At 40.8% G+C, this 72,089-nt stretch overlaps 1 non-coding gene and 1 pseudogene across 1 annotated transcript; one reads left to right on the forward strand and one right to left on the reverse strand.

Moving 5' to 3' along the window:
- The first annotated feature begins 27,409 nt into the window (after positions 1-27,409).
- LOC116890462 lies at positions 27,410-27,494 on the forward strand. Its single transcript, XR_004386654.1, has one exon. It is a non-coding gene; the product is annotated as a small nucleolar RNA SNORA5 (small nucleolar RNA).
- Positions 27,495-33,990: 6,496 nt separating this feature from the next.
- Positions 33,991-34,851, reverse strand: LOC116888570 (annotated as a pseudogene).
- Positions 34,852-72,089: the final 37,238 nt, after the last annotated feature.

The raw sequence follows: 72,089 nt of genomic DNA on the forward strand, positions 1-72,089 counted from the left end.
ATACCTAAACATAGTAAAAGCCATATACAGCAAACCAGTTGCTAACATTAAACTAAATGAAGAGAAACTTGAAGCAATCCCACTAAAATCAGGGACTAGACAAGGCTGCCCACTCTCTCCCTACTTATTCAATATAGTTCTTGAAGTTCTAGCCAGAGCAATCAGACAAGAAAAGGAGATCAAAGGGATACAGATGAAAAGAAGAAGTCAAAATATCACTATTTGCAGATGATATGATGGTATATTTAAGTGATGCCAAAAGTTCCACCAGAGAACTACTAAAGCTGATAAACAACTTCAGCAAAGTGGCTGGGTATAAAATTAACTCAAATAAATCAGTAGCCTTCCTCTACACAAAAGAGAAACAAGCCGAGAAAGAAATTAGGGAAACGACACCCTTCATAATAGACCCAAATAATATAAAATACCTCGGTGTGACTTTAACCAAGCAAGTAAAAGATCTGTACAATAAGAACTTCAAGACACTGAAGAAAGAAATTGAAGAAGACCTCAGAAGGTGGAAAGATCTCCCATGCTCATGGATTGGCAGGATTAATATAGTAAAATGGCCATTTACCAAAAAAAGCGATCTACAGATTCAATGCAATCCCCATCAAAATACCAATCCAATTCTTCAAAAGAGTTAGACAGAACAATTTGAAAATTCATCTGGAATAACAAAAAACCCAGGATAGCTAAAACTATCCTCAACAATAAAAGGACTTCAGGGGGAATCACTATCCCTGAACTCAAGCAGTATTACAGAGCAATAGTGATAAAAACTGCATGGTATTGGTACAGAGACAGACAGATAGACCAATGGAACAGAATTGAAGACCCAGAAATGAATCCACACACCTATGGTCACTTGATTTTTGACAAAGGAGCCAAATCCATCCAATGGAAAAAAGATAGCATTTTCAGCAAATGGTGCTGGTTCAACTGGAGGTCAACATGTAGAAGAATGCAGATCGATCCATGCTTATCACCCTGTACAAAGCTTAAGTCCAAGTGGATCAAGGACCTCCACATCAAACCAGACACACTCAAACTAATAGAAGAAAAACTAGGAAGCATCTGGAACACATGGGCACTGGAAAAAATTTCCTGAACAAAACACCAATGGCTTATGCTCTAAGATCAAGAATCGACAAATGGGATCTCATAAAACTGCAAAGCTTCTGTAAGGCAAAGGACACTGTGGTTAGGACAAAACGGCAACCAACAGATTGGGAAAAGATCTTTACCAATCCTACAACAGATAGAGGCCTTATATCCAAAATATACAAAGAACTGAAGAAGTTAGACAGCAAGGAGACAAATAACCCTATTAAAAAAATGGGGTTCAGAGCTAAACAGAGAATTCACAGCTGAGGAATGCGAATGGCTGAGAAACACCTAAAGAAATGTTCAACATCGTTAGTCATAAGGGAAATGCAAATCAAAACAACCCTGAGATTTCACCTCACACCAGTGAGAATGGCTAAGATCAAAAACTCAGGTGACAGCAAATGCTGGCGAGGATGTGGAGAAAGGGAACACTCCTCCATTGTTGGTGGGGTTGCAGACTGCTACAACCATTCTGGAAATCAGTCTGGAGGTTCCTCAGAAAATTGGACATTGAACTGCCTGAGGATCCAGCTATACCTCTCCTGGGCATATACCCAAAGATGCCCCAACATATAAAAAAACACGGCTCCACTATGTTCATCGAGCCTTATTTATAATAGCCAGAAGCTGGAAAAGAACCCAGATGCCCTTCAACAGGAATGGATACAGAAAATGTGGTACATCTACACAATGGAATATTACTCAGCTATCAAAAAAAACAATGACTTTTATGAAATTCGTAGGCAAATGGTTGGAACTGGAAAATATCATCCTGAGTGAGCTAACCCAATCACAGAAAGACATACATGGTATGTACTCATTGATAAGTGGCTATTAGCCCAAATGCTTGAGTTACCCTAGATGCCTAGAACAAATGAAACTCAAGACGGATGATCAAAATGTGAGTGCAGATCGCTCATGAGAGACACAGCCAGAATACAGCAAATACAGAGGCGTATGCCAGCAGGAAACCACTGAACTGAGAACGGGACCCCTGTTGAAGGAATCAGAGAAAGAACTGGAAGAGCTTGAAGGAGCTCGTGACCCCATATGTACAGCAATGCCAACCAACCAGAGCTTCCAGGGACTAAGCCACTACCCAAAGACTATACATGGACTGACCCTGGACTCTGACCTCGAGGGTTGCAATGAATATCCTAGTAAGAGCACCAGTGGAAGGGGGAAGCCCTGGGTCCTGCTAAGACTGAACCCCTAGTGAACTAGACTGTTGGGGAGAGGGGCAGCAAGGGGGGAGGGTTGGGAGGGGAACACCCATAAGGAAGGGGGGAGGGAGGGGATGTTTGCCCGGAAACCGGGAAAGGAATAACATTGAAAATGTATATAAGAAATACTCAAGTTAATAAAAAAAAATAAACATATGAGCTTCATGAGGAGAAATATTAGCCTGTATTTTTTTTGCTGCTATGTCCATGGCACCTCTAATGAAGTCACACACACATAAGACACCCAGAAATCATTTGCCAATCAATCAGTTCATTTCCTTTTAGAATCTCTGTTCTATCCACTGTACTCCCTCAACCTTCTTAAAGGAACAGAAGTTCCTTTGATTCAGTTCATCACACAGGGGAGAATATTTTATATCTTCTATATATTTTTCTAAGGAACACACACACACACACACACACACACACACACACACACACACACACACACACACACAATGAAATGTGCACATCACCAAAAATATCCTAATGGTCCACATTTTCATCCTAAAACTTAAACATTCCCTTTAGTTCTACTTTTTCTGGCTAATGATGTACTTGAGTCTCTTTGAACAATTAGATAAACATAAGAACCAACAAGGGGATGTAGGGTTTATAGAAAACTAGGCTCTCCCAGGTGAAGCTCAAAGAGAGACAGGCACAGTTTGAGTTCTAGCTGCTTCATATTGGCTGTATGAGTAATGAGCAGCTACTAAGTTTACTCTAGCCTCAGTTTTCTCATCTATGAAATGGGACGTTAGTACCAATGTGCTCTGTGACTGGGAAGGTTAAGCGACAGAATGCAGGCAGCATCCAAATGTGTTCAAAATTAGATTCTGTTTCATTTCCCCCAACAAATTCCTACAGAATAGTTGCTCAAATCCCCAAAAAACAGTTTCTCATTTAATATAGAAACAAACTGTGGTTCAAAACAGAGTCAACCAAATCAGCAGGTAAGGTCAGACTTGGTTTCACAGTAACAAATTCTGGCAACTTTGGCATCAGTCTGAGCCCTGAATGAAAGCCCCAGAAAACTTTCCCAGGGTCATCAGTTGGCTGATAAAACAAAACAAAACAAAACAAAACAAAACAAAACAGAAAAAACTATGACCTTATTGTGTCAAAAAGTGCCAGAAAAAAGTGATGTTCAGGTCTTAATTCATTGAACAACACACCAAAGGGTGGAGTGGTTGGGGAAAGCCGAGCCAGGGGACTTCCCTTGCACAGGCAGCTGATCCTGCTCTCCATAACTTCACATTGCAAGTGTCACTAAACTGGGGTGGAACCACACAGGCTGTCCACCATAATGCTAAAATGATGGCTGGAGCATACACTGTGGCTACTCACATGTCCCAACCCCTAAAGAAACAATAAGGAAATCAAAGGAAGTCTGTATCTACCTGACGTGGTCAAAGGCAGGGCACAGGGAATCAGGGATTAGGAGCAGAATTGAAAGGCAGAAGGAGGATAGGCTTAGATGAAACCAAAAGAATTCTTAGGAAATTGCACAAGAGAATTGCACACATGGGATGAAGGGAGCATCGATAACGCTGTAGATCTGGTTGGGGGGAGGGCTGAGGAAAGCTTACGTGACATCAATATGGTTGCTAGCAGGGACTCCATAGAGAGAGCAGCAAGGGCCAAACTCCCAGGCAGCTCCCAGGCAAAAGTAGCCTATGGAGTTACCAGGCTAGAGAGATGATAGCAATTCTGGGAGGGGCACACTGAGGACTAGAAGCTGAGGGACTCAGTGCTTAAAGCCAGGGAGGTTCCAGAAAAGTGGGGGATGAGATTGTGACACCACCACAAGTGACTGCTATTTCTTCGCTCAGTTAGCAAACATTTTTGTACTCTTAAATTTTATTATTTTGTATTTTAATGTGTATGAATGTTTTGCCTACATGTATGTCTGTGAAGCACAAGAATCCCTGGTCCCTACGGAGACTGAAAGAGGGCATTAGATCTTCTGGAACTGGAGTTGTAAATGGTTTCGAGCTGCTGTTAGGTTGCGGAGAATCAAATCTGGGTCCTCTGGGAGAGCATACGCTAATGAGTCATCTCTCTAGCCCCTAGCAAATATTATTAAGAGGCTGCTCTAGGGGCTGGAGAGATGGCTTAGCAGATATTGCTGGAGAACTGAGTCTGATTCTCAGCACCCCAGTCAGGGAGCTCACAACTGCCTGTAACTGCGCTCCAGGAGATTATCTAAGGGTACCTGCAAGACACAGGCACACACACAACCTTTAAAAAAGAAAGTGCTTTGATCAGATGGCTCTTTAATGGGGGCTATAGTTAAAAGCAGCAAGCAGACAAAGACCCTGGTGTGAGAGCAAGAATATATGCTTGGGGAGGTGAGTCAGATTGTGACAGAATGGATCAGCAAACAGTAAGTCAGTCTGTCACGGGATAAATGATGAGACAAGTGTTGTTTCTGAGCAGGAAAGGCAACTGCTTGGGAGAAAAGTACCCAGGTGATTTATTTACTCTTGGAGGTTAGGAAGGGCCTTTCCACAGAAGTGACGCTCAATTCGAAGTCAAAGTGAGAGACAGAGTTGTTGGCTAAGAAGAGGTGGGGCACAAGGGAGATGACGCACCTGTGAGATGGAGCTAGGCGTAAGCTCTAAAAAAAGCAAATAAATGAAACCAAGCAACGTGGGGTAGGGGAAAGGTAGAGTGTTGGAATCAAATGTAGGTGCCCTCCTGAACACCCAGGATGCTGAGGTGAGGACGTTGGAGCCTAGACTAAGTCAGCCCATTATAAACGCCTAAGGATTTTGTAGAGATGTGACTGACTGTCCAAAAGGATTCTTATAGTGCTTGGTCATGCCAAGGCTAGACACCCCCCAAGTGTAGGGGAATGTTGGGGTAGGGAAGTGGGAAGGGGGTGGTTGGGGAGGGAAACACCCATATAGAAGAAGGGGAGGAGGAGGGGATAGAGGGTTTATGTCTGGGAAACCGGGAAAGGGAATCACATTTGAAATATAAATAAAAAAAATCCAATAATAAAAAAAAAAGGATTCTTTTGCCTATGGGAGGGGAAATCGATGGTTCTTTGGTTCCATTTGTTGCCATGACAAAAACTTTGACCAAACAACTTAGGAGAAGAAAGGTTTATACCAGTGCAGGAACTCAAGCAAAGACTCGAAGCAGAAATCAGGAAAGATGGCTGCTTACTGGCTCTCACACATACTTAGCTTAGCAGGCTCTCTTATCCAGCCCAGATCACCTGCCCAGAGAACAGCACTACCCACAGGAGGATGAACCCCCTATATAAATTAGCAATTAATATAACTAACCACCGCTATATGTCCATATACGAATACAATCTGGACAATTATTTAATTTGGATTTTCTTATCAGATGATCCTAGACTGTCAAATTGATCATTATCACTAAGACAGATGGAAAGGGAGAGAAGCAGGGAATCATTACTCTGTCACATGAATGGTCCAGGAAAGGGTGCTGGTAACTTCTGTTCACATGTGGTAGTGAAGATGGGGAGGAAAAGGAAAGTACAATGTAAGGAGCAAGTATAAATCCATTTGGGGCCAATCTGACACAAGAACGAAGCAAGTGAGTAGAATTGAGGTTCCCAAACATCCATCTTTATAGAACTCAGACTGTAGCCTGCTTTGGAATAAGAGTCTGAGAAAATATAATTCATATAATTAATATGAGTTTTCTTCCTTGATGGCTATTAAGAAAACAAATGCCAATGAGCATGTGGTGGAAAAGAGATCCGTTTATTTGATGCTGATGTGGGGAAACCTTGCAAAGCCACTGTGGAAATCAAGAACTACCATAGGATCCAGCAACAGCATCTTGTGTGGATAACCAAAGTCAATACACCACAGACATACTTGTCACTCATATTTATTCCTGCACTATTCCCAATAGCCAGTAAAAAGAAACCAGACTAGCTATTTAACAACAGAAGACTAGAAAAATGGACTGTGGTCTGCCAACCCAATAGAATTTTATTTAATCATAAGAAGAATGGAATCATATCATTTTCAGGAAAATGGGTATAAATGGAGATAATAATGCTAAGAAAAAAACCAAACCAAGAAAGTAAATATGTATATATTTTTTCCTCAAAAGCAGATTCAATATCATCATACCTGTCTATGTATCATATGTCTATGTCTGTTTTTCTATCTCTCCATCATCTATTCTATCAAAAAAAAGCCGGAGAACTATCTCGGGACTGGCAAGAAGAGAAGAAAAGATCAGAGAGGTCAGTGGATCAAGGGGACAAATAAAAGCCAAAGATGTCCCAATAAAACTTAATATTTATAAATTAACTAAATATTGAAAACATATGTGCTCACTCTAGGATAAGCTACATATCCAGTGGCCAGTGTCCTTAAGAGAGAAAGGGAGAAGACCAGGTGAAGACAGGCAGAGAAGAGAGTGCTGTGTGAAAGTTAGAGTTCCAGGGTTGCCCACAGGCCCCAAGAGCGAGGTGTAGACCTGGGTCTTTCTCAGTGCTTCGAAAAGGGTTGTGTCCAGTCTTTGGTTGTGTCCAGTCTTAGACTTCTGGCCCTAGCACAGTGAAAGAATCCGCTTAAACTGGTTTAAGCCAGGTTTGTGGTTAAGCTGCTTATAACAACCATAGGGCGCCAACAGAGGAGGGAAGAAGAAATCAAGACTAGACCTTCTAGCTTGCAATTCTAGTACCATTTCTGAGAGGAAAACTAAGGGAAGAAGATGGTTGTCCACAGCTGGCTCTGTCTTCTGGAGAAGGTGAAGTGGAAGAGAGCCATGTGAAGTGGCTCACAGACTCGGGTGGGGCAGTGGTAAGGGGGCCTAGAACATGACTAGGAACATCGCTAAAGGGAGAGACTGGTGGGGACCAGGGGCTCCTGCTTCCACCTCCTTCCCCATTGGTGCCACAGACACTGTGTCCTCTCAGAATTCATATGCTGTACTGCAAGCAACATCAGGGCATTAAATGCTGTCTATGGCACCTGAATTTGACTATGTAACATTTGAGTTTGTGTTTGAATCCGGCACCAAATATCTTAATGAACCTTTTGTCAATTTTTGACAATAATGGCCAACTGTTGTCCCAGAATTTGCCTCTTCCTCTCCATGTGAGAGCACCCGGATAAAATCAGAGAATTTGCTCAGTTCTGTGCGAGTGGCTTTTAAGTTTTCAAGTTTCAGCCGGCAACCCTAGGATGTGCTGACATATTCTCTAGGTTTTGGTTTCTGTGGTTAGAAAGCATCTAAGAAGCTGCAAATAATTACCTGCTGGACAACTGCTCAAGCTGTTTTCACTGCTTGAAAATTCCCTCTCACAGCCCACCTCGTCCCATCCATCCCTGGTCTCAGGTCTCCTTTCTGCAGTTTGCTCATGGCTTAGTCTAGGCTTTTAAAAATTATGTATTTTCATTCATGTGTCTGTGTGAATGTTTTACGCAAGAGTGCGGGGTCCTTGGAGTCCAGAAAAGAGGATTGGATCTTCTGGAGATGGCCTGCAAGGCAGTTGTGAGCTTCCTAATCTGGGTGCTGGGGACCAAACCTGGCTCCTCTAGAGACAGCAAGTGCATTTAGTGACTAAGCTATTTCCTTAACCTTACCTTGGTTCCTAAAATGTGACATTTCTTACCCCATTGCCAGTAGTATAAAGAAAACCTGAATTCTAGAAGTCCTGTGTCCTCTCTAGAGAGACAGCAGGTTAGCAAGAGATACACACCCATTCGGCTCATTTGCACTTTAGATTTCATGCGAACTTGGCTTTTGAGCACAGAAGTATCTGTGCTTCATTCCTAAAGCCACCGGAGTTAGGAGAGAGTTCATTCACGTAATGATTCCCAAAGCATCATGGGCCCATGGTGTAATGGATGATGGGGGTGGTGTTCTTGAAGAGGCGAGTGACTCTTTGCTGAGTCTTGTCAAGCAGGGAAATTGAGTGCATCGCTTCTCCAATCCCCTTTATGCAGCCATGTGTATGACAGAATGTTTTCCTGTCATAACTTAAAGTACTTCACCGTGACACCACTGAGTGCCAGAGCCCAGACACCTTCAGAGACCTTTGGGTCTCATGTTTCCCAAGATGAGGCACTGATGGTGCTTATGATGGTGCCTGTGGCCATTTTGGTGCACTATATGGATACAACAACGTCAAATGCCTATTCCTTTAGGGAGGAAATTTCAGTTTCCATATCCCAGCTTCTGTTTGGGCTTGAGAAAGGTTGCCTGATCCCCCCCCTCATTCTTTACCTGACATCTTTGTCTATTTGTATATACATGAAGCTGAAACAAACATCAGGGCCAAAACTTGGTCCAGTGCACCCTGTGAGACATGCTTTGTAATTCTTCTGTTGTCTGTTGTGAGCCACCCCTCCCCCATGGTTAAATGTTACACGTGGGAAAGGATATTCACTTCTGGTTAAAGTGATACAAGATTTGCTCTTGTACAATATTTACATAAATAAAGTGTAAGATAATAAGAAAAAAATCATAGCTGGTACTGAGAATGACAGACTTTGTGGAGATCCCAGGATGAAAAGCAATCTTGGTCTCTGTTCTTTGAAAGTTACCAGTAGATGAAGTCAGTGAGGATCTGGGTACTTTTCTGTTTGGGTTGTGCCAGTCTTGAGCATTATTATTATTATTATTATTATTATTATTATTATTATTATTATTACCATTTTTACTGTTTTACCATTACGTATTTACCATTATAAGCACTTCAAAACCTCTGGGAAATGGTTCGCATGCCCATCCTCACAAGCCTGTCTCTTTAAACTTAGGTTAGCTCTGTTGAACTTCAACGTCTTTGTGTAGCACCTTTCCCCTCTTCACTGCACCTTCCTGGAATTATTTCCACCAAACATGTGGATGACATAGACCTTCTTCTTGATGATTAACTACCAGGGAATGACGGACTCAATGGGAAGCCACTTAAGGCTGGGATACATCCAAGCACGCCTGCAGCTGGCAGGTTGCTCACAAGCCACTCTCTGTCTTTCCAGATAACAGGTCTTCTGACTGGTACTGGCCAGAGTCTGCCCACCAAATGCTTCCATGGCTTTTGTTGGACTATGGCTGCTGGGCACTCCACTAGAAAGCTTGCAGACCATGTGACTGTGAACGGGAACAGTTGTCACAGCTGAGATGGGACAGGTGATGTTGCCTTCAGGAGCCTCTACCCCTTGGTTATCACTTTAGCTTTTCATTTCTTCAAATCAAACGTGGGGAAAAAAGATAATGGGCTCTGGAGAACATCTGGGTAGCATATTGGATAAAGGGGTCTGTTTCTCTTTTTCTCTTACAGTAAGGAAACCATCCTCTGTTCTTGGGAAGATGATTAATGATCACACACATAAAGCCAAAAATCTATGAGCCTTTACATTGCCTCTCTCTCTCTCTCTCTCTCTCTCTCTCTCTCTCTCTCTCTCTCTCTCTCTCTCTCTCTCTCTCCTCCTCCTCCCTTCCTCCCCCTCCCCCTCCTCTCTCTTTCCTACCTGTGGACAGATAACTCCTTCTTGTGCCCTTGGCTCAGCACATTTTACATTTCAGGAACCTCCCCAGCCTGTGGATTTTGCTGACGGCTTTCCCCTTTGGCTGTCACTTGAGCAATTATCTGATAGACAACAGAGTAAATTCTGAAACCCAAGAATCTGCCTTTGTCCTGCTCTTCACTTCGCCCATGCCTCTGTTCAGCAAAGGCAAACCACAGCCCAGACAGGAAGGCACGTTCACAAGTGTGTGGTGACCTGTCGGACTGAGCTGAATCATGACTGAGGTCAGGGTCACCTCCTGTGGCCACCTGACTTCCAACACGACGAAAAGAACAGATTTGGCTGTCAGCCCCCATTCCCACCCTTCCTGCAATGGCCTGAAGCCTTTCAGTTTCCTCTTTCATTCTCTTTGCCCTCGAAGCATCGTCTGACTCTGCATCGAGATGCAGGACCTGGGGTCTTGGGATTGTAGTCGGATGCCACTGGTAGAGCATCCTCTTTGCTCTGCCACAGTCCCCCAATTCCGGACTCCTACTTCCAAATTCCTTCAGATCACTTTCCTCTCTCAGTCTGTTTATCCCCACCCAGGTGCCATGTGTGTGTGTGTGTGTGTGTGTGTGTGTGTGTGTGTGTGTGTGTGTGTGTGTATACGTTTATGCAGAAGACAGAGGTCAACATCTGGCATCTGGTACCTTCTTTGATCACTCTCTACCTCAGGTTTTTGAGACAGGTTCTTTCACTGAACCTGAATCTCAGCAATTGAATTAGACTAGGTGTCCAGTGGTCCTTCATCTCTGCCCCTCCCCCTCACGCTGGGATTAATGGAGTGCATCATCACCACATCTGGCTTTTTATATGGGTGCTCAAGATTTGAATTTAGGTTCTTATGCTTCTGACTTTATTGACTGTGCCATCTCCTCAGCGCCATAGGGTTTATTTATTTTTTTTTAACAATTTTTCTTTTTCAACTTCTGAACACAGGGCACCCCCACCCCCATCTTGACCTTGGCCTATGGGAACATAATCTCTTCCATGTTTAGGTCTCTAGTTTCGTATCTCTATACCCTCTATTAAGTTGTCACACTAAACCATCCTTTCCTCCACTCTCTTCCCCAGGCAAGGTTTGCTAAGGGAGCTTCAATTTTTTTCTGGAGCCAGATATATCAGCAGAGAGATATGGCCCTCAACCACCATTTCTGTTTTTACAATTTGGCTGTCATTCTACACATTCACGACACAGGGTAGAGATATCAGCAGCCTAAACAGGCATCTAGTGTATCCACAGGGGAAGGTGTGTTGCCACCACACTTCTGGTGGGTAATTAAATCTATATCAAATAATTAAAGAAAACCAGACCTCTCTTTTCTTGGGCTCAAAATTCCAGTGGTTCGTTTTTTCCCAGAATAGATAGAAATGGCCCTTGCACACACACAATTTGCTACACTCAATGCCTGCGGCATGTTGGTTTGGATCCTGGAATATAGGCTACTGGTGGGAAACCTAACGAAATCAGAATAAAAGTATGGACGTTCAGTTTTCCACTGTCAGGGATGTACTCTGGTAAGATGAGATGTCAGCCTCAGGAGAAGCTGAGCAAGGCACTCTTCTCTGGGAACTGAAAGTAATTCTGAAACAAGTGTTTGATAAAACTCATATCTGAGAGGATTTTCCCCACAGTCCTATTTGCAAAACAGAGAATTGAAAACAACTGGCTACCCAAATCATTTTTGAAGTGATTTCCGTGCCTCAGTGATGACATAGCAAGGCAGCTCAGTGGTGGTTTCTAAAGTTTATTTAATAAGAGGATATTTATAATAGTTTAAACTAGAAATGCACAAAATATTATATTATTAAAATTTGTGCCCATAGAAAATTAAAGTGTTCTGAGATAATAAGATGAATGGGGATTTTTAAAATTGTGCATATCTGCCATTGGCTTATAACTATAGACAAGGAAGTCAGTTAATGCTTCTTTTTTTTTTTAAAAATGAAAAAAGGAAGTTTAAAATTTATATTTTGGCCTCCCTTATATATGTATCAACATGCAGGTGTATAAATATATATAGAACCTTGAGTATGTATGTGTTTGCCAGTCCCCCCACCCCCCGCCATGGACCTTGTGTTGTTTTGACAATACAATCTTTAGTTTAATTTTTATTGTAAAATCGTCAGTCAGATTGCCCTGACATAGGCTTGCCAGTGACAGATTGAGCTCTGAGAATCGGGCTCAGATGTCCACATATAAACTGTTAGCTTTGAGTATGGTGAGGTCTTTCCAAGGGATCTGAATGACTCACACGCTTACATTAGTCCTGACCACAAGTAAACTTGGCATTCACAAACACCATTTAGAATCTGTCCATCAGGAAGGAGCTGGTACAGAGTGGACTTGGTGAGAAGAGAAAGGGACCCACCTCAGTGTCATCTCAGCAGTTGCATGTCTGACACTCTATCAGGTTGACCTCAACTTTCCTTTGGCTCTAGTGGGTATGCCTCATAATGCGACAAGAAGCATTAATCTGTCTGGTATCATTAAACATGAGCTTACCTGGTTATTTCCCCAGCTCTAATCAGAACCCACAACAGAGGCTCCAGTGACTTGGCTTTGCATCCTGCTTGCCCAAGGCTGGTCAGGCTGACACAGCATCCATTGTCTTGACAATGGGTTTCCTCACTGGGAGTGAGCAGATTTGACAACTCCTCTGATGAATGTCCCCATGTGTTCGTGAGTGAGTTAATGATCTGGGCCCAAGCAAATCTATAACTCTGACAAGGAAGATTTTTATGACCTTAAGAGCAGAAGGGACAGACTGCAGACCCTGCTAATTGCTCAGGAACATGACTTCCTTCAGGCCTTGCTGGGTCTTTTCTTCTGACTACTACAAATATCATTTCCCTAGAATGTGTGGCATACTCATTTGCTTTATGATATCCACCCTGTCCATTCATATCGTATTGAGAAGGCCTGGCTGGTCCCTTGATAATATAACTGAGCCTCAAGATGGAGTGAGTTTTCAAGCATCATGGTCAAATACTGGCATGCAAGGACCCTGTGTACTGGCCCCCTAGGGCTGACTAATTCCTAGGTATTGAGAGGGCTACAGATACTTCCTGTCTACTGATCATCAGGGCTTGTTGCAGCTGGCAAATGGTGAGAATCTGAGTCAACAGATTTTGTTTTAAAGCTTTTGAGCTAATTATCTAGGTGACCTTGCATGAGTCAGCTTTTATACCTCATTGACATTAAACATTAAAGCTAACAATACTTACCACACAGTGTGGCTATGAATTTAGTCACTAAAATTTTTACCATACAGCATATGTTATTGCTCCTCATGAATCATAATTCAAATGTATGTCTATGTGTGCTGTGATATTTCTGAAATGTGAAAAGATTAGAGTTTCTTTGTTCTAAAATGTGGAAATTTAATCTAACTGGCTAGTATATAATGTGTCAAGATACATCCATTTTTAAAGATTTATTTTAAATACATATTTAGATATATGTGTGGTTGTGGGTATGTACTCCTGAGTGAAGGTCTTGTGGAGGCCAGAGAGGGCATTAGTTTCCTCAGAGTTGAAATTACAGATAGTTGTGAGCTGCCCAGCATGGGGGGACTTTCTGTAAGAACAGTAGGGTTTTTTTTTTTCATTTTTAAATTAAATTATTTTATTTATTTACATTCCAAATGCCCCCTTTCCCAGTTTTCCCTCCCAGAGTTCTTTACCCTATCTCACTCCCCTTTGCCTCTGAGACGGTGCTCCTCCACCCACCCACCCACCACGTCTCGCCCTCTAGAAACCCATTCCTAGGGCTTCAAGTCTCTACAGGATCAGGTGCATCCACTCCCACCAAGTCCAGACTATGGATCCATTCCTCTAGCTCCTACTTTAATTTTGTAAAGAGTTGACAAGTTAGAGTATCTTCCAACCTTACAATTGAATATATAATTAATATTAAAATACAATTACTTGTTTTTGTACACTGTGCAAATACTGTGCACCCAAATAACATTTACAAATGAGGTTTAAAGATGCAATTTTACAAAGAAAATTCTTTTGTCACCACAGTCTCAAAGCCTTGCCTGAGGCCTCTTCAACTAAAGACCCTATAGAGTTCTTAAGTGGATGTTTTTCTTCTTTGCAACCATATCCAGTTCCTTCTCTGTCCTGTGTCCTTCTGAGAAGGTTGAGTTCACTTGCTACGATTGCATGATGACTGGATGGAGCAGGAGAAATGTCTTTTTCACTGTGTGGCTTCTGGTACGTCTTTTTTATGGCTCTATACCTCCAAAATCCCTACAAAGAAAGTGAAAAAAATGTTAAAATGGAACATTGAAGGTGCACATATCTATAAATCAAAATCCCATTCTTGTTATTAAATTCTTCCTTTTCTCCACAAAACTGTAACACACTAAATATTTGAAGTTGTTTCTAGGACTGATACAGTAGAGGGCAAGTGGCCACCATCTTGTTGGGCCTTTGGGGCTTCAACATGTCCATTCACAGAACACTCCCTGCTGGTGGAAGCAACCCCTCCTTTTCTGGAAGAGCCCTACTCCCACCTCTTCCCACAAGGAGGAATCTGCCTTTCTGCTTGCCACTGTTTTTGGCTCTTCTTACCTCAGCGACTCCAGAATATGTTTGCCTTCTTCAGCTATGGTGCAACCTCAGGTTTCTGAGCTAACTGTCCTGTTCTCTGTCATACTTTCCCCCACCACACTGATTCTCTCTACTATTTAGCTTGAAACATTTTCTGAACTTTCCAACACCTTGGCTAATCTACAGATACATGGATGTTGATGGAGAGCCATCTCTTGGTCTGTCACTTACATTTCAGTGAAGACTGGCTGATATGGATGGAGCAGTTTCTCTATGCCAGGCACTATTCTAACAACTTTACGTAATTATTATAACAATGCTAACAAGTGGGTGCAGGCATCGTACACTTGTTTTGAGAGAAGGAGACAAAGGCACAGAGAGTTGCTAACTTCTTCTGGTCATTGGACACTGCAGTCTGCCCCATGTAAAACTGTCTGTCTTTGGACTGATGTGAACAGGAGACTGTTGACATTGTTTTTTCATTAATAGATACCATTACCGCCATGAACAGAGTTTTGCTCCTCTGCACAAGACCAAGGTATGTCTTTCTTGATCCCCCCCCACACTGTCTTATGAAGGGATGGAATTATTTATTTCCTGACTCTCCTAGCATTAAATTATATAAAGAGAACTTTAAAAAGTCTGGCCTATTTTCTGAGTTTTATTGCTGTGAAGAGACACCATGACCAAAGCAACTCTTATAAAGGAAAACATTTAATTGGGTTTGCTTACAGTTTCAGAGGTTTAGTTCATTATCATCATGGAAGGAAGCATGGCAGTGTGCAGGTAGACATGGTGCTGGAGGAAGCCAAGAGTTGCTACATTTTATTCCACAGGCAACATAGGAGTCTGTGTGCCACAGGAGACTTCAAAGCCTACACTCATAGTGACACACTTCCAACATGAACACATCTTCTCCAACAAGGTCATTCCTTCTAATAATGCTGCTCCCTAAGGGCCAAGCATTCAAACCCATGAGTCCTTGGGAGCCATATCTATTCAAACCACCACATTTATCACGGGAATATTTTAAAGAAAATGAATTCTAGTGATCTGGCCTGATGTGCTTCAGATCTGGTCTATAGTTTTCTTTAGTCTTTTTAAGAATTCAGGACACTTACAACTAGACTAGACTAGTCTTTTCTGTTTTTAATTTGTCTAACTTTTGTTACTATTGTTTTTCATTTTCATTACACATATTCATTGTACATTGTATGTACACTGTATATACATTGTATGTGCATGTATACATTGTGTATAATGCTGTTACCCAAGGCATTTTTCATATAGGTATATTGCTCCTTATGCTTCCACACTCCTCTGTCCTTGCTACCTTTGCCCCCAAGTCTGTTTCACTTCTTCTTTCATATCATAAGTACTTATCTGGTTTTAAGTATCTTTATAAAATTCAGGAACCATGTGTGACAAAATGGTGATGCTTGCTGGAGACTGGCTCAATTTCTTTAATGTGATTATTTCCACTTACTTTGGTTATTCTGCAAATCACAAAACTTCATTTTTTTTTATGGCTGAAAGCAATTCCATTGTGCACATAGACCACATTTTAACTCCATGTCTCAAAGCCTATGTAGAGTTATTTATTGTGGGGATTGAAAACACAGGACCCCAGTGATTCCTGAGAAGTGCCAAATGTTTCAGCATGCCTACTTTTGGTCCCATGCTCCATTCTGTCTCTTGTTACCACAGACTCCTTATTTGGTTCCCACTTCTACTTCTCCATGGACTACCCATCTACTCTTTCTTCCTCATGTAGGAAGGAGAGGAAGTAGCCACCTCATGTAGCCAGGAGAGACTTCCATTGGTGTAAGGGGAGCATCAACCCACTCACAAAACCTTCAACCTAAAAATTGTCCTCCCTACAAGATACACAGAGATAAAGATGTAGCAGAGATTGAGAAAATGGCCAACCAATGATCCTCCCAACTTGACATCCATCCTATGGGAAAGAGCCAACTCCTGACAGTATTAATTTTTCTCTGCTATGCCTGTAGACAGTAGCCTGAATAACTGTCTCCTGAGAGATTTTGTCTTGTAGCTGATGGAAACAGATGCAGAGATCCACATCAGGCAGAGTTTGAAGAGACTTGAGGAAGAGATGGGGAAAGGACTGAACAAGCTAAAGGGGTCAAGGACACTACAAGTAGACCTACAGAGTCAACTAACCTGTGCCATGGGGCCTCCCAGAGACTGAACCATCGACCAAAGACCATGCAGGGACAGGACCTAGGCCCTCTATAAATTTGTAGTAGATGTTCATCTTGGCCTTCCCATGGGTTTCCTAACAATTGGAATGTGACCTGTCTCTTACTCTGTTCTCTGCAATTGGATCCCCTTCTCCTAGCTGGACTACCTGGTAGGATCATACTCACTGGGAGAGGATCCACTTAGTCAGGATGCAATTTGATGTCCCAGTGTGGGGTGGTACTCAAGGGGGCTGGAGAAGGGTAGGGGATAATGGTGGGGGGAGATTTGTGAGGGAGGGTGGAACTGGGAAGAGGGATCTGTGATCAAGATGTAAAGTGAATAAATAAATAAAATAATAATAAAATGTATCTTAGCAATGATAAAAAGGGAGTCTCCTTTGTAGAAAGTCTGCCTCAAGAATAATGTTTGAGCCTTTATCAGATATAAGCTTTCTACAATCTAGAACTATAGAACATAGATCAAAGATTAGACTGTGGAGAATCATACTGTATTTTGTAGATGACAGAGTATAGCAATAGAATAAATTCTGCCTCCATTCCTCAACTTTCTAATGTCTAAGTGTCTTGTTTGTTAAGACAAATTAAAGAGCCCTTCACCCAGGTTTTGATATGCTTCATGTAACAGAGAATGTTTTACATTATATGTACTACTTCCTTGGCATTGGCACCAGGCCTTTTGGAGTGTCAGCCATAACCACAGATCATCAATCATAGGTGGAGGTGCTCCAGGAAGCAGCTCCCAAGAGAAATCCATCTTTAGTGGGGGTACTAGACAGGCATGGGTTCCAAAGCCTACCATGGGAGAGCCTCTGTGTCTAGCACCAGTTTATGTGGTATAAGACTTCTTGTTAAGTTCATAAGAAGAACAAAGATATCATTATTTACTTGAATACTTGAGCAATATGGTTGGAGGATTGCTTCTAGCAGTGCAGACTCCAAATTGGATCTCTGGCCCTATTCAGTGATTCTATATACAATTTCAATTACTCCCTATTTTATATTTAAATTAGGAGGCTGGACTTTTTGTAGGACCTCTGAGTAAAGGGTGAGACAGTTCTATAAAAATGGATGCTAAATATGATTCTTCAGTCTCCTTGGAATTTCAGCCAAAATCTCAGAGTGGGTAAAACCCCTAGTTGACATAGTTTAATGTGTTACTTTTGGTAGAGCTATTTAGAGAATATGAACTCTTTCTCTTAGCATTAGAGAAATAACCATTTCCAGACTGCACCTGAGTGGGAAGCTGGACTTCTACCCTTTGGAAAAAGTCATCCTCAGCCCCTGGTAGTTTCCCCTTCATCACTACAGGTGACATTGGATGTCTTATGTCTACTGTTGACATCAGTAGTGTGAGAGCAAGTGCTCTACTTGTTCCTTGTTTACAAGACAATCTTATATCTTCCAGTGGACTACCAGTGGATAGAAATGTGTCTGTTGATACCCATAACAAGACAAATAACTGGTGAGTTCACATAGTGGTCATTCCATTGGCCCTGATTCGTCTTTTTATCATTTTTAAGAAGCTCTCCTTCAGAGAATAATTCTCTGTAGGCATGATGTTCATAGTGACCTTGAGTAAGAAGATTCATATAATTTACTGTGAATTTCTTTTATGGGGGAAGCTTCTAGAACAGGAGGAAAAATTTAAAACTCCTTTTCTCCCCCATTGTCTTTCTGGACAATTCTTCCTTGGGTTCTCATAGTCCCTGGGCATTCTGCTCAAGTCAGCCAAGACTTTCTTTCTAATTATTTCTTTTAATTTTTGAAATTATAGTATAATTACTTCCATTCCTCCCTCTAAATCCTCCTATATATCCTGCTTGCTCTTTTATAAAATGCATACCTCTTTTTAAATTTATGTATATATACATGAGTGTGTGTGTGTGTGTGTGTGTGTGTGTGTGTGTGTGTGTGTGTGTGTAACAAGCATATCCTTTGAGCATACTCTGAGTTCCAGGACCCTAGTTCAATGTCTGCCACATGCTGGCACTGTCTTTCCTAGAAAACACCCATTCTATTCCATATCAGTATTTGTATCAGTAGCTGACAGCATTTCAGCAGCCTAAATGGATGATGAATGCTTGTGGCTGTCTGGCATTCAGTAATACTATCCGCTGTTTCCCCATCTAGGCTGGCAGGGACAAGGATATTGCATTTGTTTTACAAATTCACTGGGGCAGAGCCAGAGTAAACATCAATTGGAGGTTCCATTTAGGGCCAACTCATTAGAATTTAAAGCAATTTGTAAAAAAAAATAGTCTCAATTAGCACAGCTCATTAGAGTCTAATTGGAGTCTAAACTCTTCCTTCCACCTGGTTGTCTCAGTGGGGCTCCCGGGGATGCATTGCTGGGGGTGGATGTCTACATGGGTGTATATGTGTGGACATGCCAAAGAGCTAGTTTTCCCACAGCAGGGTGGGGATAATCCAAAGGAAATGCATGAAGAATCAGACAGGCCTGACAAAAAACTGTATAATTGCAAAAGGCAATGAGATGAGACCCAAGCGAAAATGTCTCTTTCTTATACATAGCCAAAAGATGTTGTTGATGCTCACCCACATTAAGACTGGTCAAGGAAAAGGCTTTAGGAGACCATCCACTACTCTCCTTTTCTAGGCCAGTGTTAGGTCACATTAGGATGACTTAATAAGTATTAAGTCAGAAATGTGTCCTGGCCCCCATTCTAATGAGTGCCTATCACGAGCCTGCAGTAGTGTCTAGTCACCTTTGCATCTGTACAGTGTCCAACCTGGACTTATCTGGTTAACTCTTTGTAATGTCAAGATTCCTGTTCTTTACTATCCTTAATGTGCTACGTTCTTTGAAACATGTTCACTTAGATTGTGAAATTTCATCTTTAGACTCAAGACACTATTTTTTTCATGTGTTTGAATTCCAGGAGTTTATAGAATTGAAAGAGAAGCCAGGCCTTGCCTAATACAACTCCATTGGTGAAACATAGAGCAGTGCCCAGTGCCTCTACTCCTAGTAACAGGGGTACATTCTGTTTCCTTGGACATTTCTCTCCCAACCTTGTAGTTTCTGGAGCTTTAACAGATATAAATCTGGTTTGATTTTTGATAACTTTCCCAAAATGCCTATGATTCTCTTCAATCTGCCCCTCTCTGGTCTAAGAAAACTGATCACACTCAACAGTTCTTTAATAGTATCATCCTGAGATCTTCCATCCTGGTCTTGAATACTCTTTTTTTTTTCTTATCTTTTCCACTTCTAATGAAAAACTTAAAACAGAGATCATTTGGTCTACTGGTACCATTAACACTGGCAAAACAGAATTGACCTTCTTTTCCTTCATGGTCATGCCAATCTAGCCAATTCTATTTTTAACATTTCTTGGCAGTTGTGTTGGACATTTACCTCATAACAGGCACCATTTCAATTGGTGTCCTGTGGCCTGGTCTTGTCCACACACCAGGTCTATTGAGTATAGCTATACCAAAGCTCACTCAGTGCTGAACTTCCTGTTTAGTTCTAGGACTTATATTATAATTGGATTCTTTGTTGTCTCCATGCTTATTTTATTGACTTCCTTTTATATATCTTAGATACCATTCTCCTTCAAATATATATTAGATGAAGATTTTCGCCCATTCTGTGGGGTTTTTCTTCATTTGAATGGCAATTTCTTCGCTATATAAAAGCTTTTTAAATTCATGAGATCCAATTTGTTGATTATTGGCCTCATGTCCTATCACACTTCTAAAAATCTGCATCATGAAATGTGCTTCCTACTTTTTGCTGTGGCAGTTTCTGAGTTTGGGGTTTTATATTAAGTTTTGGATCTTGTATTGATCCTATTGGAATTGAGTTTTGGGTAGGGTGAAAGACAAAGATTAAGTTTAATTTTTCTTAATATAGATGCCTGGTTTTACTTGCCTTGTGTTTGTTGAAGATGCTGTATTTCTGCTAAAGTTTATGTTTGATATCTTTGTTAAAAATCAAATGATTGTAATTTCACGGTTTTGTATTTGGGTTCTCTATACCACTCTGTTGATCTACACGTCTGTTTTTGTGCCATATTGTTTTTATTGCTATAACTGTTTAGTATAACTTGAAATAAGATTTAGTGAGATAGTCATTTTCACAGCATTGATTTTTCCAATCCATGAACATTGAAGTCTTTCCAGCTTTCTAGTATCGTCTACAATTTTTATCTTCAGTGTTTTAAAGCTTTCATTGTGGAGGCCTGGTCACCTTTTTCTAATACATGTTATAGTTTGAAGCTATGAATGGGCTTGTTTCCCCCAATTTTTTCAGCTAATTTTTCATTGATAGAGAATAAGGCTAATGCTTCTTATGTGTTAGCATTGTTTCTTGCTACTACTCTGAAAGCGTTTATCAATTACTACTGAAGTCTTTAAAATTTCTTACATAGAATTGAGAGACACTTGACTTCTTCTGTTCCTACTTGCATCTCTTTTATTTTTTTCTTGTCTTATTGCTCTAGCTAAGACTTCTTTATCAAGTAAAATGTATCATTTAGTTTCTTAAGATTTCTTCACATTGGCTTTAGGAATATAAATCTCTCTCTTAGGACTGCTTTCATCACATTCCATATGTTTAGCCCAGAGCTGAAAGCCAGTCACCAGGAGGGTTCACACAGATGAGAGGAGAGGGAAGACCACCACTTCTGCTCCAAGGGACCCACCTGGAGTCCTCAGGACACACAAACCGAGGAGCACTCTGGGACAGGACCCTTCTGGTTTCTGCCTGTAGCTGAAGATGGACTGGCCTTACAGCTCTCTGTACCCAAACCCAGTGGGGGAGAGAGCTCCCTCTCAGAAGTGTGGACAATCCTGAGAGCTCAGGGGAGATCATCACTTCTGCTCACATTCTTGACCCAAGACGAACCCTCCTAGAGCCCTCTGGACACAGGAACCTAGAAATAGTCAGGGACAGGATCCTTCTGCTCTCTGCCTATGCCCAGAACTGAAAGTCAGTCACCAGGAGCATTGAGACACCTGAGAGCAGAGGGAAGACCACTGCTTCTGCTACAAGGGACCCACCTGGAACCCTCAGGACATAGGAATCCAGGAGGAGTCTGGGACAGGACCCTTCCTGTTTCTGCCTGTGCCTGGAGCTGACCCAACTCTATGTACCCAGATCCCATTGGGAGAAAGCTGGTCTCCAAAGTATTGACACACAGGCTTACAGTCAGGTCAAGCCACTGTCAGAGAAAGCAAGACCAGCTAACACCAGAGACAATCAGATGTTGAGAGGCAAGTGCGGGAACGTAAGCAACAGAAACTAAGACTACTTGGCATCATCAGAGCTCAGTTCTTCCCCCAAAGAAAATACTGGAAAGCCCAACACACCAGAAAAGCAAGATTTGGATTTAAAATCACATGTCATGATGATAATAGAGGACTTTAAGAAGGACATAAATAACTCCCTTAAAGAAATACAGGACAACACAGGTAAACAAGTAGAAGTCCTTAAAGAGGAAACACAAAAATCCCTTAAAGAATTACAGGAAAGCACAACCACACAGGTGACAGAATTGAACAAACCATCCAGGATCTAAAAATGGAAATAGAAACAATAAAGAAATCACAAAAGAAGACAACATAGGAGACAGAAAACCTAGGAAAGAGATCAGGAGTCATAGACACAAGCATCATCAACAGAATACAAGAGATAGAAGAGAGAATCTCAGGAGCAGAAGATACCATAGAAAACATTGACAAAACTGTCAAAGATAATGTAAAACACAAAAAGCTCTTAACCCTAAACATCCAGAAAATCCAGGACACAATAAGAAGATCAAACCTAAGGATAATAGGTGTAGAAGAGAGCGAAGATTCCCAACTTAAAGGGACAGTAAATATCTTCAACAAAATTATAGAAGAAAACTTCCCTAACCTAAAGAAAGAGATGCCCATGAACATACAAGAAGCCTACAGAACTCCAAATAGATTGGACCAGAAAAGAAACTCCTTCTGTCACATAATAGTCAAAACACCAAATGTGCAAAGCAAGAAAGAATATTAAAAACAGTAAGGGAAAAGGGTCAACTAACATATAAAGGTAGACCTATCAGAATTACATCGGACTTCTAATCAGAGACTATGAAAGCCCGAAGATCCTATGCAGATGTCATACAGACCCTAAGAGAACACAAATTGCCAGCCCAGGCTGCTATATCCAGCAAAACTCTCAATTGACATGATGGAGAAACCAAGATGTTCCATGACAAAACCAAATTTACACAATATCTTTTCACAAAATCCAGCCCTTCAAAGGATAGTAGATGGAAAACTCCAACACAAGGAGGGAAACTACACACTAGAAAAAGCAAGAAAGTAATCTTCTTTCAACAAACCCACAAGAAGATAGCCACACAAACATAATTCCACCTCTAACAACAAAAATAACAGGAAACAGCAATCACTATTCCTTAATATCTTTTAACATCAATGGACTCAATTCCCCAATAAAAAGACATAGACTAAAAGACTGGATATGTAAAGAGGACCCAGAATTTTGTTGCATACAGAAAACATACCCCAGTGACAAAGACAGACAGTACCTCAGAGTAAAAGGCTGGAAAACAATTTTCCAAGCAAATTGTCCTAAGGAACAAGCTGGAGTAGACAATCTAATATCCAATAAAATCGACTTCCAACCAAAAGTTATCAAAAATGATAAGGAAGGACACTCATATTCATCAAAGGAAAAATCCACCAAGATGAGCTCTTAATCTTGAATATCTATGCTCGAAATGCAAGGGCACCTACTTTCATAAAAGAAACCTTACTAAAGCACAGAGCACACATTGCACCTCACACAATGATAGTGGGAGACTTCAACATCCCACTCTCATGAATGGACAGATCATAGAAACAGAAACTAAACAGAGACATAGAGAAACTAACAGAAGTTCTAAACCAAATGGATTTAACAGATATCTATAGAACATTTCATCCTAAAACAAAAGAATATACTTTCTCCTCAGGTTTTTTGTATGTTGAATTTTCCTTTGATCCAGGAATTTTTAAATTTCTTTATTGATTTCTTCATGGTCACAATCATTCAATAACATGTTGTTTAATTCCCATGAGCTTGTATACGTTCATGATTTCTCTCGATGTTGATTTGCAGTCTTATTCCATCACGATCATATGGGATGCAAGAAATTACTTCAGTTCTCCTGTATTTGTTGAAACTTGTTTGGTGTCCAATTTTATGATCTATTTTGGAGAAAATTCTATTGGCTATTAAAAAGAATTATAGTCTGCAGTGTTTGGATAGAATGTTCTATTTGTTAAATTTGTTTAATCTGTGATGTTGGTTATTTTGCACATTTCTCTAGTTATTTATTTATGTTGAGAAGACCTGTCAGTTGGTGTGGTGGTTTGAGTAAAATGGTCCTCATAGGTCCATAGAGACTAGAACTATTAGGAGGGGAGGCCTTGTTGGAGTAAGTGTATCACTGGGAGGTGGGGAAGCTTTGAGGTTTCAGATGTTCAAGCTAGGTTTAGTGGCTCCCTGTCTTTTCTTACTACCGTGGTGAACCGGATACAGAACTCTTGGCAACTTCTCCAGCACCATATTTGCCTGTGTGCCACCATTCTTTCCCACCATGACTATAATGGATTAAATGTCAGAACTGGATGTCAGTCCCAATTAAATGTTTTCCTTTATAAAAGTTGTTATGGCCAGCCAGGCAGTGGTGGCACACTCCTTTAATCCTAGTACTCTGGAGGCAGAGGTAGCCTGATCTTTGAGTTTGAGGCCAGCATGATCTACAGAGCAAGTTCCAGTTCAGCCAGGGGAAAAACATGTCTTGGAAAACAAACAAACAAACATACAAACAAACATTTGCCATGGTTATAGTGTCACTTCACAGAAGTAAAAGCCTAACTAAGACAGAAGCTGGTATCAGAGACTGGGTTATTGTTATGATGGATTGGACCATACTTATGTTTGAAGGAATGTAGACTGTGGTACTTCGGATTAGAAAACTAATGGATGCTTTCAGTGGGGCATAATGGATCATCTTAGGAGAAATATGGAAGATAGTGGTGGTGAGGGTGGACTCCTGTGGAGGCTTGACTCTAAAGGTTTTAGAGGAGAATAATCTTAGTATGTGGCCTAGTAACTGTTCTTGTGGTATTTTGGCAAAGAATGTGACTGCTTCTTGCCCTTGTCTGAAAAGTTTTTCTGAGGCTTAATTTAGGAATTATGGGTTAATTGTATTGGCAGAGGAAGTCTCAAAGCCTAGTACCAACTCTGTCCTGTGGTTATTTGTGTTTTCTCTTATGGAGGTCTATAATAAAAAGGAGCAAATTGAGCAAGGGAAAATAGAAAACATGTAGTTTGAAGAGAAAAAGAGTACCAGGATGTGAACTGGAACTAAGTCCTGTGTTCAAGGAGGTTGATTAAAGAAGGGCCTGGTGTTAGATGGAGTGCAAGGAATGGTGACTTCAGGGCAAGACTGCACACAGTTAAGCCTCCAACTTGTGAAAAGGGATTAAAATGTTTAGGGCCCAACGTGACATCTTTAATCCCAGAACTCTGGACGGAGAGGCAGGTTGATCTCTGAGCTTGAGGCAAGTCTGGTCTATAGAGAATTACAAGTCAGCCAAGAGCACAGGCAGTGAGGAAACCATCAAAAATAGAAAGCTGGTGAAGATGTATTTGAACAAGCCCCAGAAAGCAGCAGAACTTGGCAAACTTCATCCATGTGGTTATGGGTTTAAAGTCAAGGATGTAAGACAGGGGTTATGGAATCATCCCTCTGTGACTAAGAAAAAGGTGTTGAGAGCAGGCATGTGGCAGGGGTGTCCCTACATGGAGGGACAGAATTTCTAATCATAGTGTTTCTCTGCTGGGGAAGTTCATTGAATTCATTCTCACTAGGTGCCTTTAGAACTTGAACCGGAGCAGTGACCCAACACAATGAACATTTGTGAGTAAAACTGTTTGGGCCAAAAGGTATATTGTGTGACACACCACAGTGCAGCTTCCATGGCAAAATATGTATTTTTTAATTTTTTGTTTTCTTTTGTGGGAAGGTTAGAAGGATATGGAGGAATGGGGAATTGAAGGGGATTGGTGTTCATGATGTGACATTCATAAAGAACTAATAAAAAGTCAAAAATATTTTTTAAAGAAGTTAGTTTGTGTGTGTGTGTGTGTGTGTGTGTGTGTGTGTGTGTGTGTGTGTGTGTGCGTGCGCCTCCCGGAACCCATACAAAGGTCCATTGATTGGTAAGAAGGTGACCAATGACAGTCAAGGAGTGTGTAATCACAATATTTTCCCTATAAGTATTCTGGACCTACATTTCTTTTACACATACACAAACACATCTGTTGAAGGATATTTGATAACATGGTGAATCCTAAGATTATATTATTTACTGAAAAAGTCTGTTTCTACTCTTGTGGCCCAGCCTTACCATATACCTTAAATTCCTCTAGCTATAATACAGATACACCCTTAGTGCACATCTTTAATTCCAAACAATGACGGTAAAGTTGGTTTGCCGAAGGAAGCACCCATATCTGAAAGTGATGTATAAATGAGTGGCAGACAACATTACAAACAAGAGAACGATTTGACAAAATAGGTTATGTTTGACTCTCACAAGAACAGGTAGGAAAGAGAGGCAATTTTAGAGAGCACAGAGGAAGGGGGAAAGGAAGTTTTACCAGGAGAAAGGGTGAAGAGAGAACAAGCTAGACAAAGGTGAGGACAGAATGGGCCAGAGAATGAGGAGAGCCAGAAGATTAGAACCCATCACTGGAGTTAGTTTGAGGCCAAGGAGAACAATTCAAGAGGAGAGGAGAGAAGCCAAATTAAATCAGTCAGCATGGAGAGAAGTTTCGAGACACAACAGCTGAGATGACCAGCCAGCAAGATTCAGAAAGCACAGAAAGGATGAACTCATTCAGCAGTAAGTCACAGAGGCTGAAAACATTCTAGGCCTAGATTATACTGTTCAGAGCCTAGAAGATTCCAGGTCTAGGCCTAGGTTAGCAGAATGAGGCAGTAAGGCTTGGATACAATTACATCAGGAGAATAAAAGTTATTTTTACACAGACAGACAGACAGACAGACAGACACACACACACACACACACACACACACGAGAGAGAGAGAGAGAGAGAGAGAGAGAGAGAGAGAGAGAGAGAGAGAGAGAGAGAATGAATATCAAGCAGTTTTGTACATGATTTTTCCAGAAATAAATCCAAAGCACCCAGTGTCCAGGACAGAACATGGAACACAATGGTAGGGGAGCATGGAAGACACCCATGCAGGGCAATTATGCATTGTGTGGCCTTCCTTTGAGTGTGCTCCTTCCTTCCTGAAGCTACGCTGTCTCTTTCCTTCCTGTGTACTCTCTGATTAAAGTCCTCCTTGTCCAAATACACCTTCAAATTCTCATGTCCCCATACCAGTTCTTCACTCAGTAATATGAAGTCCCTCAATCCTCTTTGTTACCATAGACATTTTGCCACTTTCACTTCTCTAACCTAAAGCTCTCCTGGGTGAAGTGGTGTAGCTTAGATCCTAGGCAAGAAGACTCAGATCGTCAGAGTGTCATGAGTAGGCTTTTACACGTTGTCTTCAAATCACAATTTCAGGAGCTGGGAATTTAGCTCAGTAACTCAGCCCTTGCTTAGAGTATACAAAGCCCTAGCTTTGATTCCCTACTTGCATGCAGCTTGGTGGAGGGTAGGGAACAAAGAAGCAACCAAACCAAACTGAAACAAACTCTGGAAATAACAACACCGCCCCAGGTTTCACACAGCAGGTTTGTCTGCCAGAAACTCCTTGGCTCCTTGGTCTAGTTTCTTATTTTTCCAGCTAGAGTAATTTTGGTCAGATAATTTAAAAGATTCCTTATCACTTTCCCCAAATTCCAGACATAGTCCATTCCATCATCAGGTTCAAATCTACCCTTGTGAGCTCACCTACACCTTGTTGGAGATTCCCACCTCCATTTTTCTTCCAGTTGCTGGAACCCCATCATTCATCACAGAACTTCTGCCTCGAAGCTTTTACAGTGTACTTTTCTTTCATTTTTTTAAAAATAATTTTATTTTTCTTGGATATTTTATATATTTACATTTCAAAATGTTGTTTCCTTTCCCCATTCTCCCATACCACCTCCCCCTCTCTCTGCTTCTGTGAGGATGCTCCCAATCCCATCCACCCACTCTCACCTCAACGCCCTGGCATTACCCTACATTGGGGAAACAAACCTTCATGGGATCAAAGACTTTTCATTCCACTGATGCTGGACAATGCTATCCTCTGCCACATATGTGGCTGGAGTCATGGGTCCCTCCATGTGTACTCATTAGTTGGTGGTTTAGTCCCTGGGAGCTCTAGTGGGGTTTGGTTCATTGATATTGTTATTCTTCGTATGGGGTTGCAAACCCCTTCAGCTCCTTCAGTCTTTTCTCTAACTCCTCCATTGGGTTTCCCTTGTTCAGTCCAATGTTCAGCTGCAAGCATCCTCAACTGTATCAGTAGAGCTCTGTAAGAACCTCTCAGGAGACACCCATATCTGGCTTCTGTCGGCAAGCACTTCTTGGCATCAGCAATAGTGACTGAATTTGGTGGCTGCATATGGGATGGGTTCCCAGGTGGGGCAGTCTCTAGATGGCCTTTTCTTCACTCCCTGCTCTACTCTTTGTCCCTGTATTTCTTCCTGTGATTATTTTGTTCTTCTTTTTAAGAAGGAATGATGCATCCACAGTTGATCCTTCTTCTTCTTGGGCTTCATATGATCTGTGAATCTTTTCATAGGTATTCCAAGCTTTTACAGTGTACTTATTATAGCCACCTTTCACATTATACTTCCCCAGCAAAACATTCTCCAACCAACAGACTACTTTAAGTATGCCTGGAATTTACTCTCACTTTCATACGCAGTGGCTCACTTAAAATTATGTTGGGTCTTACAATAGCTTATAACTACTGTTGTTAAAATGTGTGTTCCTCACTAAACTAGTCTACTAGTGACCACAATTTACCAAGGTCTGCTGGAACACAGATAATCTACGTATTTTATAGAAGTTTTAATAGTAGCCTTAGAAGAAGATACTGGTATTGTCCTTCCCATTTTACAGATGTGAAAATTGTGACATAAAGCGAGTAATGTCTTTATTCAGGGTCACATGGCTCGCTCAGAACATAGCTGATAAATAGGTATGTGCTCTTTATCTCTATCTGGTACAGGGGCTGGTGCTCTATCTGCTACCACACTGTCTTCCACACCAAACTCCTGGCATATAACAGGGACCAGTAAATACATATCGAGTCATGGAAGTCGACTAATTCATCTTAATTAGAATGTCTTTGTTCTTTGTTGCAGAAATAGAGGAAGAGGACAGACAGTACGCACAGTAATGTTGGTGGCTAGAACGTTGTCTTCCAAACACTTGATAACTCCATGGGCAAGTGCCAGAAACACCAGGAGAGCTGGCAGCAGAAACTTGTGCTTGCCATTTAGTGGCTCAGGCCATCCACTTTTTTTTCTGTCTTGAATTGATGGAACGGAGCCCTACAATACTTCCAATGAAACCCAGTCCAAGCATCATAGGAAGGGATAGCAGGGGTGGCTGCCCAGTGGACATTCTCCATTTCAGATGTGGTTAAGGGCAGAGTTCCCTCTTGGTTTGTCCTAAACTTTCACCCCATGATGAGTAAGGGGATGATTCACTAGCAACCTATTTTCACTAGTAAATCAATTCCAACTCAGCACAGTCTCCATTGCCATGGAGGGCAAACCACAGCCATATTGAGTTTGTTAAGGCTAGAGTTGGGCAGTTGGCAGATGACAAAGGCAGTCCTTTGGGGGAAATCTACACATGATTTATGCTGTGATCAGAGGTTAAGGACCAGAGGTTCTTATCATACCACATTTTATTGCATCAACTATACATGTATTTAGGTTCTGGGGCAGTTGCCATGGATACAAAGCAGAATAAGATAAACTTATTTCTCTGGGTGTGTAATATTTACCATGCTGACTGTTCTGAGTCAATGCAATTAATCATGCTAAGTCCAGAAGAATCTTAATAACGAGCCATTTGAGGTCCTCATAGAACGATCTAGAAGACTGACAAGAGGCAGCAGAGGAGTTTTGCAGGTAAAGGAATAGAACTAATGGTGATTGAAAAGACAGATGATTTTGAGGTACAGAAAATGGTTGGCCCATTGGGTCTACATGTAGGAAGATCTGGGATGACAGGAAGAGACAGCATGTGGATCCTTTCAGTGAGATGGGGAGCACACCTCAGTCACTTCCGTCATTTTCAATAGCCTCAAGTTTAATTCCACTGTCAGAGAAGCAGGCTGAAGGCAGTGATGAGAGCATCAGTTAATGTGTCTCCTCTTTCAGTGGTCCTGCCCAACAGGCCTGCCCTCTGAGGGTTTGGTACATAAGTCCTTCTTTTATATTGTCCTTTAAACATCACTTTACCAATCCTTCAGGCAGTGCCTAAATTGATACCAAATTAATCATAGTCAAATTCCTTTTACTTCAGGGCATTCAATTTAATGCTGAAAAGATGTATTAGAACTGAAGATGCTAGATAACCATTATATGACATGTTTCCATGATATTTTTGCAGTAACTAATACACTGAGCTTTTAAGAGGTTAAGTAGCTTGAGAAGGTCATACAGGTAACGATCCTGGATTGAAGCCCTGGAAATTCCCTGGTTCTCACTTTCCTAATTTGTTATGTAAATATGCTAGGGATATATCACAGAAGAGCTGAAGATAAATTAAGACAATATGTGTTGGGGCTGGAGAGGTGACTCAGCAATTAAGAGCACTCATTGCTTTTGCAGAAGACTTAGGCTTAGTTCTCAGCATGTACATGGTAACACAGCAATCTGTAACTCCAATTCCAGGGGCTCCAATACCCTCTTTTGGGTCCACAGACAGCGGATACACAGGTGGAACACATATATACATTTAGGTAAAACATGCAGGCCCACTCAATAAAAAACAAATCTTAAAAAAAAGATTGCATATGTGTAAAGCCCCACACAGTGAATCACATCTAGTTACTATGTTTCGTTTTGTGCTGGTGCTGGGGATTGAACCAAGGGACTTAGACATGTTATGTGAGTGCTCTGCCATTGACGAGTTTCATGCCCCACTCTTGCTTTTCTCTTTCTAAAGTGTTAGTGTTAAACAGAGTTGGGACTGGGCTTGAGGAGAACTAAGGTCCTCCAGGGTCATCTTCATTCCAGGGCCATGCATCCCCACACGCATTCTGTGCAAGATGATATAGCATGCTTTGGTTTGGCCTCTCAGTATAACAGCTACAAGAATAAACAGGCTTGGGAATGAAGAGGCATCAGAGTGGTGTTGGACAAGTGATTACAGAGTAGCAAACAGGCTGCGGTCCATTTCTTAAAACTCACCAAGTTCTCGTCTGGGACCAGGTCCAACCCCAGTGAAACCCATCATCTGGGGACTGTTGAACTCTAGCCCCTGATGACCTCCATGTCTTTGTGCTCTTTGATTCCACAGCAGTGGCCACATCCAAAAGGGCTTTGGACTTGGCTTTATGGGTGGTTCATATCCCAATTCCAATAGTTCTGTACTCTCTGATATATATGATATATCTCATGTATATGTATGATATATCATATATATCACACATATGAAAGAATGATATATATCACTCTAATATATATGTTATATATGTAACATATATATATTATACATATATGTATGTATATATATTTTATGTGTGTGTGTGTATATGTGTGTGTGTGTGTGTGTGTGTGTGTGTGTGTAGGAACTGATCCAAAGATACAGAAAACAGATAAAAAATACAAAAGGAACACATATTTTAAAGTTATCTTTTTCTTCACTTTTTAAAGGCATGTGATTGTTCCATGGACAGCCCTTGCTTCATTTCCTAATTCCTGTTAGGTTTTTGTTATCCCTTTTAAATTTCCATTTTCATATAAATCCCACCATTCCTGAGTCTTTTTCTCTTCTCCTTCCTCAGTTTCAGGCTGTAGATTTTGAGGGCAGATAGCTAATTTGGTAATAAAATAGCTGTTATTTCATCTCTAGGTGGAGAAGGTGGTAAAAACAAAGCAAAAGGAATCAAAACCAACCAATACATAGTAGAAGAAATGAAAAAGAATGAACAGAGGAGGTAGTTAAAACAAATCAAAAGGAATCAAAACCAACCAATAAATAGTAGAAGAAATGAAAAAGAATGAACAAAACCCCCAGGTACAGCCACCGACCACAACCAACAACTCTAATTCTTGCATCCAAGCTTTAGCTCAGGTACCCTCGGGTCCAGCTTGAAGGGGTTGGCTGTGTATCCCAGTTTTGGTTGGCAAGAAGGGGAAAGGTGCTCTTCCTTTGTTTTTGACAGCAGTTAACCCAAACCTTCATTTATTTACCCCACCCTCGACCCCCACTCAATTCTTGTCATGAGAGTCCTTCCCTGTTCTTCTTTTCTCTTTAGTCCAGGAGGGGGCTGTCACTTCCCATCTTTGTGATCAAATCACATTAGACTGAATTTCTGTTTCTCATTTAAAATATGTGCATTGCAGTAGAGAAGACAGGTGTGAAGCCATTTCAGTAACAATAGGATCTGTTGTGAAAATCCTACCACAAAAGCACCCCCCACCCCGCCCAGGGGGAGTAGACTTACTTCACCAATCCACCCAAGTGTTTTGAGCCTTGAAAAAAAAATACAGGTTCATTTCTTTTGAGACATCCTAATTTTTCTTCAATGGTTAAAGGTTTTCTTCTGAGGAACATTGAAAACATCTTCACTTAGCTGATTTTTAAAACAAGAGTTTTAGTGAGTGCTAAAGAATTTTAAAAAAATTTTAGTGTCTCAAGTTTTTATAACGGAGTCTCTTTATAATGGTTCCTTCTGTTCATATGGCTTTGAAGCTAATCTCCTAGATTTTGAGGGTGCAGAGTATACAAATGCTCTATCTGTATGTCTGTTGTCTTTTATTTATTATTATTTTTTAGTTTGCCTGGCAGAGTGGAAATCTGGAGAACTGAGGGTATACCTTAATGTAGACCTCTCTTCTGGTACATGTAAGAATTTGCATTTGACTCTGAGTAGTGCAGTGAAATAAAATAAAAAAAAATATTTCAGTGCCATTCAATCTGATACACACCCACCATAATCCCAGTAGGTTTCAGGTGATGGCCAATGACTAGAGAAGAGAAAGCTGAGCATAGACTGTGGAGGAAGTCCTGAACTGCATAAGGTAGCTTGCTTCAAATGGAAGAATACCACTGACTGGAAACGGCTATTTACCATGTGTGTAGAAAACTGCCTGGCTGGTAAAATATCTACATAACTCATCTCTTCAGCTCATAACTCTTACCTCAATAATAGTCATATGAGATAAAGCTCCACTATTGTTCTTTGGAGGAGAGAATCCTTAAGCTTTTTTAGGATTGAAAGTGGTGTCAGTGTACATCCTAGATAGTTTATGGTAGGGACAAGAGTCACACACAATTGAATATAAATTCTGTTTTATTTCTTGTTCCAGACTAGACTGTACTTACCTATTACAAAGTAAGCACACACACATCAAAACAATGATGGTCTAATTGTTTATGTTTTAATATGGAACAAATAACATTTGTTTTTCCTAGCCAAGCCTACTACCACAGATTCCCCTAATATATGAGAACTTAGAATTGTCTAGAATAAAGGAGCTATGCAAATACAAGGTATTGTTCTTATCATCATTCACCAAGACAAATGAAAAAGTGAACAGAACATCTTTTGTTTCACTGGGACGCTATAAGTGGGACAATTGGTTATTTTCATTTGTTTTTGTTATGGAATGATTAATACAACACAGTGTGATATATTCAGATCTTAGGACAAATCTCACCAAGATCAAACAGCTTCACTTCACTGAAGAGAGATGGTGACAGTGTCTAGATTTGACTGGATGACATCTGATTTTCATAGTGACACACAGGCTTGATTTTAGGAACCATGAAGCATTAGTTGAACGGTTCTGACTAAATTTTTTTCCAAGTACAAGAGAGGAAAAAGAAGATAATCTCTTTTTCTATAGCAGAGAACACATCCCCCCCTAGCTTTTAGGAACTAAATTCTCCATTACATAGAGCAATGGTGGGAAGGCTGACAGAAGAGGCCTCTGTGGTGGCTGGTGGTCAGCCCTGGGTCAGTCATTACTAGAAGCTATGACTCCCTGAAAGCATCTTGGATCTGGTTATTGATGGTTCCAGGTGTGAAGCAGCCAGCAATGGGAATGGCTCCATGGCAGAAGCAAACTTCAGCATAGCTTACTGAAGTTTTTCCTTCCACCCCTTACCCCTCTTTCTCACTGAGCTCAGGACCACTCAGTGGTGGCTACAATCCTTTCAAAGGCCTACACTGTGGGAGCTGCCGAGCAGTCTTCTGTGGCTGACTGAGCACTCCAGTCATAAGAACTGCTGGATGGGCACAGAGGGCTGTACCCCCTCAGACCAGTCAGCCACCTCAGGCTGAGGAGCAGTGAACTCAGGAGGCTGGTGCAGTCCATTCACCCTGGAATTCCTCCTTGGTCACAGCCTTCTCAGCAGCAGCCACTTTCTCCTTCTCACTATCTTCTGGGTCTCTGTAGAAGTAAAGATTAGGCATAACCTCCCAAAGGTACTCACAGGGGATAGTACCTCGAATGCTAAGTACTTCCCAGGCCAGCATCTACCACACTAGATCCAGTGTGTGAGCTTCCTTGTTACTGCATGGGATGGCAGTGTCCACATTGCTCAGGGAAGAATCTATGTTACAGAGAGCAATGGTGGGCAGGTTGACAGAAAAGGCCTCTGTGGTGGCTGGTGGTCAGCCCTGGGTCAGTCATTACTAGGAGCCATGGCTCCCTGAAAGCATCTTGGATCTGGTTAGGGATGGTTCCGGGTGTGAACCAGTCAGCAATGGGACTTGCTCCATGGCAGAAGTAAACTTCAGCATAGCTTGTTGGCCAGCGTTCCTGGAAGATATAACATTGACATCAGTGTGAGCTTCGAGCAACAGCTTCTCCCAGGTCCTCTTCCGATTTATGATGTAGATACCGTCCCTTTTCCTTTTGCAGATGGTTGATATACTGCTCCATCTGAAAGTCAAGGTTGATGCCATGTAAGTGGGTTCCTGCAGCAAGCAATTTGAGGACATCCTCCTCCTTCATCTGCAGGACATCAAGGGCTCCAGACATTGTGTAAAGTTCCCTTTAAGTTGCCACAGGAATCGAGAGCAATGCCATATCGACCTGTCCCTGAGCAGTGTGGAAAGCACGGAGCATGTATTTTAAGGTAGATAAGTAGTTAATGGGTTCTTTACCATTTAGCGCTCCTCACAGACAGGTGGTAGTATAACAGTCAGCATAATGGGAGCAAAGAGCTGTCATGAAATTGGCTGTCTTTCGGCTAATGGCCTCGTTGCTAAAGAAAGCTGTGAACATGTGTATTCAATTCATCATCTTGGTTCCATAGTGATGGTGGGATGGCCACTTAAAAGCTGTGTGATCTAGGATGATTTATTTAACCCCCAAGAAGCTCAGCCTCCCTATCAGAGATATAGAAGAAACAGCAGGAATGTTCAGCTCACGGACGAAACTGAAGCATGCAATTGAGTACAGCATCTGTCTTGAATAATCTAACAGTAAGCTCACAGGTGATGGCACTGTCGAAAAGCTTTCACCATCCATTTGAATGGGCCAAGAAAGCATTTCTCAACTCTTGGCCTTTGGATTCCTCTAGTAGGGCTTGGTCTCAACCACAGCGCTGCCTCATTTCTTAGGAATTTGGCTCAGAGTCCATCCCAAGTCCCCAGAATGGCCCACATTGAGCAAGAGGCAAGAAGGAGGAACGGTGGAGTGTTAGTCTCCTTTGAGTACTTGAAGAGGTATCACCTGGTCCTCAGTATCACAGCATCTTGACCTTTTGTTCTAGTGTGACCTTTGTGGAGTGTTGGTGAAGCTGTCACCATCAATGGGATTCCACGGTAATGAGCTTGGGCACAAAGGAGACCAAGGCTGGTGAGGCTACAATCAGAGCCCTGATGAATTTCACCTTTGTGCAGGTGACTTCTTTTGTGTAACTGAGATGACTGACATACAATAAACCAGTGCATACTTAATGAATGAGTTTAAAGAAAAGCATTCATTTATGAAACTGCTCCATGAATAATATCATACAAATAGCCGTTACCTCTCACAGCCTTCTTTTTATGAAGTAAGATCGCTTAATACAAAAGGAACCTCAGGGGAAAATTTCAAGTATACTGCAGTCTAATGAGCTATGCACACACTAGGCTTAGGTGCTGCCCAGAGCTGAAACTGTGCCTACCTCCTGTAGGTTCCTGCTAGAGATGAGGTCACAGACTAATTGTTCTGGGGCTGACTTATCCCAACCAGAATGTCTTTCAAGCTCATCCATGTTGTATTGAATGGCAGGGCCTCTTTTTCATTTATGGATTGATAATTTTATAATGAAAAGATACTAATTTCTATATCTTTCTGCACTTGTTGAGGGAGAAGGTCATTTTCATCTTTTGTTATGAAGGCACAGTATATAATTTCCCTCAATTTGTATGTGTTGCAAATTTTGTGTTTTGAGAACAAATCCCACTTGATTACAGTGTATGATTTCTTTTTATTAAAGTGTTAATAAACTCGGTTCAATAGCATTTTATCAAACATTTCTATACTTGTGTTCACCAACAATATTGGGCTATCATTTTCTTTATTTGTAGTGTCTTTTATATTGGAGAGTCAAATGGGCCTCTAAAAATCAATGCATAAGTATTTTATATTTTTTTATAACTTGGGGGAGTTTCAAAAGAACAGTTGTTAATTCCAAAAGTGTTTGGTAGCATTAGCATTCACTGTAAAGCCATTCAGTTCTAGGCTTTACTTCTTGTGAGTTTTTTTTTCTCTAAAAATGCCCTTTTATTTCTTTGATTATTATAGGTCTGTCCAGGCTTTCTAAATGTGTCAATGCATTCTTAGTGGGTTGTGACTTTTTTCTATTTCACCTAGATTGTCTCATCAGTTAGAATGCAATTATCCACAGCAATTTCTTATGATCTTTTTGATCATAAGATGTCAATTGTAACTCTTCTTTTGCATTCCTGATTTTATTTTATGTCTGTTTCCGTGTCTCTGTCTCGCTACTTCCCTCCCTTTCTCCTTCACTTTTTGTGTTTGTCTATAGCCTTTATTGTTTCACTCATCAATTAAAATAATTTATAAAATTTATACTAATAATATTCCCAATTTACTAGATAGGAAATCCCATAAAGGAAAGATAGAATAAGAGCATGGTTGAAGGTGAGTTGAGCCAGGACACTAAGGGTTGAGGGTCTACTTGAGATACTGGGGAAACTGAGGGTCCAAAGATCCAAAGGTTGATAACTCATTCTTAGAATTATTGTCTGCCCAAACCATAGCAAAGTAAAGGCAGTAACAACTCTCAGTGGCCTAGGACACAGAAACGAGAATTCATTTTGTGGTAGGTATTTACTACAATCCATACCCCTCTCTTTCAGATAGACTTAGCTAACAAAATCTTACACAGCTTATGTATTACATAAAACATTTTATTTCTTCTTACAATATCATACTCATAACAAAACTTTATTGCTAATTACTAGTTATGAACATAATACTGTTACTAAATAAGAGTTTTCTATGTACTGAAAAGCTGGGGTATCAGATACCTGATAGCCACATGTTTATAAAATTCAGTGACATTTGCAGGCAAGCCTGAAAAGAATAGTCTTGAACTTGTGTCAAACATACTTAGAGGCCACTGAGACTAGCATGGTGTTGATTGTTGTCTTCAGTGTGTCTTTACATTTGAACAGATTCTGGGTTAGATGGGGACCCAGAAGTCCTTTCAATCTTGTACTTCTCCCTTGGCCATATCCCTCTCTTATAGGGGTCTTCCTCAATCTCATTTTTATTTGACAACACATCCAGGCAAGCTCTGAGGTTAGAGGACACATTGTAGGAGGCAGTTATTTCTCTCTTTCTACTGTGTGGGTCTCTAGAGTTGGGCTTGGCAACAAATGCTTTTATGTGCTAGGCCATCTGTCCATCAAAATCTAGAGCCTTTTAGCAAGCTAATCTTGAATTAATTGATACCTGGTAATACTGACACTTCCTTTGAACAAAACTGTGAGGCATTATTACAAATTAAGGGGTCTTGACACCTTTGAATCTTTAGAAAATACGCTGTGAAAGAGAACAAACATCTTGGAAAGAACGGAAATTTTCACATGTCAGAGTCTAGAAATATGGTCACAATTTAGGATTGACAGCATTTAAAGAATTTGCTAGAGGGTAGAAGAGACAATTTGGACAAAGTCTGGACACAAAATGAGAAACACTGAATTGAGTCCAGATACCGTATGCAGTGGTTAGTTCTTAGTCTACCTGACACAAGCTAGAGCCATCGAGGAAGAAGGAATGTAAATTTAAAAATATGCCTTCACCAGGTTGTCTATAGGCAAGTTGGTGACACATTTTCTTGATTGATGATGAATAATTAATGATTAATGTGGGATGGTCTAGAACATTGTGGGTGGGCCACCCCTGGGCAGGTGGTCCTGGGTTGTATAAGAAAGCAAACTAAGAAAGTGGGGTGTGTAAGAAAGCAAGCCAGGAAACAACACTTCTTAATGGTCTCTGCTTCTGTTCTTGCCTTGAGTTTCTCCCCTGACTTCCCTCCATCATGGACTGTAAAATGGGAAGTGAAATGAACCCTTTCCTCCCTTTCCTTTCCAAGATACTTTTGGCCATGGAGTTAATCACAGCCATGGGAAACAAATTAGGGTACTGTTTAGTTGTTCCTTCTGTAATCTTTGGTAATTTTCTCTCTCTGAGTATAAGAACTGTCACCTATAACACAAGGGACCTAGAGTATTTAAGTGATTTCAAATACCTTTTTGTACTTATGCATTCCTTTATTTAAGTAAATTTTGTTGACATTCTAAAGAAATGAAATATTAAAGCAGATTTGTTCTGTTTGAAGTCTGGGTGGCTTTGTGGTTCAAAGCTTTACCTGCATCTATCTCCTCCCTTCACCTGTGGTTGTTGGTTTAATGCTCCTAGGATAAACGACCTCTCCACTCTTAATGTCTTTTGCTTTATGAAAAGGCAGCAGTTTAGTAGAAGTTAACATGAACACAAAACTCATGCTCAGATTTCGTTTATAATTTTTTTCTGAAAAGTAAACACCAAAGCTAATAATTCTTTAATATATCTCAGCCCATAGAATGTAATTCTTTAAGTAATGCTGTAAATAGTAGACTTCAAAAGGGGTCAGGAGGTATGTTTATGAATAAAAATCCACATTTAAACATGAGTGCTTCTAAGTAGAATTTATGGAGCATAACCGGTTTTGAGATTCTGTAAAGTTCTTATAGCATATATATGTTTCACAATGAACAATTCCCATATAAGTCTACTGACCCCTGAACATATATATGACATTAGTGAGTGCTTTGATATACTGTGTTGCATAGTCAGTAGCCTCAAGGATGTTTGGATCATTCTAGAAGAACTCTGAATTTGCCATGTGGATTGTTGGTGGATTGCTAATCTGTGGTTTCTGGTTCATAAATAGCTCTGCAATATCTCTGATGAATGAATGGAAGAGGTCAGCAATGTCTCTGAAAAAACCTAGCAACTACTTAAGCTAAGACCTCGGTGAGAAAGTGCATCCATGGATACAGAAACTTATGAACTTGGCTGGTTATTGTGCTTATCTGTACTTGGTTATGTAAATATAAGTGTATATATAGAGTTGTTTCATGAGCTGAGATCATAACTCAAAAAACATGAGAGTGGAGTCCTTAGGAATTTAGATTATAGCTATAGAGAAAATAGTACCTGAAAATCAGGACGTTGAGTATGTTCTTTAAGTTAAATTGATAATCATACATTTCAGAAAATGTAAGTGTATTATCTATAAGATGTAATTACATTTCTGCCTCCTTGATGGTGGTCAAAAGCTCTGTAGTTTTAATTGACTCATCCATTGTCCGCTTGATTGGAAGTTTTGGTTTCGAACAAGCAAAACCAGGAAGAGGATACCATTGAAAGAGTTCTTATTCTTCTCTTTTCAAAACATGTCTTATGCTTACAGAGTTGAATCAGCTTCTCATCTTGCGTTTGTGATTTCAAGCTGCACAGAACATAATTGCAACCTGAATTAGGGATGGTTATTAGCTCTTGTGTGGTATTGTGAAACTGACACAGCACCAAGACAGCATTGTCACCTGTGCATTCAGTAGAGATTTGGTTTCGGAGATGCTCCTTGGTTGAAAGTGGATCGGTTACTTTTCCTGTTGCTCTGGCTAAATACCTGGCAAAACCCAAATTAAGGAAGGGTTAATTCTGGCTCAGTATTTAAGAAGGAAAATAGTTTGTCATAGCTGGGGAGGCAACATGGCTGGTCACATTGTGTCTACAGTCAGGAAGTCAGGAAGAGATGGACGTTACTGCTCGCACTGTTTTGTACCCTCCCCCACCCCTTTTTTTTATTCAGTGTAGTCAGACAGGCCATGAGATGGTACCACCCACATTCATGACGGATCTTCCTATCTCTGTTAAGCTTCTTTGGAAATGCCTTCAGTGGGCACACCCAGAGGTGTGTCTCCTAGGTGATTCTAAATGCAGTCAAGTTGACAGTGAGGCATAACCATCCCCAAAAGGTCCCGAGGACAAATGAGCCTTGCTTAAATGACAGGGGAGAGTCAGTGTCGGATTAGAATTTCTTCTGAGCTCTTTCTAAGTGGATGGACAGTGCAGCTCAAGGAGTGTGTATCACTTAAGTCTGTCAAGGAGTGTGTATCACTTAAGTCTGTCCATTTGACTGTAATCTTTAGCTACTAATGATTTATTTCAAAGTTGCTTCATTTGACTAAATGAAGAAATGAGCTACTTAATGGTTTGCACATATTTATAAAGAGTCATTAGTAAATGCAATAGTTTTCCACTCATGTCCCAGGGTTATCATTATTGGTATTGTACAATACTATACTGTGGTAAGGTATTCAAAACTAAGAGTGGGACTCTGTCCTTGGGCTGCTCAGTCCTTAGAAATCTCACGTGTGCTTCCTTTGATGAAGTTTTTTTGTCAGTTTGGATTTAACACCTGTTGTCCCTTTCCCACTTTCTTCTGATCTCTATCAACTTTATGCTTTTGTGAGATGGAGAGGCATTGTGTTTCTGAAAAATGTGAGTCAGGTTTCTAAGAACATTCTGGGGGTTATAATTTCTGTCAAGTGTGCTCTAATTTAATGGTATTTGGGACTATTGTATATTTGTGCTGTTCCTTTATGTCTGTTATTCTCTGGCTTTGAAAGTGCTATATTTCCACTTATGTTGAATGAGTGACACTTTTCTTTGACTTGTTTTAGAATATTGATAAACTTGAATATGAGAGTCTGTTGATCTGTTTCATTCACTAACTGTGTGTATAGAAGGCCTGAGACATTTCAAAATAGTCTGTTACTACTCACCTAAGGACATTATGTGGTTACAAAGGAACTAGCTATGAACAAATGATTTAGTAAATTCTTTGATTACAAACACAAACCTTTCAAGATACACAAATGCCAAAACATATAGTCATTGGAACAATACCAGATGTAAAAACAACAGTGGTGGTTTGAATTTAAACAGCCTCTATAGATTTATGTGTTTGAATGCTAGGCCCATAGTGAGTGCATTATTAAGAGGGGTGGCCTTGTTGAAGTAGGTATGGCCTTGTTGGATGAAGGAAGTCACTGTGGGGGTGAGCTTTGATGTCTCCTATGCTCAAGCGTCATATCAAGATGTAGAACTCTCAGCTCTTTCTCCAGCACCGTGTCTACCTGCACTCTGCCATGCTTCCTGCCATGACACTAATAGACTAAAGCCCTGAAACTGTAAGTCAGCCCCATCTAAATGTCTTTCTTTATAGGAGTTGCCATGGTCATGGTATCTTTTCACAACAATAAAACCTTAAGTAAGATATCAACATATCACTAAGTGATTGAATGGAATAGCTATCTGTCTTTCAGTTGTGTGTTCATCATGCACCGTATCATATAAAGTTGAGCAGCCTTATCTTGGTAGATCAGCTTTTATATAGGATCAGATCTCTACCATTTGAAGTCATGTCAAATCTCCAAACTACACTTTATCTGGTCATCAATCTCCTTTCAAGTGTTTCTTATAAGATTGTTTTCATGTTCAAAGTTCTTTTTATAAAGTACATATGATCATTCTAGTGTATTAGATTGACTGTCAAATTGGGAATAAAAATTTTCTGGAAATCTCATATTAAAGTCCCCTGAGGCAGGTCTGGAGAGCTGGCTCAGTTGTTCAAAGTACTTGTTTCTCTTACAGAAGACCCAGGTTCAGTACCTAATATGGACACAGCTTCAGTTCCAGGAACCCAGGCACTGTCTTGGACTCTGAAAGTATCATATGGTACACAAATACACATGCAGGAAAAACACTAATCTCCATAAATAAAACAAGTAGACCCTAAAAATAATAAAAACAATCTCCTGAAGCAGCATAATAGCACAGAATAGAACCCTAAACTTGCCAAAGAGGCAAGACTAGACTAGACACAAACTTATATTAACCATACATAATTCTTATTTTCCTAATTTCCTCCCACACACACACACACACACACACACACACACCACACACACACACACACACACACACACACACACACACACACAAAAAAGAAAGACAAAAGGAATTGAAGCTGAGCTTGGTAATACATACCTGTATAACTAGGAACTTGACAGAGGGATTATAACTCTCAGATCTTCAAAGACTACAGTCTTCTGAACTTAGTGATACTCCTTTCAAAATGAAAGTGAAAGAGAGCTGGGGCTGTGCCTCAGTGACAGAGTGCTTGTCTAGAATGTGTGAGACCCCAGTTCAGTTTCCAACATCTCAAAGCAAAGTAAAGTAAAGTCAGACAAGAGATTAAATGAGATGTTCTGAAGTCTGTCCAAGCTCTGGCCTTGGACCACTTCAGCATAGGAAGCTATACGAAACCCTGAGCTTTGCTAAGAAACTGAGAACTTATGTACCAGGCATAGGAAAAAACAAGATAGCCATCTGCTCTTGACTGTTTCTCAGACTCTAAGCTAGGTCTAAATTTTCGGTGTAGTTCCCAACTGCAAGGAATGAAGAGCAAGTAGCCTCCAGAGTTCTCTTAGGGGGAAGAAATATATGTGATCTAATGTACAAGGAAGACAAGGGTGCCAAATGAAGAAATTTGGGCTTATGGCAAATGGCAAAGGGGCATCTGAAGAAATAAGGAGCCACATCTCACCTGTCTGGCTGGATTGCTGGACTTTTACATTCTTGGTGACTTTGTAGTTTGCAAACATTGGTAGTAATTAAAAGGTGTAGCATGAATTCATTTCACTGATCCAAAACTATATGGATTATTGCCATAGCTCTTGGTTGCCTTTCAGAGGTTGAAGGTAGACCCCTATTGTTCAAGACACTGTACACAGGGACAGTGGACTCAGGACACAGGACTCAGATGAGTTAAGCTAGATTTGACCTGAAAGCCTCGTTCATTATGTTTTACTTCCATGACTTCCGAAAATTCTGTACAAGACACCAAGAAAGAGAAGCAATTAAACAGTTTGAGTATTATCCAGCTGTAATATCACGACAATGATTGGCATGAAAAATACCTGTAAATATTTCAGATTCAATGAGTGGCACTCACATGTTGGTGGTAACCAGCAGCTGTTTAATTGGACTTGAGGCCCACTCAACAGCTGAGAAATTATGCCTTGTACTGGAAATCCAGTTGGCTCCATAGGGCTAGTAATGTCACGGACCTCAGAAAAGAATTTACTATCACCACTTTTCCAGATCAGCATTTTCCTTGCTCTATTCTAAATCTCATTTCTGTACTGACAGATAAGTGTAGCTGACCCCTCCTCAAAGAAACGTCTCTTTACAGAAGATGTAAACCATCACAGAGAACTACAACTGTACACAGTGCAGAGATCAACAGATCTTGGGGAGCCCAGCTCCAACAGATATATTTATATTACAGCTCCTGCATCTTTGTCTCGGGGAACATGACAGAAAAAGACGTGGAAAGATTTTTAGAGCCAGAATAACAGAAGTTATTGTTGGTGGGATTGCAAGCTGGTACAACTACTCTGCAAATCAGTCTAGAGGTTCCTCATAAAATTGGACATAGTACTATCTGAGGACCCAGCTATACCTCTCTCGGGCATATACCCAAAAGATGTTCCAATATATAACAAAGACACATGCTCAACTATGTTCATAGTAGCTTTATTTATAATAGCCAGAAGCTGGAATTAACTCTGATGTCCTTCAATACAGGAATGGATACAGAACATGTGGTACATTTATACAATTGATTACTACCCAGCTATTAAAAATAATGACTTCATGAAATTCTTAGGCAAATGGATAAAACTAGAAAATATCATCCTGAGTGAGGTAACCCAATCACAAAAAAAAAAAAAAAACAAAACACACATGGTATGCACTCACTGATAAGTGAATATTAGCCCAAAAGATTTGAATACCCAAGATACAATTCATAGACTGTATGAAGCTCAAGAAAAAGGAAGACCAAAATGTGGATTATTCAGTCCTTCATAGAAGAGGGACCAAAATAGTCATGGGAGGAAATATAGGGACAATGAGTGGAGCAGGGACTGAAGGAAAGGCCACCCTGAGACAGCCTCACCTGGGGATGCATTCCATATGCAGCCACCAAATCCAGTCACTATTCCTGATGCCAATAAGTACTTGCTGACAGAAGCCTGATATGGATGTCTCCTGAGAGGCTCTGCCAGAGACTTACTGATATAAATTAAGATGATTGCAGCTATCATCGGACTGAGCATGGGGATCCCAATGGAGAAGTTAGAGAAAGAACTGAAGGAGCTGAAGGAGTTTGCAACCACATAGGAAGAACAACAGTATCAAACAACCAGACCCCCTGACTTCCCAGGAACTAAACCACCAACCAATGAGTACACATAGAGGGACCCATGGCTCCAGCGACATATGTAGCAGAGGATGGCATTTTCTGGCATCAATAGGAGGAGAAGCCCTTGGTCCTGTGAAGGCTCTTTCCTCCAGTGTAGGGGAATGCCAGGGATTTGAGGTAGGAGTGAGTGGGTGGGAGGGGAAGCATCCTCATAGATGCAGGGGGAAAGGGAATGGGAGAGGGGGAACTGGGTAAGGGTATTATAATTCAAATGTAAGTATATAAACTATCCAATAATAAAAAGGAAAAAAACCAATGGGGCTGAAAATAGAACTTTCCATTTTGAACAAGATACTACTTTTTACATAAGAAAACACAGGGATTGCAAATATAAAAGGACTTAGGATCCCACAGCTAATAATTTTCTAAATGTAGGCTCCATGAAAACAAGCACCTATGGTGTTTTAAATGTATATCTGTATGAAGAGCTCTTAGGAAGACCTGGGACAGAATTAGTGCTCAATAAATATTTATTAAGTAGAAAATCTAATGTCTTCTCTTTCAGACCTCTTCTCTCACATTCTCCTGTTCTGTGTGAACAAGGTCCTCAAATAGGGTGCTATGTACAAAGCTTTTCTTTCCTCACCAAGAGCGAAAGAGTAATATTTTGTGAGATTTATGATGAAGTTGATTTAAATCACAGTTGTTATCACAAAGGACACGAGAAATGAAGGCAATGGAAGTCACTGTAAGGGGGCCTTGCTTCTTCCTAGTATTCTCTAGTAGCATTCTTTAGTATGGCTCAGGATGTTTCTGACTGGATGCATTAAGGATCAAGTGCAGGGATACTGTATAATGGAGAGGAGCAATGAATGCACGCCTGGTTTTATAGGGTTCAATCGACCGTCTTGGGGGAGCAGTTGTATGGAGAAGGGCTATATTTGGAAACATATCCCATCATCCAGGGCCTAGGGATCTAAGCAGTGACTGCTGTGTAAGAACAAGACTGCATTTGTGGGGAAATGATCTGAATTATGGTCTCATGAAAATAGTTTGAGAAAAGCCACATGGGGTCCCAGGGTTACGCCAGAAGGACCCACACCTAGCGTTGAACAACTCTACCAGGTCAAGTTATCTGATCAATGAAAGAGTGAAGGGAATAAAAACACAATTCTACAGGCAAGCTGAGCTAGACTGGTGGATACTGACTGAGATAATATGTAAGAGATACTAGGAGAAAGTCCCAGAAAGACAGAATTAGATCTCAGCTATAAATTTATTTTATTTCCCAGTTTATCAACACATGTTAGAAGCATGGCATGGATTCAGTTCAACACCCTGGAACACTGAACAATGTGGGAAGGGGGATGTGGGAAGGTTAGCTGGCCCATTGACTTGACTCTTATTGCTGGTCAAGTTCTGAATTCACTCTTCCTAAACCGGGAAACATTTTTGGGGGGCATCAGTTCAGTCCAGGACAGCAGCTAACCTCAGTCAGTTTCCATCAATTCTAGTAAGGTTGGTTCAAGCTATTTACCAATCACTTGCTGCTTACTTTGAGGACAACTAGTCACTGTTTGCTTCTAATTAACACTCGTGTCTAAATTTAGTTATGAGCTATAAACACTAGAAGACAAGGGGAGATGTTGGGGAACATGAGAAATGCATAAGACAGAAGCATTTTATGCAAACCAAACAGTGTCTAAAACTCTCTCTCTTCATTTCAGAGTTTGGAAGTCATTCAGGTTGATGGTAGCATGTCTTTAAGAGTTTGTGTTCCAAGCAATATTTTAAACCATGTGTCATGAGCAGTAAAGCCACGCCACTCCACAGGTATGTGTGTCAGCATGATTGCTTTATTTATTTATTTTTTTATGACTGCTTCTTTCTCAAGTTTTTGTTTCACTGTCTTTTAGATCTCCCCCCTCGGTTGCAGGATCTGCTGGGTCTTTCTGAATTTCTTTCCTTCTTTTTCTGTTATGGAGTCAGCTAGCTCCCCTACAGAAGCCCTCCAATGCAGTTCAGCATGACTTAGCAGAAGTCTAGTAAGGACTTAAGTGAACACTGTCTGTATACTGTGTCATTGAAATCAGGGACTGTCAGCAGAGCAGATACGTCAATCTGAAGGCTTCTAGGGGAGCCACACAGAGCTCTTCAAGCTGTCGACAGCACATCCTGTTCACCGCCTCAGCCCCTGGAAGTGCTTTCATTCAGCAGCAAGTCCGGTCTTTCAAACGCTGCAATGGAGGCCTTTGTTGGCAAGTGCTCTGTCTGTGTGCACAGAGGACTCATTCTTCCACGGAAGGCCAGGCAGCCTGCCGATGGGCCAAACCAGTTTACAGTGATGTTGCTCTCAGGAGGGAAAGGCAAGCAAGTCATTGGGGTGGCCCATAATGGAGCCATTTATCTCTCTTCAGCTTTGTGTCCATGCATCTCTCCCTAGTGTGCATCACACCTTCAGTGTGCCTCCCGTACCGAGGCCTTTGAGAAGCAATACTTAACAGACACTCCTAAGTATTTCTGACACTCCGAAGATAAATTCCTGAATATACAACAGAGGCGCTTACAGAGTGCCATCTCCAAGGTCCCTTGGGGGAAACGCTTTGAGGAGAAAACAATGTCAATAGGTGCACACCCCTCCCTCCACACACCCACCTTTTCCCTTTGATCTTAGCATGTTTACCTGTGGCTTACTGGTACCAAGGCAGACTAGGTATGGAACATTGAGCTTTGAAATAGGTCTGGTTCTCCAATGGGCGTTCTTTGAAGTCAGATCCATTATGTTTTGTTTATTGCCCTTTCAAGCGTGCCCACATGTATTTCTAAGACTGGGGCTCGTCTTTACTTATTCAAAAGAACTCCAGTTTGTTGCCATATTGGCCATCCTTTGATTTTTTTTTTTTTATTTTTCCTTTTTCTTTTTAAGACGAGTGAAATAGTACCTCTGGAGTCCATTTTGTCCACTTACAAAGTATTTTAACAATATACGTTAAGGGCAATTTTACATCTCTCTGTACTATTACTATCTTCCCAAGCACAATTATATGTCAAGGGAACAACTCAGAACTTCTTATGCCCTGTAATAAATCATCAGTGTAATGGGTAAAAAGAATTTGTCATTGTTCGGTGTATATACAGAGTTATGTGGCATCTAACCTCAAATTTCTTTTAGATCACATATAAATACATAATAAAATAATAATACTCATTAGTCAACACCAAATATAAGTTCCAGATGTCTGAACATCAAAGTATTTATAGGCCTATAGGAACTGCCTTGAGACAGGAACCGCTCCTCCGGAGTGGGACGGCAAGACAGGGCTGTGAAGCCCTCTTGAGTTCTCTGAAACAAAAGCTATTCTTGTTTACACATAAATTATGAATGACTGTTTTTTTTTTTCCAGGCTGAGTCATTGGCCAGTACATGTGTCTACAAATCCGGTTTCGCAGGCGAATGGGAACTGACCAGACTAACAAGAATTCTACAACAAATGAGTTTTCCCTCGTTTTGTCTGGAGGCTCTGCCGCTGCTCTTGTTAAGGCACAGCGGAGTTGGCTTCTTTGGCTACCTGCCTTGCCCCAGACCCGTACCACCTAGTTGCCAAGTCAGGGCTGGCTGCTCAGAACAGGTGACAGAACAAATAGGCTGTGGAGGAAGGGTCTCCACAGCTCCCTCAAGTGGTGGGACGCAGTGCTAGCTTTAGGGTCTCTGGGAGGAAGCCACCCTACTCCCACCTCAGGTTGAGTCCAATTACGGAATTGTTTCCCCCCTCCCACCCCTCAACTTAGTGACTTGTGTTCACAGTGAGTGTAGGAGAAGGCCCTGGAGGTTCTGAGAATGACTGTATCGCTTAGTCACTGCCCGATCTTTGGCAAATTAGCTGACGTTCGTTCCTCTTAACACTTCTCATCCACAGAACACAGAGCCATACAGAATTACCTTTCAGGTCCTGTCCAGCATCGATGAGCTATGATTTGGTTTTGCTCCAACTACACAGGAAGAAGGAAATGCATTCTAAGTTCATCAGTGCCATGCACCGTCCCCCCACCCTCCACCCCCTGCTGCCGTGGTCAACATTGTTAATGAGTGGCTTCATTAATTGTGACTCAAAAGAGAATTTCACCAACAGTACACACCTTCCCAAACTAGAAGCCATCCTTTCCTGCAGGAAGGAATAAAAACTGGGAGATGACAGGTATTTTTTGGGGGATTTGATTTGAAAAAAATGTCCGTATAGTTTGGTGGCAACATTTTTTTTTAAATCTCTGCTGTCCTTTTCTGCCTCAAGCTTCCCTCTTACAGGAAGGAGAGAAAAAGGAGGATGCTTCACACTCGCAGTGATTCAAACTCTCCAGTGACTGAGTCTGTGAATGTCAAGAATTGCAAACATGAGTTAGTCACCCCCATTTTCTACCCTAAATGCTTTCTGTTGATCTCTATAACCACAGAGGAAGTATCCTCCGCAGAGAAGTGTTTGTTCCTTAAAACATCACAGAGACAAATTAATATTTGGATCTGAGTTCCATGGAGCTTTTTTGGGGAAGCCATTTTGGGTGGAGACAATCAAACTTCTTTTCGTCCTTTGCTCGAAGGGAATCTATTTATATCAGCACACTTGTCCGTGCTAAGAATCCTGAGATACTGGAGAGATGGCTCAGTGGGAAGGAACACTTCCATGCAAGTGTGAGGGTCTGAAGTTGAATTTTCGTAACCCTGGAAAAGAACCGGATGTGGCTATGTGTGTCTGAATACAGGGAAACAGAAGCAAGCAGATCCCAGGAACTTGCCGGCCAGTCAGCCTAGCTAAAAAGACAGACTTCTGGTTCATGGGGAGACTCAAGGCACTTAGGCTGTGAGTGATAGAAGAAGGCACACAATGTCTTTCTCTAGCCACCACATGTGTGCACACAGTCAGGCACATCTATACATTCACTGGGGTACATTGCATACAACTCCTCCCCCCAGGGAACTTGACTTTCCTCCGACAAGCTTTGACAAATACAAAAGATCAATAGTAGTCATGTGTTAGTTTTCCTTAATAAACAACTTCAGGCTTCTACCATGGACGTGGGATAACGGCAGCGTGGACAAGAGATGATTTAAACCTTGAAGCCTGATATTGCGCAATTAACAATAAACTCATTATTGCTTGATGCATTTGCTCAAACAGAAACCACATGTGACTGGGAATTTGAAAACCGAACAGGCATTGGCAAATGTTTCCCAAATATAATACACCATCCTGACAGCTAATGCATCAGCAATGTTTACTTCGGCAAATGTTTCCAATTTGGAGGAAGGGAAAAAAGAATGGAGCGTCTAATAATAACCTCTTACATCTGATACAGTCTGGGGCTTTGGAGTTTAAAAAGCACTTTCTATGTATACATCCGCTCAGCTGATCGCTCAAACCACCCTGGGAGGTGGGTGGGATGTACTTTATATTATTGTCCAACAATTTGTAGCTCCCCAGCTTGCCATGCTGCCTTGTGTCTTGTCATTTCGCACATGCTCTTCCTGAGCCCTGGAACGCCCTTTTCTCCCTTCCCCTGCCCCATTTCTCATGTAGATTATTCCCAATCAACTCTGAAAAATCAACATGGCTGATGCTTCTTTTCAAATAGCCTGGAAGCTTCAAGTCTGGCATAGATGTTTCCCTTCCGTTTCCCCTCTGGCCTGTGCCACAGGGCAGGGATGCCTTGCACTGAACCGATCTCTCAGTTTTTCTGTGCGTCGCTATTCTCTGCTCTAGCTCGAATGCATAGCTTCATCTTATTTAACATCTGTAGCATCCTCTATTGTCCCTATCAAATAGTGAGGGCTCTAAATATCTATTGAAAGAGAGAGGGTTTCTCATTTGTGAGGGGTCAAACAGGTGTTTACAAATTCAACAATCTAGTGAGGGAGGGGTAAGGGCTGAGCTGTTGCTGGTTTCGTAGTCCAACAGTCTTTGTTCAGTTTAACACTGTGTCTGCTTAGCTCATTTCTGTCAAAATACATGAGATTATCGATAAAAAATGAGAGTGTCCAGTGGATATTTCTGTGGTTTATAGAAGAAGGCATTGGAAATACACTAACTGCTTTTCTTAGTTCTTTCTTCACTTATTATCTATCTATCTATCTATCTATCTATCTATCTATCTATCTATTTTAGATTTTCTTTTCTGAGCATGGAGTGTGGGTGTGCACAAGCCACAGTGTGCATGGAAGACCAAGGATAACTTGTGAGAGTTGGTTCTCTTCATGCAGGTTATGGGAATTGGACACAGGTCACCAGGCTTAGTGGCAAGTGCCTTTGCTCACTGAGTCATCTTACCAGCTCTTATTTTTCAGTTTTTAATTTGTTGTTTACTTCCTATTTCTTCCATCAAGTATGTGTGGCAGCTCAAGTTAAGGTTTATATAAAACAAATATAAGAGACAAAAACAACACAGGGACAAAAGGAGGGAAAGAGAGAGACCACTGTATGAGAAATTCTTGACCAAGAGTTATGATGACAGTTGATCTTCTAACTTGGCCTAGACAGTGCCAGGGTTTAAGCAGGCAGGGGAGCAGGGCATGATCTTACCAGTATGTGAATGGAATCCCTTGGGTGTATTTTTGCCTCTAATATTAAGCATTAAGAGGAATTCATTGCACACATAATGATTTGAATCCATAAAAAGCATGATGAAATATACCTTCATGTGATGCTCAAACAGAGAAATTCACTTGTGGAATGCTTATCAAATGCCTCTCATGTGTCAGACACATTGATGAAGACTCGGATAAAGACTCAAAGATGAAATGAGAAAGGGCACCGTGTATGGAACTATAGATGTTGTTGGTTTTGAACAATAACTATAAAACATACACAGTATCAGAAAGAAAGAGAAAGTAACAACTAATGTTACCTTAGAGATAGAAGGGTTCCTAATTAGTGCTTCCTTGTGACTGTGTGTGTGTGCATGTAGAGTCCAGCAGTCAGTGTCAAGTGTCTTCCTTTATGTCTGTCTTCTTCTGTTTTGAGACAGGGTCTCTTACTAATTCTGGAGCTGGTCAGTTGGCCTGATTGTTTAGCTAGCAAGTTCCAGTGACCTTCTTGTCTCTACCTTTTATAGCCAGCACTGGGATTACACATTATATTTTATATACTCCCCATTACCAGCATATATATGTATATATACACATATATACATATATACATACACAAACACACACACACACACACACACACACACACACACACACACACAATTTGTGACATGGTTCCTAGAGATCTGAACATAGGTCCTCATGTTCGCACAGTAAGTCCTTTATCCCCATTTTCCCAGTTCCTTAATTTAATTGTCTTATGGTAATTGCCACAATGATGGGGCTGTCTTTGCATTAAATTAGTGTTCACATGAAAAGTCTGTCTATATCAGGAAACTCAGAATATGAGTGTAGATTGTATCTGGGGATTCATCCTTTCTACTTAGAACTTTTTTAAGAAAACAATTATAGGCAATAAATTACAAGCACTTGTACATGTGCCAATCTTTGATAGTAAAAGAGTTGTCTTCCTTACTTTTTGCTTGTGTTTTTCTCCATTCTTTCATTTGAGGTTTGTATGCACTGTATAATTGACATTCATAACAACATATGAATGTCCACACATGGAGACTGCTGTCTGCTACAGAGCTAGGAAGTGGACCTAATAATAAATTGTCTGGCCTCAGAAAACATGGCTAGATCTAAAAGTCCACATTTTGTTCCTGCAATTTGTAACACACTCAGAAAATCCCCAAGCTGGCTCAAAACCAGCGGATGGTCCCTCTAGCACTGGCCTCATAATGGGGAGCCTATTTTTCTTTTATTACTGGTCACTGGAAAAGCCTAGTAACTATTTTGCATTGACAATCTCTACAGGATAGAGGGCTTGTTTTTCCTGGATTTTCATGTATTTTTAGGCTGTCATCTTGGGCAATCTGGCCTGGTATCAAAAGTCTTTTCAATTGAAAAGGTTCTCCCTTGGGCTATTGGTAGAAAAATACACTCTCTGTATCTTTGTGTCTATTTTAGGGGGTCACGGCTGGGTTCCAGTTCACCATCTTCTTGCAAGGCAGCTCCCCTTTCATCTGCTCATCTCCACAGTATGCTTGGAAAAAGGAAGGAAGGAACAGAACCCTAGAGCTGGGACCACTTTTCTAAAAGACTGTCTCAAAAGTGGCCGAAATCTGGCAGCACTGGAACACTAGCTCCATTTTTTTCCCAGGACGATGGATGTGCACAAGTGCTGCCACCAAGGGAGAGGGAGCATTGGTGATGCTGGACAACTGAGGGTTGGTGGTCTGAACTTGGAGGACTGATAGTGGGTAGAACTTTAGGGACCTTTTATTGTTCTTAACACTGACTTGAGTGTCATTTCATTTGTGAAATTCTGGAACACGCTTCTCCCACTATTCCTTCCTCCAAAAGAAAAACATTTCCTATGGCACATGTAAAGCTCTTACTGCCCTACTTGTTAGTGTCTAAGTGAGACAGAGGGAGAAGAAAGCTAAGAATAACCAGAAGTTTTCCTTTTCACGATTTTAAGCCCTCCAATGTGTAATCTCTAATGTTGGGATGAATGTTCCCAGGAATGTGCTCACCATCTATCCTCCTTAAACTACGACCATGAACTGAGCACGCTCAGTGAATATAGATCTTTAAACAGAAGGTGCCTGCCTCTGAAAGTGAGTTTTCATGTGGATGTGTACTGGCTCCTTAAATAAAATCCTCACACTCTCTGGGCTTGAGGAGGAAACTGCTTCCAGAACAATTCCAGTGCTCTTATTACCTGGTGTGTGCCCCAAGCCTTTCTTTATTATTTTAAATGACCTTGTCCATTCTATTCTCACACTGTGATGAACCCATTTGCGTTTGGGTAGACATGGGATTCATGTATAGTGGACCAGAGCCCATTTAATCATCAAGGAGAGTCAAGTTTGGACTCTCATTTTAGGACACCATTTATCAGCTTGGAAAGTATTGGACAACAGTCATGGCTTCTTACTTGTTTATTCTGTGGGCAAGATGGTGAAAGGAATTCACTAGGTTCTGTTGGTCACTAGCATCGCAGGAACATGCTAATGGGCCTCCTGCATGATCTTATTTTATATACCAGTGTGGAAGGGGGAAGTGCTTCTCTCTATTTTCTAGTGACCCGTTTCAAAGGGCAGTCAACCTTCAATGGCTTCATAGTTGGTGATGAAGTTGGTCTAATGTTAATATGATTCTAAAGCCCGGTGGTCCTTGTGTACTTACCATATCATTGCCTTCCTCCATACAGCTTTAAGAAAATAAGGGATAATGATGTACCCCCATAGCAGGCTTCCTTGGAGGGTTCTTTTTCCAGGGTAAGATTACAAGTAGAGCAGAAACTGAGGCCAGCAAACATCTGAAGAAAACACTGATTCCTTCAGTTATATTATGTGTAGGTGCCAAGCAATAGAGAGCTCTGACAGATAACAAAATTCCTTTTTAATGAAGCCAGAGATGTCAGAGAGAGAGGCACTTAATAACATTCTCCGATACTTCACATGCAGCGTACATACTCTTGCTTAGTTAAAGGACAGAGGTGTGACATCCCCATAGTTTCATTTTTATAAAGGACACACAAAAGGGTCAACCCACTGAGGTATGTTGCATCATTCTAGAGAGTGGATTTCTTTCAATGGAGGACATCACACAGCCATATGGAATTTCAAAGCGTGAAGCTGCGGGTTCTGAGAGTTTAACTGTTACACTCTATAGAAAATCAGTTCTAGAGAGACTTACTTTGGATTCTGGTTTTTGCTCTGTGAATGTGTTCTTTATTGAAACAAGAACCAAGGAAAGTTTTAGGGTATTCTGAGGTACGGGTCAGCATGTGCATGTTCTGGGACCATGTCAAAACATGATACACCTGCTTTGTTATGACCACTGACTACGAGAATGGACTCTGGGTTCATAGTTGGGGTTGGGGCCTATAGGGCCCTACTAGAAGCTGGATCACAGGAAGGTCTGAAGAGAATGAGTGAAATCACCAAGGTGTCAAAGATAGTAAAGAAGATCTTTGCAATTATTGAGTATCTGGCAGAAATGACTGACATTTAAGAATTAACATCTATAAACTTCCAGTCATTCATACTCCATATATAAGGAGTACAGAAGGTTAAACAAGGAATGACTTAAAGTTTGGAATCTTGTTTTGTTTTAAAGGAATATTGAAATCTAGTAATTGAAGGATAATATAATTGAATCAATCAAAATACAAGTTCCAAAGTCAGGCCAACTGGACCACATCATTAGGTAAAAGGTATCTTTGGGAACCTCTTATTGTGTCTACTGAGATTGGTTCCTATCCTCGCTCTGCCCCTATGTGATTGTATAATTTGCTGTGAGGCAACTTAGGCTTTCTGTGTCGTGGGTTCCTGTCTGAGGGCTGAAGAGAATAGCAGTGCTTTCTAAATAAAGAGAAGATTTATTTTAGAGGTGGAATTGAAACCGGCCTACAGCCCACATTCAACGTTGGGTCAATTACCTGCTGTGCCGACAGCTTTTGGTGAGGCTGTTCTCTGATTGTTGGGCCCCTGACTGTTGACCACAGAGCGAACGGTCTTATGAGGTCACCTTATATTGAGAGATGCCCTTCGGTTCCCTTGAGTTTGTTGTACTACAGTTCCTAGTCCATTTTCCTATGTACTCCTTGGCCATGGTTGGGAGCTTCCTGAGAGACTTTTGAAGTTGCAGTCCTGTGTCAGCTACAAGACAAAAAAGAAGAGGTAGACATATGCTATGTGATAGTAGCGGTGTTGGTGGCTAAGACCTGTGATTTCAGCTAGAGTGGATGCTTAGGCAGAAAGACGGTCATTTCAAAGCTGGCCTGCACTGCAGCGTAAGTTCAAGGCCATGCTGTACAGCTTAATGAGATGCTGTGTCAAAGTATAAATACAACATCTGGGGATAGAGCTCAGCTCTACCATGCTTGCCTAGCAAAAATGATGTCCTAGATTCAATCCCTCGAACCACCCTAGCAATAAATCACACAATCAGTCAATGGACAATAAAAGAAGTACTTGCCCAACCCAACACTCTAGAACCTACATTGCTCAATGAACCAACTGGTTTGTGTGTGTGTGTGTGTGTGTGTGTGTGTGTGGTTTTTGTTTTTTGTTTTTTGTTTTTTGTTTTTTTTTGGCTTTCTGTGAACAACCTTGTAAGAATTTTTTAAATTAGAATTTCATCCTGTTCTCACTATCCTTTCTATCACAGGGTACCTGGGGAGGCTGTTTTGGTTCCTGCCTTGGCTCTGACATTGTCATCTTCTAGTCTGTCTGTCCCTCTGGTCCCTGTAGATGTCTCCTTAGGATGGAGACCTCTTCTCACATCCTCTAAAGTCTTTGCGTTTCACTCCCATCCTGTGCTCCATCTGGAAGTGATTTCAGAGCCCCAACTTCATATCTTTTAATAGAGTAAATTTGATATGGATTAGCAGGTATCTGATGTGGGTTCTTGTCATGAAAGGGAAAAGTGGTGTGTACTGCTCACAGTGGTATCAATTCTTTCCAGCTTGGGGGAAATTTCTGAAATCAGTGGAAACACTATAAGAAAAACCCCAAGATGCTCTCTCTTCTGACTGACTTCAGAATGACTATGTTTCCTCACAGTATTCTAACTACGTATTCCATTTTAGTACAGTTCGTGTTTGCCTTAAAAAACCCTACTTGTGGACATTTTTGACCTGTAAAACCATATGCAGATAAATAAGATACATTCTTGGACACCAAAATTCAATCTGTTTAAACCACAGATCTCTCCCCTACCATTAAAATAGTTTTTAAAATTCCAGTTTGCGGCTCTCCTTTGGCAGCCACCATTGATCCTAAACTAGGTTGTGCTATTTTGAAAAACAAAAAAGTATTTTACCCAGATCTATTTTTCCTTGTCAACTGCCTTTGCCACAAAAGACTAAGTTTGTCTCTGTAATTACAACGAGAGTTCAGTTATAGAGCAGTTTTACTGGGAACCTTAAAAGGAGCATGGGTATTTTAATGAGTATCTGAAACATTTTTCTGATTCTTGCAGTAGTCCTATTTTCAAATAAAGAAACCTCTCTTTAAGTGAAATGCACATCTCCTCTGTCATATGAAGACACTGGAGCTCCTTAACATTAAGCAACTAAAGTGAAAAGCACAGTCTCAGCTCCAAGTAGGCTTTTTGTCTGATGGAGGGGAAGGAAGACTGAATCAGAAGGGTGCAAAACAGAACACTAGTGCTTAGTTACTGATTATTAAACTATGACTTACATTTTTTCATGCTGTGAATTTTCATCTGTAAGGTATGTCAATGAGCCCTCTAGCTCATAAGCTCATGATGTGACTCAAGGGAAATAATCTTTTAAAAAATTGTAATAAAGAATTTAATATTAAATCCCTATACAACATTCTCTAGGAAGCATGGGTTTGCAGTTAGATATGGCACTGAGCATGTGTGTGCAATATGAGTGTGAGCATTTGTGTGTGTGTGTGTGCATGTGTGTGTGTATGTGAGCATGTTTGTGTGTGCATGTATGTGTGTATGTGAGCATGTGTGTGTGTTTGTGCATGTCTATGAACATATGTGTGTTTGTGCATGTCTGTGAGCATGTGTGTGTGTCCATATGTGTGCATGTGAGCATGTGTGTGTGTGTGCATGTGTGTGTGTGTGTTTGTGCATGTCAGTGAGCATGTGTGTGTGTTGTTTGTGTGTGTGTGTGTGTGTGTGTGTGTGTGTGTAGCTCAGAAATGGACACTGGGTATCTTCTCAAGTCCCAAGACTTGTGCCATAAGCCCTTTACCAATGGAGTCATCTTCTCAGCCCCCGAATATTAGTTCTGTAAAGCATCAAGCTGTGTGACTTGCCCTCTGTTGATTTACCTCTCTGAGCTTCAAATTCCTTATTTGTCAGTATAAAACCATTCTGAGTGACGACAAGAATGGAAAGAGAACACACAACAAGTGTTCCAGAATAGTATCTCTTATTACTTCTCTCCACTGAACGGGGCATTCATGTCAGTATATCCAAGCTATAAATACACTGCGCTAGACCAGTCACTCTTGGAACATTTGACTAAATAGATTTTCTCCTTCCTTTATGAAAAATTGATACTGTGGGCAGACTTGTGGCTGCCCACGTCGTTAAGTTCAGAAATAAATGTCCTCGACCACAGACTCCTGTCTCACCTCCAAGGCAGCTCAGCTTTTCAGTGTATGAGTGAGTTGAGTGTGCTCTTGCCTGCAAGAGACATCTCCATCTCTGGGGGGCAGAGCCAGGGCCAGGAAGCTCTGGGACCTGGATGACTTTCAGTCTGTAGTGTCTAGGGACTTTCCTCAGGTCAGCGTCATTTGAACAGGAGTCCAGATTTAAGCAGTGCCAGGAAGGGGATCAAATGGGCACAGAGTGACAGCACAGAGAAGGAGGATGGTGATAAACCAGAGTGTATGTGTTCAGCTGGGGATTAGCCACTCTTGGCTCAGCTGATGGTTGCTAGGCAGGAATGCCGGCACAGTTTTGTCTTTGTCCTGCTTGTTTGACTCCCCAGATGTCACAAATTTTAATTTCAGATGATATTTTTCCAGTGTTGACCGTTGACCAAGGATGCAAACTTCACCTTAGCTCTGTGTGTTTTGAGTTTTCATTGGCTCATCAGTGTGTGCCCTCTGTCTTGCAGTGGATTCCCAGGAACTCCGCCTTTATCTCATGAACTGGGGACACTTGGAATCAGTCATCTTTCAAAGACAGTACTTCCCACCTCTCTAGGTACTTTTACACGGGCATGTATATGCATCTGTGTGCATGTGTGCAGAGGCTAGAGAGCAGCCCGGGCTGCCATTTCTTGGGCTCTTCTCAAGAGAGAGTGTCCTGCAACTTACCAAGGAGACGAGCATGCTTCAGGGATCCTTCCATTTTCACCTGCTGAGAGCTGACACTACAAATGGGAGTCATCAGGCATGACTTTATTTTTAATATGGATTCAAGAGATTGAGCTGAGGTCCTACTTATAATGCAAGCACTTTATTAGCTGAGCTATCTCTCCAGCCCAACTATGAATACCTCTTTAGAATTAATAAATAATCCCCCTCTATTCTTACCTCTTGATATCAAGTATACATTTTTAGGTATAATTGCAGCGGGATGACAGTATTTTTAAAATGGGATAGATGACTCATCTCTGTATTTACATACTCAGCCTGCCAGTTTTCAGAATGAGATGGCCAAGTTCTTGGCCACTCATGACATTCATCTGCATCAGACTCTTCTGACTTGAGTTGCATCATCAACCATTTTCAGGTTAAGAATCCAGTTGGAGCAACAGAAACCAAGACTACATGGCATCATCAGAGCCCAATTCTCCCACCAAAGCAAACACTGAATATCCAAACACACCAAATAAGCAAGATCAAGCTTCAAAAATCACATTTTATCATGATGATGGAGGACTTTAAGAAGGTCATAAACAACTCCCTTAAGGAAATACAGGACAATAAAAGTAAACAACTAGAAGCCCTTAAAGAGGAAACACAAAAATTCCTTAAAGAACTACTGGAAAAAACAACAAAACAGGTGAAGTAAATGAACAAAAACATCCAGGAGTTAAAAATGGAAATAGAAACAATAAAGAAAGCACAAAGGGAGACAACCCTGGAGATAGAAAGCCTAGGGAAGAGATCAGGAGTCACAGATGCGAGCATCACCAACAGATTACAAGAGATAGAAGAGAGAATCTCAGGAGCAGAAGATACCATAGAAAACATCAACACAACTGTCAAAGATAATGTAAAACAGAAAAAGCTACTAGCCCAAAACATACAGGAAATCCAGGACACAATGAGAAGATCAAACCTAAGGATAATAGGTATAGAAGAGAGTAAAGACTCCAACTCAAAGGACCAGTAAATATCTTCAACAAAATCACAGAAGAAAACTTCCCTAACCTAAAGAAAGAGATGCCCATAAACATGCAAGAAGCCTACAGAACACCAAATAGATTGGACCAGAAAAGAAACTCCTCCCGTCAAATAATAGTCAAAACACCAAATGCACAAAACAAAGAAAGAATATTAAAAGCAGTAAGGGAAAAAGGTCAAGTAGCATATAAAGGCAGACCTATCAGAATCACACCAGACTTCTCACCAGAGACTGTGAAAGCCAGAAGATCCTGGACAGATGTCATATAGACCGTAAGAGAACACAAATGCCATCCCAGGTTACTGTATCCAGCAGAACTCACAATTAACATAGATGGAGAAACCAAGATATTCCATGACAAAACCAAATTTTCACAGTATCTTTCTACAAATCTAGCCCTACAAATGGTAAAGCCCAACATAAGGAGGCAAGCTACACCCTAGAAAAAGCAAGAAACTAATCTTTTACAACAAAACAGAGGACAAGCACACAAACATAATCTCACCTCCAAATATGAAGATAATAGGAAGCAACAATCACTATTCCTTAATATCTCTGAACATCAATGGACTCATATCCCCAATAAAAAGACACAGATTAACAAACTGGATACATAATGAGGACCCAGCATTTTGCTGCCTACAGGAAACACACCTCAGAGACAAAGACAGATACTACCTCAGAGTAAAAGGCTGGAAAAGAACTTTCCAAGCAAATGGTCTGAAGACGCAAGCTGGAGTAGTCATTCTAATATCAAATAAAATCAATTTTCAACCAAAAGTCATCAAAAGCGATAAGAAAGGACACTTCATACTCATCAAAGGAAAACCATCAAGATGAACTCTCAATCCTAAATATCTATGCTCCAAATACAAGGGTACCTACATTCATAAAAGAAACCTTACTAAAGCTCAAAGCACACATTGCACCTCACACAATAATAGTAGGAGATTTCAAAACCCCACTCTCATCAATGGACAGATCATGGAAACAGAAATTAAAACAGAAACATAGACAGACTAAGAGAAGTTATGAACCAAATGGACTTAACAGATATTTATAGAACATTCTATCCTAAAACAAAAGGATACACCTTCTCACCACCTCATGGTACTTTCTCCAAAATTTACCATATAATCGGGCACAAAACAGGCCTCATCAGATACAGAAAGACAGAAATAATACCATGTGATCTATCAGACCACGATGGGCTAAGGTTGATTTTCAATAAACATAAGGAAAGAATGCCCACATATACATGGAAGTTGAACAATGCTCTACTCAATGATAACCTGGTCAAGGAAGAAATAAAGAAAGAAATTAAAGACTTCTTAGAATTTAATGAAAATGAAGGTACAACATACCCAAACTTATGAGACACAATGAAAGTTGTGCTAAGAGGAAAACTCATAGCTCTGAGTGCCTGCAGAAAGAAACAGGAGAGAGCACATATCAGCAGCTTGACAGCACACCTAAAAGCTCTAGAACAAAAAGAAGCAAATATACCTAGGAGGAGTAGAAGGCAGGAATTAGTCAAACTCAGAGCTGAAATGAACCAAGTAGAAACAAAACGACTATACAAAGAATCAACAGAACCAAAAGCTGGTTCTTTGAGAAAATCAACAAGATAGATAAACCCTTAGCCAGACTAACCAGAGGGCACAGAGAGTGTGTCCAAATTAACAAAATCAGAAATGAAAAGGGAGACATAACAACAGAATCAGAGGAAATTCCAAAAATCATGAGATCCTACTACAAAAGCCTATATTCAACAAAATTTGAAAATCTGGAGGAAATGGACAATTTCCTAGACAAGTACCAGGTACCAAAGTTAAACCAGGAACGGATAAACCATTTAAATAACCCCATAACTCCTAAAGAAATAGAAACAGTCATTAAAAGTGTCCCAACCAAAAAGAGCCCAGGTCCAGATGGGTTCAGTGCAGAATTCTATCAGACCTTCATAGAAGAACTCATACCAATACTATCCAAACTATTCCACAAAATTGAAACAGATGGAGTGCTACCGAATTCCTTCTATGAAGCCACAATTACTCTTATACCTAAACCACACAAAGACCCAACTAAGAAAGAGAACATCAGACCAATCACCCTTATGAATATTGACACAAAAATACTCAATAAAATTCTTGAAAACCGAATCCAAGAACACATCAAAACAATCATACATCATGATCAAGTAGGCTTCACCCCAGGTATGCAGGGATGGTTTAATATATGGAAAACCATCAACATAATCCACTATATAAACAAACTGAAAGATAAAAACCAAATGATCATTTTATTAGATGCTGAGAAAGCATTTGACAAAATTCAACACCCTTTCATGATAAAAGTCCTGGAAAGAACAGGAATTCAAGGCCCATACCTAAACACAGTAAAAGTCATATACAGCAAACCAGTAGCTAACATTAAACTAAATGGAGAGCAACTTGAAGCAATCCCACTAAAATCAGGGACTTATCTCCCTACTTATTCATTATAGTTCTCAAAGTGCTAGCCAGAGCAACAAAAGGAGATCAAAGGGATACATATTGGAAAGGAAGAAGTCAAAATATCACTATTGCAGATGATATGATAGTATATTTAAGTGACCCCAAAAGTTCCACCAGAGAACTACTAAACCTGATAAACACCTTCAGCAAAGTGACTGGGTACAAAATTAATTCAAATACATCAGTAGCCTTCCTCTACACAAAAGATAAACAAGAAATGAGAAAGAAATTAGGGAAATGACACACTTCATAATAGTCCCAAATAATATAAAATACCTTGGTGTGACTTTAACCAAGCAAGCGAAAGATCTGTATGATATGAACTTCAAGTCTCTGAAGAAAGAAATTGAAGATCTCAGAAGATGGAAAGATCTCCCATGCTCATTGATTGGCAAGATTAATATAGTAAAAATGGCCATTTTACCAAAAGTGATCTACAGATTCAATGCAATTTCCATCAAAATTCCAATCCAATTTTTCATAGAGTTAGACAGAACAATTTGCAAATTCATCTGGAATAACAAAAAACCCAGGGTAGCTAAAACTATCCACAACAATAAAAGGACTTATGGTGGAATCACTATCCCTGATATAAAGCAGTATTACAGAGCAATAGTGATAAAATCTGTATGGTATTGTCACAGAAACAGGCAGATAGACCAGTGAAATAGAATTGAAGACCCAGAAATGAACCCATACACCTATGGTCACTTGATTTTTGAGAAAAGAGTCAAAACCATCCAATGGAAAAAAGATAGCATTTTCAACAAATGGTGCTGGTTCAACTGGAGGTCAGCATGTAGAAGAATGCAGATAAATCTATTCTTATCATTCTGTACAAAGCTTAAGTCCAAGTGGATTAAGGACCTCCACATCAAAACAGATACACTCAAAATAATAGAAGAAAATGTGGGGGAAGAATCTTGAACACATGGGCACTAGAGAAAATTTCCTGAACAAAACACCAATGGCTTATGCTCTATGATAAAGAATTGACAAATGGGATCTCGTAAAGCTACAAAGCTTCTGTAAGGCAAAGGACACTGTCATTAGGACAAAATGGCAACCAAAAGATTGGGAAAAGATCTTTACCAATCCTACAACTGATAAAGGGCTTCTATCCAAATTATACAAAAAACTCACGAAGTTAGACTGTAGGGAGACAAATAACCCTATGAAAAATGGGGTTCAGAGATAAACAAAGAATTCACAGCTGAGGAATATCAAATGGCTGAGAAGCACCTAAAGAAATGTTCAACATATTTAGTCATAAGGGAAATGCAAATCAAAACAACCCTGAGATTTCACCTCACACCAGTGAGAATGGCTAAGATCAAAAACTCTGGTGACAGCATATGCTGGTGAGGATGTGGAGAAAGAGGAACACTCCTCCATTGTTGATGGAATTGCAGACTGGCACAACCATTCTGGAAATCAGTCTGGAGGTTCCTCAGAAAGTTGGACATTGCACTACCTGAGGATCCAGCTATACCTCACTTGGGCATATATCCAAAAGATGCTCCAACATATAACAATGACACATGCTCCACTATGTTCATAGCAGTCTTATTTATAATAGCCAGAAGCTGGAAAGATCCCAGATGCCCTTCAACAGAGGAATGGGTACAAAAAATGTGGTACATCTACACAGTGGAGTACTACTCAGGTATCAAAAACAGTGACTTCATGAAATTCATAGGCAAATGAATGGAACTAGAAAATATCATCCTGAGTGAGGTAACCAATCGTAGGAAAACACACATGGTATGCACTCATTGATACATGAATATTAACCCAAATGCTCGAATTACCCAAGATGCACAGAACACATGAAACTCAAGAGGATGACCAAAAATGCAGATGCTTCACTCCTTCTTTTAAAGGAGAACAAGAATACCCTTGGGAGGGGATAGGGAGGCAAAGTTTAGAACAGAGACTGAATGAACACCCATTCAGAGCCTGCCCCTCATGTGGCCCACACATATACAGCCACCAAACTAGATAAGATAGATGAAGCAAAGAAGTGCAGGCTGACAGGAACCGGATGTAGATCTCTCTTGATAGACACAGCCAGAATACAGCAAATACATAGGCGAATGCCAGCAGCAAACCACTGAACTGAGAATGGGACCCCCATTGAAGGAATCAGAGAAAGGACTGGAAGAGCTTGAAGGGGCTCGAGACCCCATATGAACAACAATGCCAACCAATCAGAGCTTCCAGGGACTAAGCCAATACCCAAAGACTATGTATGGACTGAGCCTGGGCTCCAACCTCATAGGTAGCAATGAATAGCCTTGTAGGGGCACCAGTTGGAGATAGCTCCTGGGGGTTTAGTATAGAGAAAATAGAGTTGTGGCTCCCTTCACCCAACTTTCTAGGTTGGGTAGCTAGAGAGGTGGCTCATTCCTTTGGGATAAGAAAGAAGGAACTAAAACAGGTGGTCAGCCATTTTATTTTTTGAAACATTAGTTTGGATTCTTGGGAATAATCTCATTCAGTGTCTGTTAACAAGACATTCTGGGATCTTAGGGTTGTCACAGAGAGAGTGAGAGAGCTTTGAAATAAGGTCATTGGCCTCATAAGGGATCAATAGCAAAAAAATGTGAGAAGCCATGAGAAAGTTATTTCAGTAGCTAAAGAATATGCTACTGGCATCATTTTAACTTTGAGCTGGAGACAGCCCAGAGTGGCCACTGCTCAATTCCCTCCCCACTATGAGGGTCAAGTCAGCTTGACTCTGCTGTCTGCAAGCCCCTCTTCTGCAGCCAGCCTGGTCAGTAGCAGGTCTACCTCAAACCCAGCCCCAGGCATATAGCTTCTTACGGCTCTGCAGGTATTTTCAATTGCTTGTTCAAAGACAAAGTACCTTGAACTGCTTTTAAGGTAAGTTTGAGTCATTTGGTATCTTTGCGTATGTACTGGCGAACGTGCTTGTGTATGCGTGTGTATATAATCTGTATTTGTGTTTTTATGTGTGTGTGCGTATGTGTGAGTGCATGCATCTGAATGTGAGATCCAGAAACTGACACTAAGTGTGTTGTTGATATCGAGTGCCAAAATGTTCTACTGTTGCCAGTTACAAGCTATCAATAAGAAATGACCGAGTAAGAAGTTGACAGATGCGAACACATTCAGTTCAGTACTCTTGAATGGGACTGGCCAACAAAGAATGCACAATTACACATTCCCCTCTTCTCAATTAGTGGACTCCAACTTCCACCTTCAAAACTAGCATTTTTAGTTCTTCCAACTCAGATGTCTTTCTCTCTCTCCTAAAAGCCAACCAAGACCTTGGGAGAGTAATTTTATCAAGAACTGATTAAATGTAAAGCCCCCTTCCACTAGCTTAGCCATGACTCTCATTGTAGAAACAATGGGTGAGGCGTTTCCTCACTCCATTGTATTTTCCCTTCCTTTATGTTTATTGATTTATGCTTTTAACCTTTTCATAGTTTGGTTTGTAAAAATCTAAGTATTCTATCCTTTCACTAGGTGGCGCTAGCCATAACTCATCGTTTGATCAGTGCCAGCTCAGAAACTCCAGGCTCCTTGGAGGAAAACATTTCTTCTTAGGGCCAGAAGTTGTCATCAAGTTCGAACTGGGATATTGCAGTTGCCTTTCCAAGGCCTTTGTCTGTGGTATTGGAAGGAGCCACTCACCAGGACAGAGAGCACGCTGAACCTGAAGTCTAGTCACTTCCTGTGCTGGAGGACCATGCATTTAGTGACGACCCTCTCAGTTTTGCACTCTGCCACAGGTCTTCAGTCGAGAAGGGATTGTCCTCTGTTGAGGCCACTCTGTATTCCTTGTCCTTATTCTGCCAGTATTCTTTGTCTGATACTTTGATTTATGAGCCCGAAATATGCTAATTATTTCCTGAATGCTCCTATATAGATGTGAATTCTGTAAGCCGGATTTAGTCCTTACATGGTATTGGGAGCTAATTAATTCCTAGGACTAGAAGCCCGATGTATTTACCCAGTGCTTCTCTTCCTTCTATGCTGCACACTCTAGAGACACATAAAGATAAGGACCCTCTCAGAAGAGAAGATAAAAACCTTATCAAGCTGTGCCTCACCACTTATAAAACTCCTCAGTCACTTGGGTTGTTAATCTACCTCAGCCTATCAACTGACTTGGCTTTACATTTTAATTTGTGATTTCATGTTAATCACAGCGTGAGGAAAAAGATATTAATCATTACTAAAAGTTTCTTCTACACAAGGTAGCCACCTCCAGGACACAGCTGTGCTTTCCTTATAAATGTACCCTTTGTAAAGCCACCGGATGATCAACAGACACCCACTACTTTGGTGACAAGACTATGCACACTTGTAGGCCACACAATTATTTTTTAATAATATTAGAAGAAAGCGTATGTATTTCCTTAGTGTCCCACAGAAGGAGAAATTGCATTAGATGTCTTAGGTCTGATGGACATTTTAAGAAAGACAATTTTCTTCCTGGCTTGCATCAGTAAATGATGCCCACCGGGACAAGGAGACTCTCTTTTCTAATGGTCCGTCCAGTTAAAAGGTTGCTGATTTTGTTAGCTTTACAGTAAACCAACTTTCATCTCATTAAGGTGTTTTCTAATTTTATATTCTCTTTATCATTTGTTTCTGCTCATTTCTCCTTGCTTCGGGTGGCTTTCATTCACATTTTTTCCTCTATTCCCAGAAGGAACTTTCAGTTTAGGTGACTTCCTCTATTACTTCCAAGCAAGGCTTAAGCTGTGTTAGATAAGCTTTGGTATGGTGAATAGTTTTCATCTTAAATTATTTTTTAGAAGTATTCTTTGATTTATTTTTTAATCCATTGATGTTTTGTTTAATTTCCTCAGATTTCTGATTTTTCCTCTCATGCATTTCTGAGATTATTCTGTTGACTTCAGAAAACACACTTTGGATGATTTCAGCCTTTTAAAATTTATTTACGTATTTGTTTTATGGTCTGAAATATACTCCCTTCTGAGAATTTTGTTAAGTTTTGGGGGGAGAAATGTTTACTTTTTTAAAAAAGATTTATTTATTTTTATTTTGTGTGTATGTATATGTGCGTGTATGCATGTAAGAAGAATGCATTGGGTCCCCTGGAATTGATGGTTCAGATGGTGGTGAGCCACCATGTAGGTGCTAAGAAACAAACAGGGTCATCTGCAAGTGCTGTTACCTCCTGAGCCATGTTTTGAGCCTGAACAATGTGTTTCTGTTGCTTTGGGGAGGAATAGTTGCTCGTATCCATTAGATATAGGTGCTTTCTATAAAGGTCTACGTTTCCACGTCCTTCTTCAGTCCCAGTCCCCGCGGTACTGGAAATGACACAGTGAGACTTACAGTCACACTGAGCTGCCCACTCTCCCCTTTAGAGCTGTCTGCTTTTGTTTTATTTCTTTTCAGCTTTATTGGTATGCAGATGTATGTTTATAGTTATTGTACATTATTTATGGAACCGATGGGCTGATACTTACGTTATATAACATCTTTTTATTCCTACTAATAATTTTGACTGATATTAGTGAAGCCAACTTAGATTTTTTTTGCTAATATTTACACAATATGTCTGTTTTTTGCAAATTATTTAAAAACAATTTGAACCTGTAGACTGTGTTTCTTGTAGACAATGTGTGGTCGGATCATGAAAATCTTGTCTTCACAGTTTCCAGCCTTTAGCTGGTGTAGTTAGTCCCTTTCTATGTGCTGTGACTGGTGAGTCAGGACCTACCTTTGCGATCTCTTTGCTTTCTGACCTCCTGTTTTCTTCCTCGTTCTCGTGTTACACTGTTGCTGCATTTTTAGGAATGGATAAACATTTCTGAGCGTGCCACTCGAAGTCCTTATGGTGTAAATGTGTGTACAACTGTACAGACACGTGTGGAGAAGTCCCTTGTGGTGTAACTCCGCACACAACTGTACGTACACATGTACACACTTTAAGGTTCTCTTTCAGGGTGGGCTTTAGGATTACAAGCAGCAGCAGCATTTAAAAGAGATTGATACTTAATTTTAATGCTTTGTAAAACCTCAATTCCTGCACAGTTCTATCCACATCTCCACTTCTTCGTGCAGCCATTGAAAGTGATACAAACTGTATTCTTCTACATCCGATGCTCAGAGTCAGGTTTTGAGTGTGAAATGTCCCTCACGGTCTCGTGTCCTTGAACGCTTGTTTCTGAGCTGTTGATGTTGTTTGGGGAGGTTTTGGGAACTTCTGGGAGGAAGTTTCTGAAAACGTGGAAGGTGTTGGTGGTAAGGTGAATGCGTGAGGGGCGGCAGCACTTGAGAGACGGCCTTGAGTCTGTAGCCAGGCCTTGCTTCCTACCCTGCCTGGTAGTTTGGGAAAGCCATCGGACAGAGGATGTCACCGGTCTGCTGAGATATGCGCAAACAGCTTTTGTGCTTCTTCACCCAGCTCCATGCTTTCCTCATCACAGCTGACTTCTCAAAGTGTGAGGCAGAATAAACCTGTCCCCCCTTAAGTTGCTTCCTATAGGGTGTTTGGTGAGAGGTGTGTGAACAGTGACGAACATACCCTTTAACGCAAATTTATAATTACTGCTTTACATAATCGTCTCTTAAACAAGGCAGGATGAAAGGGTGCAAAGTCGGAGACTGAGTGTAAGCTGTTTAATATATTTATTTGGGTACTTTCCTGTGTCCGTGAGTCTTATTTCTCCTTGTCATTTGATTGCTTAACGTGTTTAAGTTTTGGCCTGAGGGACTGTTTTTAGAAATTTTTTTGTGAAGCATGTATACTATCAAAAAAGGAATCTTGGTTTTGGTTTACCTGAGAATCCCATATTTTTCTTTTATCTCCAAAGGATCATTTTGACAAATACAGAAATTTTTGGCTGACAGGTTCTTTTTCTTTTAACACTTACGTTATCCTACTGCTTATGACTTTTGATGAGAAAACAACTATTAACTAACTTTTGTGACAGGCTTTGTGTGTGGTGTGTGTGGTGTGGTATGGTGGTGTGTGTATGTGATATGCTATGTGTGAATAACATGTTCTCTGTCTCTGTCTCTCTGTCTCTCTGTCTCTCTGTCTCTCTCTCTCTCTGTCTGATCTGTCTCTCTCTCTCTCTCTCTCTGTGTGTGTGTGTGTGTGTGTGTGTGTGTGTGTGTGTGTGTGTTATGGGGACACATATAGTGTGCACTCTAGAGGATAACTTTGTGGAGTTGGTTCTCTTCCTCCATCTGTACATGGTTCTGGGAATGAAACTCAGGCATCTTGCTGGCCCTCAAGCACTCCTCTCATCACCAGGAATTTCCATGTTTTCAGAATTCCCTTTCTATTGCTTGGCTTCTGTAGTTTGGCTGTGATCTGGCCAGTTCAGGATATTGTTGATTTTACCTGTACTTGTTGACTTGCTTGAAAAAGAACGTTTGTGTTTCCTATCAAATGTTGCAGCTTTTTGCCCATCGTGTCTTCTTCCTTTGCACTAAAGGCTCCCACACACATATGCTTCTTGGTGCATGGTGGGTCTACTCATGTTCTTCATCCCTTTCTGTTTCGGCTACTCAGGTTAGATAACTTTGCCTGCCCTGTCACAAGTTTTCCATTTGTTTTCTTTGCTCAACTCTGTTGCCAAGTCCTCCAAGGTCTGTTTCATTCCCTTTATTTTAGTTTCATACTCCAGAATCCATATTTGGTTTATTAAAACGTTAATCTCTTCATTGATATATGATATCGATATTTGGTGACAAATTGTTCTTCTTTCCTTTAGAAATGACTTTGCTGTTGTTGTTGTCGTTGTTGTTTAACCTATTAACTTATCTAAGCTAAATGTGTAGACTTTTTGAGGGACGGGTTCTATGGGTATCTGATTTTTTTCTTTCTTCTCTGAATAAAGACACTCTCTTCTTTCTTCATATATATCACTTTGTTAGCTGAATAAACCCGAGTACCCAAAATACCTTAAAGTGACTACTCTGGACAGCAAATTCTCCCCATTCCCAGAGTCAGTCCACGATTGCTCTAGCAGTTGCTAAATAATGAATAACTTTCCCAAACCAATTCCATCCATTGTCAAATGACTCCTCCAAACTACTAGACTCTGTGAGGAAGTCAGCATTCTGTGTCACCTGCACCACTAAGATCTCTGCTCAATTGGCTGTGGAACAACAGCTCGTGACAGTTCAGAGGGTCCCTTTACTTCTCCCAGTTTATTCCCCCATCAAAAGACCCTTTTGGCTTACCTAATTAACTTGTCCAATCAAAATAAACGCCTCATCCTAACTCAGGTTTTCCCCTTGTATCTTGATAAACCACCATTTGCCTGTGGGTCACATCTGTCTCCTCTCTATCCAGAAGCATTCCCTTGTCCCTCTAGGACCAATATCCTTCCCCCTCTCCATTGTTTCTTTCTCCTCCTCCATTGTCCTCTATCTCTTTGTCTCTTGTTCCCAACCCTTTGTCCACCTGGGGCAAAATAAATCTCTTTTTTGTGCTGAGAACAGGGTCCTGGGGGTCCTGAGCAGATACAGGTCCATTCAGAAACCCTGTCTTGAAAGAAAAAAAGATACCAAGAAATCCAAGCAACAATCACAACCACAACTCACTCATGGAGAAGCTGAGGAAATCTGAAGAGTGAATGCAGCTAGGACAATAAGGTGCTAATTCTTAGTCTGGAAATGTAGCCTGACTACAGGAGATGCTACCTTCAGGGGAAGTTGAGCAGAAGATGTACAAGAAATCTTCCCTCTCTCTTTTTTTTTGCATTCCCCTCTCCCTGCAAGTCAAAAATAATTTCAAAGTTCAAAGCATATTTTGAAATAAGGATCATCTGAAAGAGCACCTCATCAAAGACGGCAAACAGGTAACAAGTCAGCATGAGAAAACAGGTTTACTATTGAATGTCATCCAGGAATTGAGAATTAAGAAAAATGAAATCCAGCTATGTATCAGAATGGCCAGAATCCAAAACCCTGACATCAAATGCTGCTCTGTGCGTGGGTACCTGGAATGCTCACACGGTCCTGGTGGAAATGCAGGTGGCTGCTGTTGCTTGGAAGACATTTCCACGGTGCCCTACGAAACTGTCTCTAACTACACCCCTTGGCAGTCTCATTCCAAGCTATTGGCTTAAATAAATTAAAAACTTATGCTTAGACAAAGACGTACATACATTTTTTATAGCAGTTTTAGTCACTATTGCCCTAACTTGGAAGTTATCAAAATATCCTCCCATAGTTCAACAGGTGAGCAATTAAGAGTTATTCATGAGAGGAAGAAACGTGCTATCATTTCATGAGGAATTATGGGAGAAGCAAATACACATTGCTAAGTGAAAGAAGTTAGTCTGACAAGATTGTATAACCCCAACCAAGGAATGTTCTAGAAAAGACAGAATTATGGAGATAGTGCAAAAGACTGGCGCATGCAAGGCGTTCGGAAGGAAGATCAATAGGCAGAGGAGACAGACTTTTGGAAGTGTGACTAATTTATGTCACACTCTAATTGTGAATGAGTGCTGCTGTGTATTTATCTAACCCACAGAACTCAGTGCAGAGAATAGTCCTAAATGTGAACAATGAAATCTGCTTAATAACAATGTTGCAAATGCAACAAAGAGATCACACAATAAGGATGTTAACACGGTGCCTGTTTGGTAAGAGGGGTAAGATATTCATTAACATTTTACTATTTTTTCCTAGCCTAAAATGTTTCTAAAATGTGATCTACTCATTAAAATAAGTTGAAATCTGTCTCAGGTCCACAGAGTCGCCACAGCTTGAGTTTCTAATTAAGAACAATTTTGGTAATCTTGGAGACTAGAATGCTTTAAGAGGGAATAAAAGGACCGGCTTTGTTCTTAAGGCAGATGGAGAAACAATTGGACAGAACAGTTTTTTCCAACTATGATTTAGTCTGGACATCAGCCTATGTTTTTGAGTATTTTTATAAAGGAAACGGCAGCAAGGACAAACTGATAAAGGGTGGCCTAGAATCCTGGCAATGCCATCCTCCCTTCCTTCATCC

This window comes from Rattus rattus, chromosome 1 (assembly GCF_011064425.1).
Source record: "Rattus rattus isolate New Zealand chromosome 1, Rrattus_CSIRO_v1, whole genome shotgun sequence".
Classification (NCBI taxonomy): Eukaryota; Metazoa; Chordata; class Mammalia; order Rodentia; family Muridae; genus Rattus; species Rattus rattus.